General features: G+C 35.5%; 5 protein-coding genes across 16 annotated transcripts; 4 read left to right on the top strand and 1 right to left on the bottom strand.

Annotated features, from left to right (window-relative positions):
• Window positions 1-16889: 16889 nt before the first annotated feature.
• LOC145789755 (uncharacterized) lies at window positions 16890-23783 on the top strand. 2 transcript variants are annotated; one of them, XM_082867102.1, is made up of 5 exons: window positions 16890-17227; window positions 18954-19123; window positions 19720-19783; window positions 23198-23267; window positions 23360-23783. In XM_082867102.1, exons 1-5 carry the CDS (start codon window positions 17119-17121, stop codon window positions 23478-23480), a joined length of 534 nt encoding a protein of 177 aa, XP_082723228.1. In that variant the 5' UTR covers window positions 16890-17118; the 3' UTR covers window positions 23481-23783. The 2 variants fall into 2 exon arrangements, 1 of the variants encoding a protein (XP_082723228.1); XR_014328046.1 differs by having other exon boundaries at window positions 16950-17227; window positions 18923-19123.
• A 3096-nt stretch (window positions 23784-26879) lies between these two features.
• LOC145789753 (uncharacterized) lies at window positions 26880-32399 on the top strand. The gene is made up of 4 exons (XM_082867099.1): window positions 26880-27310; window positions 27804-28239; window positions 28888-28967; window positions 29998-32399. Exons 1-4 carry the CDS (start codon window positions 26942-26944, stop codon window positions 31387-31389), a joined length of 2277 nt encoding a protein of 758 aa, XP_082723225.1. The 5' UTR covers window positions 26880-26941; the 3' UTR covers window positions 31390-32399.
• Window positions 32400-33163: 764 nt separating this feature from the next.
• On the top strand, window positions 33164-36275 carry LOC145789754 (WUSCHEL-related homeobox 13-like). 2 transcript variants are annotated; one of them, XM_082867100.1, is made up of 3 exons: window positions 33164-33864; window positions 35779-35850; window positions 36081-36181. In XM_082867100.1, the coding sequence occupies exons 1-3, from the start codon at window positions 33369-33371 to the stop codon at window positions 36164-36166; spliced, it is 654 nt and encodes a 217-aa protein (XP_082723226.1). In that variant the 5' UTR covers window positions 33164-33368; the 3' UTR covers window positions 36167-36181. The 2 variants fall into 2 exon arrangements, with proteins under 2 accessions (XP_082723226.1, XP_082723227.1); XM_082867101.1 differs by lacking the exon at window positions 35779-35850 and having other exon boundaries at window positions 33201-33864; window positions 36081-36275.
• Window positions 36276-39244: 2969 nt separating this feature from the next.
• Window positions 39245-43947, top strand: LOC145789752 (uncharacterized). Of its 4 annotated transcripts, XR_014328043.1 has the most exons (6): window positions 39245-40286; window positions 40711-40795; window positions 42105-42159; window positions 42243-42277; window positions 43141-43279; window positions 43603-43947. XR_014328043.1 is itself a non-coding variant. In XM_082867096.1 (5 exons), exons 1-5 carry the CDS (start codon window positions 40191-40193, stop codon window positions 43693-43695), a joined length of 468 nt encoding a protein of 155 aa, XP_082723222.1. In that variant the 5' UTR covers window positions 39944-40190; the 3' UTR covers window positions 43696-43947. The 4 variants fall into 4 exon arrangements, 2 of the variants coding, with proteins under 2 accessions (XP_082723222.1, XP_082723221.1); XM_082867096.1 differs by lacking the exon at window positions 42243-42277 and having other exon boundaries at window positions 39944-40286; XR_014328044.1 differs by lacking the exon at window positions 39245-40286 and having other exon boundaries at window positions 40293-41318.
• Window positions 43948-44438: 491 nt separating this feature from the next.
• LOC114313377 (DNA mismatch repair protein MLH3-like) lies at window positions 44439-61838 on the bottom strand. 7 transcript variants are annotated; one of them, XM_082867089.1, is made up of 23 exons: window positions 58027-58300; window positions 57884-57935; window positions 56294-57789; window positions 56123-56180; window positions 55005-55062; window positions 54772-54864; window positions 54524-54689; window positions 54410-54425; window positions 54047-54267; window positions 52796-52865; window positions 52613-52696; window positions 50272-50365; window positions 50086-50183; window positions 48589-48662; window positions 48260-48457; window positions 46687-46731; window positions 46559-46612; window positions 46325-46431; window positions 45945-45993; window positions 45548-45607; window positions 45356-45428; window positions 44960-45045; window positions 44439-44833 (listed from the first exon to the last, which is right to left on the bottom strand). In XM_082867089.1, exons 3-23 carry the CDS (start codon window positions 56474-56476, stop codon window positions 44654-44656), a joined length of 2067 nt encoding a protein of 688 aa, XP_082723215.1. In that variant the 5' UTR covers window positions 56477-57789; window positions 57884-57935; window positions 58027-58300; the 3' UTR covers window positions 44439-44653. The 7 variants fall into 7 exon arrangements, with proteins under 7 accessions (XP_082723215.1, XP_082723216.1, XP_082723218.1 ...); XM_082867090.1 differs by having other exon boundaries at window positions 46337-46431; XM_082867092.1 differs by lacking the exon at window positions 46559-46612 and having other exon boundaries at window positions 46337-46431; window positions 58027-58303.
• Between the last annotated feature and the right edge of the window lie 9237 nt (window positions 61839-71075).

Genomic DNA, 71075 nt, shown 5'->3' with positions numbered 1-71075 from the left:
CAAATTCCAAACACACTGAAATCGTGTGAGGAAGAACCAAACTCTAACCACGCTGAAATCGTGAGAAGAGGTCAACAAATTCCAAACACGCTGAAATCGTGTGAGGAAGAACCAAACTCTAACCACGTTGAAATCGTGAGAAGATGTCAACAAATTCCAAACACGCTGAAATCGTGTGAGGAAGAACCAAACTCTAACCACACTGAAATCGTGAGAAGAGGTCAACAAATTCCAAACACGCTGAAATCGTGTGAGGAAAGGGATAGAGAGAGAAACAAAGGGACATATCCCAGTGTTTCGGAAAGGCATAAGCATTGGAACGTATTCCAAATGCTCTTAACCGAAAAGGGAGAAACATAGGGACATATCCCGGTGTTTCGGAAAGATACAAGCATTGGAACGTATTCCAAATGCTCTTAACCAAAGAGGGAGAAACACAGGGACGTATCCCGGTGTTTCAGAATAAGAAGGAGAAACATAGGGACGTATCCCGGTGTTTCCAAAAGAAGGAGAAACAAAGGGACGTATCCCAATGTTTCCTGAAGGAAGGAGAAAGCAAAACAATGCAACAAGAGGAAAGGCGCACCTCTCATCGTATCACACACGAGAGAGGAAAGAGAAAACCTTTCAGCGTAGCACACGCGAGAGAGGAAAGGTAAAACCTCTCAACGTAGCATACGCGAGAGAGGAAAGGTATCCAAACGCGCGCCAATACGCGAGAGGAGAAAGGTACCAGTCAAATTGGACCGGAACTTCTCTGAATGAATAGCACACACAATACCGTGCATGAATAAGAAAGAAACTCGATAGGTACAATGCAATACAATGCACGATGCTAAAAGAATGCAATAAACAAACATAGCGGTGCTTTAAAAAGCACCTCACGGGGTGAGTGGCGATAAACTACTCTACTCTGACGGGGATCTCCCCTTGTGTTCTTCGAACTCTTACCTTCAAGTCACAGTACAAAGGTCCTGAAATGCTGACAAGGAGCAACATCTGCTGGGGAAGCCACGGATGCCGCTTTTCTTTGTGATCATACTCACAACTTTCCCTATTTTTCAACGGGGTGACAGACTAGGTTGATTCAGTATCCAGAATCGAGATGCATACACGCTACCTTAACCAATAGGGCTTCCATACAAATTTCAAGTCGGGGATACACCCCTGGGTATTTAAACCAGACTTTAGTCTCGGAAATTCCAAACCTTTGTGTTCTAGGCATCAGCCATTCGAACTCTAGTTTCCACCGTTGCAATTGATCTCCTAGGAACTCATCGCAAACACAGCCAAGATGCCCCTGGCATGGAACGATACTCAAGAAGAGAACTTCTGATCGCCATTCTGGCTTTGAAACAGTTAACACAGTATTCTGTTCACTTCGAACGCACAGCTCGTACAGCACACTGCTCATTCTGAACACACAGCCCATAACACAGTACTCGGTTTATTTGGCACACAGCTCATATAGCATACTGCTCACTCTGAACACACAGTTCATTCTGAACATACTAGATGCAATAACAGCACTTGAAAAAGTTGAAACAAACTTGGATGCTCCAAATTTTTCCTCTTTTCTTTTGCGTCGCGGTCTGGAACCTATGTAGCTTCAGATAGGTCTTTGTTCTACTATTTTGACATGACCTGGGTTGAACCCTGTGGTTTTATGAAAGGACAAATCCTGTTTTGCACAAATGTGGAGAACGGCACGGCGCTCTGAACACAAAACGATTTTTTGAAATTGAGAAATAAGTTCTCGACCGGGTATTGAAAAGACTCAACAACGGAAAATAAAGGTAAACAACCTAAACACATCGAGAAACACTCGAAACGACTCAAAGTAAGAATCGAGACAAACAAAATAACAGACACGACACTCAGACGTGTACCACCAGTGGGAGACTCTTCAGTTCACGAGGACCCTGTTTCTTCGGGTATTGCTTCCCATCCTTTCAATTTGTCTTTCTTACGTCACTCGACCCTCAGGCTCTGTTTTTCTAAAAAAGCCCTTTTCTCACTTTTTCACTCAGCGCACATCTCTCTATTCTTCAATCTCTCATTTTTTATCCCTCCCCCTAGGTGGTTGATGAATAAACAAGAAGTTGCGGGCTCTTGCCCCTAGCATCTTGCTAGATTCTCATTCTTCTGCGCACAACTAGTGAATTTTCCCATAGAGGAGTTGCGACAGGATATGCAATAGATCTATAGCTGACAACGGTTGGCCAGTATGGATGTGATCACACCTATCTAGATGAGAGAGTGGAATATCCTGATCCATTCCAATTTGTGCTTCGCACTTAGCTTGATGCCTCACTTCTTGGAGGGTGAGAGAGCTTCCAGCCCTTGGCTGTTGGCTTCAGTTGCGCCCTTCTCTAGTAAGTAGAGTGCCTTTCCTGGCAAGTAGAGTGCTCTTTCTGGCAAGTATGTTGACAATGGGGAAAAGACAGAACATCTGACTCAACTGTGCCCCTAGTTCATCATTTTGACCATTTTTTGTTTTTGCTTTCTACTAAAACAATTTTTGACCAATATGAGAGTTAGATTAACATACTTATTCTGTTTTCTGATTTGAAATCATGCAAGTCAGGCTATGAGCACTGAAAATTTTCCTTTTTTGGGTCCAAGAAATGGTCCAGATTTGGAAAAATGGAGCAATTTTTGAGAAAATTAGTCAACCTCAGTAAAAATTCTCAAAAACTGTATTTGCAAATGGCCATTGCTTGACCAAAGCAAAATCTACTCTTGAGATGCACAACCTCAGATCCGAAGGAAAATTACCCCCTGTCTGAACGGCACTGTATGGCAATGGAAAATTGCCCCTTGTTTGAATAGCACCACAGCGCATTGTATATCAACGGAAAGTTGCCCCTTGTTTGGATAGCGCCGCAGCACACTGTGACCAGCTCTCATAATGAAGGTGACAACCGAACTCTCGGATACAGAAATGACAAAGATGATCTAAACCATTACATAGACACAATTGATTTGGAAGTGTTTATGGCTGGACTTCAGAATGAAGTTGCCTACGTATCCCAAACATGGGAATCAAGCCTTACGTAGTTCCGGTTTAAGGTACACTCGGGTATTAACCTCGTCTTTTGCGCTCTAACTTTTGCCAAGTCCGCCCTTCTGGGTTTTCAACCTTGCGAGCTATGTTTTTCTTTTCTTTTCAATTCTTTTCTTCTTTTTTTATCTTTTCTTTTCATTTTCTTCATTTGTTCTTTTTCAATTCTTTTTCATTTGCTCTAATTTTTGCCTGGGTCGCCCTTCCGGGTTTTCGGCCCAGCGAGCCTCTTAAAGGTAAAAGTGTAGCTTTGTCCATGTCAAATGGTTTTAGGATCTCGAAGCCATCTGAATCCAGAAGAATGGCTGCTATTTGTTGATGATGTAGAAGTCCATCCAATGGGGGCTGAAGTTACCCCTGGTGTTGTGGATAGGAACTCGGTTGTCCTTCAGCAATACTTTCTTCTTTCCTCCCTTCTGGGATTTGGCATTCTTGTCGATCATCATTGGCTTGAGAAATGTCGCAATTTTTCGCTCTTCCAGCACATTTGAAATTCTTTCGCCCCTAGTTCGAGGGTTGCTTCTGATCTAGCTTCACAAGCTTCTTTTGACAACACCTGATCTTCTTGATCTGATTTTCTTTGCCCTAGTTCGAGGGCTGCTTCTGATTCGGCCACACAGGCCTTATATTGTGGTTGACCGTCGAATATTCTAAATCTAAGTTCAAGGTTTGAAAGCAAAAGGGGGTCGAGTCTCGAGGCTGAGAGCGATCCTAGGCTGCACAATCTTAAGAGCGATTCCACACAGGTCTTCGCAAGACCGCACAAAATATTTTTTGAAATCTTTTAAGAAAGCGACAAATTGCTCGCGCTAAAAAGAGTGTAGAACCAATCTAGATCAAGCCAGGATCCTTCTCAGTACTCACATTAACAAACATGATCTCATTCATTAAGGGCTTAGCACGCCTCTCTTTCTTTTAAATGATCAAATTTTGCAAAACCCGAGGAATTCCTTCCTCTTTGTTTTCACCACAGTGTTCAAAAAGTTTTGAAAAACTTAGGTCAAAGCAATGATTTAAAAGGCGCAGAAAAGCAGGTGAAAAGCATTGCCGTTTCATTCAAACTTCTGGCTTAACTGGCGTAAGGCAGAAGCAATTACTGCTGTTTCATTCAGATCTATTGGGACAACTGGCTCCAAGGCAGAAATAGACTCAAAAGAAAGCAAAAAGACAAACACGAAACAAAATAGTGATGTCCGAGGTAACACCCCCGGAATCACTCGACTCCTATGCAACAGGACTGACTCGATACAACAAGATAGACCCAACTGACATAGTATGAAAAGACTGACTATATACAAGACCACAAAACTGACTGAATACCCAAGTCAAAAAGTACAAAAACTAGCATTCGTAAATGCTCAAAATAGTGCGTGCCATATACCACATCTGAAGTAAACTGAGCGCCGCCTGCAGGTGGTTCATCCCCTGATCACATCACATTATCCTTCAGATTCACTGATCCAGTGACAATAGACTTTGCTGAGCTTAGTGGGAGGATGAACCCGCTGTCAAATAAGTCTTGTACTTCATGGCGAAGACGGAAGCAATTGTCGGTGCTGTGACCAGTCTGTTGATGGTACGCACAGTACTGGGTAGTATCATGACCTAGTGGAAGACAAGCAGGGAGAGGCCGAGGCTCGAGGGGTTTAAGATGCCCCTTTTCAACAAGGATTTGAAGAGCCTTGGACAAAGGCATATAGAGGGCATGGAAGACCCTGCAACCTCGGCGTTGATACTTCGAGGTTTGTGGATTTTTGCTAGATGCACTAGCAAAGGGGTCAGCAGGTGCTGGCTTGGTTTTCTGATCTTTCCCGAGTATAGAATTAGGGTTGGGAGTAACAGTTCTGGTACGACAGCCCTTTTCCCGATTTTTCCCTTGGCTCGAACTGCCCTCGTTCTGAGTGACAAAGGTATCATCCACAGTTTTGGTAGCAACTGCGAGCACTTTCTGTTTGTTCAGTCCCCTGGCTTTCAAAGCCTCAACAGCCTGCAGAAGTCGTTCATAAGGATCAATGTATGCCCCCACCTTGTTCTTACCGCTCGCCTTAGCTTGGTCAAAGGTTTGGGTTGCTACATCAGTGCAAAGCCCTATTGTTGTCAACATGTTATTGCCGGAACTTAGGATGGCTTCAGGTTGGCTGAGTTCAATTACAATCCGTCCCAATAGTGGGGGCTCCTCTGGCATGAAGTTCTCGGCATGTGATATGATCGATGGCGAAGCCGACATTCCGAAGGCTAGATCAACCACAAACCTTTGAAGATCGCCGATCATTCCCATCAGCTCAAAAATGGTGGGCTCACGGGTTTGGAATAATTAGGGTTCCCAGATTGGATGTGCGGCAGGTGACCTGGGCGGACGTTGCATTTCAACATTGGTCTCACCCTGCATGGCGATTCCCTGGTTTAATGCTGCTACCATGACCACAATTTCTTTTGAATTTTGCGTCATCACGAGTATGTTGAACTGAACAGAGGTGATGTGACTGGTGACTAACGGGTCAGATGAACCAGTGAGCCTTGATTGGCCTTTCTCTGCCTTGCCTCAGCGAAAGAAAATACCGGCTGCTCTTGAACTGAATCTCTGACCTGACAAAGTCTATCAGCACAAATCTAATGAACCTCGGGGGATATTGGAGCCTTCTGAAGCTATGGTTCCAAGACTTCCTAGCAAAAGAGAAAACAGGCAGCATCTCAGCCCAATTTCACTAAAACAGATATGAGCGTAGCTGAACGACTATGCTCTCTATTGAATTCTTCCCAAAATGCTGCCTGTAAACGGATACCCTCAGGTAAAACTAATTCCCTCAAAAAATACTGATGCCTTCAGGCCTGATACCCAGACTTGCAAACTGATATATGCATCCCTGTAGAGGCACACTCTAAAAGAACATAGCAAGAAAATGAGAGCCAAAACACCCCTATGTTGGGGTAAGGTTTCCCTATTCTATTTTGTCAGGAGCTAGGGTTTCACTACGCACACAACGATTTCAAACAACCTACAATCGGGTAAACAACCTATCCTAGTTTGGAATAGTCACTATGGATTCCGATATGCACTAGGTCAAATGGTCAAAAAGGGTGCTCCGGTAAAAATTGAGGTTTGTGTTCCCGTCATGGCAGAGCCCGCAACTATGGCACGTTTCTCAAAGCGAGCGTCCGGCAAACCGTTCAGGAATAGCATATGGCAAACACGGTGTCCTAGGCGCACCAATGCAAATGCAATGCAAAGAGACACATAAGTGTAATCAAAACAAGATATCATGTGTTCGAGTCAAGTTCTCTAAATCCCCAGCAGAGTCGCCAGAAACTGTGGACTCGCCCCGAACGTCCCGGCACTCCGCGCGCGAAAATGGCGCGGGATTCTGTTTTGTCCATTGGGCTTACTACAGTTCGGACTCAAATGTCACGGTTCTGAATCTAATCTCAGAATGTGTAATGTGAGACCGATAAATCACCAAAGAGTTCAAATCCGGAAAATCGTTTTGGAAAATTGATTTTTATGAAGAAGTGCCAAATATGGACTGCTTTGCCAGTTACTGAGTTGCCACTTAAATATTTTATTTTGAGGGAATTTAGGAAATCCTAACTCGTGCCTAAGGCCACGTGTTCGTCATCACCAAAGTTGCCTCAGCTCGGGAACTTGGGTACGATTGGGGAAGGTCATTTAATGAGCACCCCCACTCGCCCGATCAAAGATCGGCCTGTACTAAGCATGATATCTTGTTTTTGAAAACACATGTGTTCTTATTCCAGTTAATTAGCTAATCTTACTATGTGATGTGCACAGCAAACAAGTATAGACTAGATCGCCTAATTTGGAACAAAACATTGCACATTCATTTGAAAACGGTTTGAAGTTTGCTACTCGCAAGTAGGCTAAAATGCGGATTTTAATAAATTGTTCCAATTCGAGTAATCCAACCTTCACCCACAGGCATTCAGGCAGTTAATCAACTAAGCAGTTACCCTCATGGCAAGCATGCTTTTATGGCAACATTAACACACATGCAGTATGCTAAAGCGTAAACACTCACAGTGTACTCCGAGCCAAAACAAAGAACTAGTTAGAAATCATGCATGATCCTAGTTCATGTTAAGATGGCTAATGCAACACATGCGAGAATGCAACTAAAATAGGCTCAGCTATTCTAGAATGTCATGTGAAATGCAACTTGGTACATGTATTCAAATTGGGATTGAAATACAATGCAGTTAGTATCATGTGCCGAGCCCGGTGCATGCAAGACAGATGAATGGATGCACGCATGCAAACATAAGGTATGCTAAATGAAATATGCCCTAAAACTAACCATCGTAAGCGGTTAAGTAAAAGGGAGAAAGAAATGGAGGTTGGAAGACATGTGTCACACACACGCATGCTTATTACAATAATGCGCTCTCTTGAAAGAGGGACCGAATAAGAAGCTAACTAGCTAATCTAAGCTAATTAAACTAATTATTATACAATAAATTAATTAACTAATCCTAGTTAACTAATTATTACAGAACGAATTGAATAGCTAACGCATTAATTAATTAAAGTACAAACCAAAGCAAAAGCAAGCTATCTAAGCATGGAAACTAAGGAAAGCAGTAAATCAAGAGCCTCAGAGGAAGAGGAATGCATGCAAGCCTGGTTGCCTCGTTCGGAAATGCAATGCGATGCCCCGATTTGCCTCTGTTTTCATCTGTCCTCAAAACTCTGCACCAAGCTCCAGAAAGATGAAACTGCACCTAGGGAAACCTGTGGGAGGGTAGCCGACCACTTTTGGTCTCTCCAGACACCTGCCGACCACTTTTGGTTGTTGAAAAACTAGAAAAGTGGTCGGCCAGCAAGTTTTTTTGGCTGGCTGGCCAGTTGTTGCTGCTGAACTGCAACTTGCTACAACAGAGAGCAAGAAAGGGCATGGCAATGTATTTGCAAGATATGTGTGCACAACCACCCTCCCTATCATGTCATGAACTCAAGGGAGTGTGGTTCTCGACCCTCAGGCCACCAATCGCGCATTTCAATGCATGATGGTCGAGAGGCGAAGTTGCACAATTCAATGTAAAATGAATGCACAAGTAAACACATAAAGCCTAGAACTCTATCATGTATGATCAAGAGCGTCAGCGACCGAGAATTGAGGCACGTTTCATCACTTGGAGTACGAAACGTCCCTCGTTCCTCGTGTTTGGACTAACACCTATTCCAAACAACAATGCAACACATTACATGGCATACACAATGCGACTCAAGCATACAAACATGGGAGGGATAAGCATGCAAACATGCAATTAACATACTAGCACACACAATGCGAATGAACTATATGGCATACACAATGCAATGACTAACATGGCATACTCAATGCAATATGATCATGGCATACACAATGCGAATCAAGAGCATGGCATGCGCAATGCAAACAACAACATAACATGCACGATGTGATGTGACATAGCATACACAATGCTCAATGGGCTTAAACCGAATGTGGGTAGACCTCAGCCATGCCAAAACAAAGGCCATAATGCTAAAATGAAGACACCGAAAACACATACAAGCATGCATGCCAATTGGCTCACCAATTAAGGCACTAAGGTGTAACTCTCAAGAACACTTAAAAAATAAAAAAAATGGAAGTGTAACAATACTAAGTGCACTGAAATGAGCTAAGAAATGATGCCAAATCATTCAAATAACATAAGTATGGCATGCTAGGGTCCTTAAAGCATGAAGCTAGTAAAGAGGACTACAAATGAGGCATGCAATACATGGCACAAATGCATGAACTAAGTATGGACAGAGCTCAAGTAGGTCAAAATAAGGACCTAAACATTAGCTATACTTGCAAGCATTTTCGAGCTTTGACATAAACTGAAAAGAGTCTTATTTTGAGTCCCTCTTGAAGTTTGTTTAAGGAAATTTTTCTATTAGAGGTCATCTACCCCCTTGTATGCTCCATCCCTCTTTTAAGGCTTATTTTACTTCATATCTTAGCCTTACTTGGAAGCATTTTCGAGCCTTGACATAAACTGAAAAAAGTCTTATTTTGAGCTCCTCTTGAAGATTGTTTAAGGTTATTTTTCTGTTGGGGGTCATCTACCCCCTTGCATGCTTATTTGCATCTTATTTTGAGCCTTGCATCTAGGCCTTGGTTTTGTGCTTTGTTTGGCCTTCTAGCCACTGAAATCCAGTAGATTTTTAGTGGCTAGAATACTATTTTGAGAGCCAAAATCAGAGGGGGGTGACCCCCTCTCTCCTTGCCTTGTTTGTTGGCCCTTTTGGCCTTACAAAGGAGCCCCTATTTTAATGTTTTCAAGCCATGTTTCAGGCCACTTTTTGTGAGTTTTATGACCTGCGTGAACTCTGTCCAGATTTGTTTTTGCCATATTAGGTGTCCCTCTTACATGTGTAGAGTAACCTTCTTCATGGCCTTTCAAAGGAGCCTTTACTTGCATGCTTCCTAGCCTCATTTCAAGCCCTTTTCAGTGAGTTTTAGGGCCTTCATAACCTCTTTCCAGAGGTGGTTTTGTCATATTGAATGTCCATCTTGCATGTGTAGAACAACCCCTTACATGGCCTTCCAAAGGAGCACCTCATTCTAACATGTGTTGACTGAGTTTCAGTGGGTTTTTGGCCATATTTTGGCATGCCATGTTTCTTTTTTTGGCTGGTTTGGTGACCTCTCATGTGCTTCATATGGTTTTAGTGCAAATCATGGTTCACTAGCTTGTATTACATGATCTTTTGGCCCTCTTTCCTAGCATATTTTGGCCATGATCCAAACTATTTTTCTTCATATTTTAGGCTTCCCTAGCTCTGTTTGAAGTGTTTTGGGTTATGCATGCTTTGTTGTATATGATCATAGTTCAATCAAGCTTACTAGGTTTGCATATCGGGTCCACTAGCATGCGTTGTTTGGGCCCTTGACATGTTTTGGCATCATTTTGTATGACATTTCAGACCTTATACTTGTGCTATACTTCCACATTTTCCATGCTTTAAGTGCTTTCTAGAGTTATGCTTGTGTGCCTCATTTACCGACCATTGCATGAGCTTCGTTTGAATGCATTCCGAGCCACCATCCCAACACATTTTGCCACTGATTTTGGTCTGCATAGGGACTGTTTGGGGTTGGTTTCATCATTTGAGCATTGGTTTGCATACCTATAGTGTAATTCATTCCACTAGTTTCGGTATTCAGGTCATCTAGCATGCATCGGGTGAGGTGTTTACATGTTTCGGGACCATCTTGTATGCTATTTCAGAGCTGGAATTTGTGTCATTGTATGCCATATGTCATCCCTTGCCATGCCTTGGTAGAGTGGCATTTGATGCCTTAGGTTCGGTCCCCTGCATTGGGCATGTTTGCATGAGCGCTCTTGTCTAAATTCAATTGTGTATGGCTATTGATTTGGGGTGTGGCTGAGGTCCACTCACATTGGTATAAGTCCGTCTTGCATTGTATGTGCCATATAGTTCATGTTGTTGCATGTTTGGCCATTGCATTGTGTATGCCTTGATCATCTCATCATTTGTCTTCGTATGTGCATTGCGTATGCCATTTAGTTTGTGTGCATCGAGCATGTAATTCTTAGTTCATAGCATTGCGTATGCTAATTGCATGTGTGCATATCATCCCTCGCATGCCAGCATGATTAGGTTGCATTGCATTTAGGGTTGCATGTTAGTCACATTGTGTATGCCATCTCATTGCATTGTGTTTGGAGCAGGGCTAGTCCAAACACGGGAAACGAGGGATGTTTCGTACTCAAAGTGACGAAACGTGTCTCAATTCCCGGTCGCCGACACTCCGGATTACCCATGATGGAGTTTAGGCCTTGTTATGTTTATATGTGCATTCATTTCATATTGAGTCGTGTAATTCGACTCCTCGGCCATCATGCATCGAGATGCGTGATTAGTGGCACGAGGATTGAGGTCTACACTCCCTAGAGCTTGTGCAATGACGAGGAGAGTGGTCGTGCATACATATGTGAAAATACTTTGCCATGCCCCTTTCTTGCTCTCTGTTGCAGCAAACCAGAAACCGACAGCAAAAACTGGTCAGCAGCCTTCTGGAGCTTTGTACAGCATTCCGGGATCAATTGCAAAACAGAGGCAAATCGGGGCATCGCGAGGAATTTCTCGACAAGGCGACTCGAACATGCATGCATCTTTCATCATTCGGAACAGAGCTAAGGCAGTCCATTCATTTAGCTTGCATGCTAATTTATTTTGCTTTCTTAGTTAATTTGTTAATTAATTAAGGTTGTGTAATAATTAATTTAATTAGCTTAGATTAGCTAGTTGGTTGTATATTATTTATTCGGATCCTCTGAGGAGGGCAATGTTGTAATAAGTGTGCGTGTGTGTGATGTATGTCTTCCAACCCCATGTCTTTCTCCATTTTATTTACCAGCTTATGATGGTTAGATTAGGGCATGTTTTAATTAGTATACTTATGCTCGCATGTTTGCATCCATTCATCTGTTTTGCATGCACCAGGCTCGGCGCATCATACTAACTACATTGTATTTCAATTCCGAGTTGAATACATGTTATTTGTAGCATCTTACATGCCATTTTAGAATAGCCGAGTCTATCTTAGTTGCATCTTGCATGTGTTGCATTAGCCATCTTAACATGAACTAAGATCATGCATATGATTACTAACTAGTTTCTGTTTTGGCCTAGAGAACTCGGTAAGTGTTTATGCTTTAGCATCCTTGCATATGTGTGAGTGACTGCCATGATAGCATGCTTACCATGAGGCTATGTGCTTATGTGATATAACTGCCTGAATGCCTGTAGGTGAAGGTTGGGTTATTTGGATTGGAACAATTCATCGATTGCGAGTTTTAAGCCCACTTGAGAGTGACAAATCATCATGTTTGCTGAGCCCACTTGAGGGTGGCAAAATTCGCATTTTAGCCTACTTGCGAGTAGCAAACCATTTTTCAAAATGAACATGAGATGTTTTGTTCCAATTCAGGCAACCCAGTCTATACTTGTATGCTGTGCGCATCACATAGTAATTCTAGGCTAATAAACCGGAATAAGAGCACATACTGTTTTCAAAACTCGATATCATACTTAGTAAAGGCAGATCTTTGATCGGGCGAGCGGGGGTGCTCATGAAATGACCTTCCCCAATCATAACCAAGTTCTCGAGCCGAGGCAACTTTGGTGATGACGGACACGTGGCCTTAGGCACGAGTCAGGGTTTTCTAAATTTCCCAAAAATAAAATATTTAGGTGGCGACTCTGTATCTAGCAAAGCAGTCTATGTTTGGCACTTCTTTCTAAAAATCTATTTTCAAAACAATTTGCCGAATTTAGACACTTTGATGATTCATCGGTCTTGCATTACACTCTGCGAGATTAGATACCGGACCGTGACTTTGAGTCTTGAACCGTAGTAAGCCCATAATAAACGAAACGGGATTTCCCTCCCAGGGCGTTCGGGGACGTCTACAGTTGTCCATTCGCACATGCTCATTAATCTATAAAAACAGAGGGAAAAAAAAAAGTAAAATAAAGAAATAAAAAACAGTAACATAGTAAATGTAGAATGTTCAACGGATAAAAAAAAAAAAAAAAACAGTAAGAATGGTCTTACCATAGCACTACCTTAAGCCGAAGGTTCTTTTTTCACACTCTAATGGTGGACTAGATTCAAAACAAAAAAAGGACACTGCAAAATTTTCTTACTGAAAATTAACTTAAAAAAAATTTCATAATAATTTTTCCAGATTATAGACATAGACTGGTGATTCCAAAACTTCAAAGTTTCATCAGTATCCAAGGCCAAAAAAACTAATTCAACAAAGTCATAAAAACATCGCTATAAAAACCTCTTGTACTGTTGAAACAATTTAAGGAGTTTTTTTTCATTAGATTATACTATTATAAATCTCCAACCTTCTGCAATCGATGTAAACATCTAACGATCGAAATCACCCTACGTACGGATCTGTAGATTAGCGCTGGTAACCAAAACACATTCCGTTGAGACGATCTACATCGGCGGCGACTTCGACGGCGATGAAACCGACTCTGACTCCAATGGTATTTGCAGTGGTGGTGGGGAGGAAGAGAAAGAAGGAGAGAAAGAAGAAGGAAAGAGAAAGGCGGGGAGAGAGGTGGCAGTCGGCGACGAAGGCAGTAGTGGTGGTAGAGCAGTTTTCATTGCTAGTAACTGGAAACCTCTAAAGGTCTTTAATTATGAAGCAAACCCTAGAGGTCTCTCTCTCTACTCTCTCTCATGGTGTCGATCAATCCAGCATTGACATGCGTCGGTGATGCTGCGCGTAAATGGTGATGAGCGAGCGAGAGAGAGACGAAGTGGACAGAGAGAGAGAGAGAATGAAAGTGGATGTCGATGGCTTCTAGAGATAAAAAGAAAAGAGAGACTTGGGTTTGGTAATGGATTCAACAGATAAATTTGTGGGAATACATAATGGTAATGGCTTGGTTTTTAGTTTTTTTATTATTATTATTTAAGGCTAAAAAGTCTCGTTTAGAATAGATTTTTTGATTTTTTTAACTTTTTGTGAAAAAAATAAAATGATTATGAGTTAGATGTGATATTTTGTCTTATTTGACTAAAATAATCAATTTTATCCTGTATAACTATTTTGATCTAAACTTGCTTCCCAAACAGAGCCATAATAAAGTAGTACCTACACCATTAGACAAACGAAATTTAAATTTTTGACCCGAGCGTCCTTTTTTAAAGAGTGAATTACAAATACACTCCTTGATATTTGCTTAAAATATAGATTGTCCCTTGTGGTTTGGATAATTACAAATACCTCATTGTTAGTATTTTTTATTTAGCAAAATTAACTAAAAAAATGAAATTCATAATTATTCTACTATACAATAATAAAATTACATAAATTATTAATTGAAACATATTTTTAACATCATTAAAAACTGTTAATTGACTTGATGATTTAATAATAAAAGGGGTAATTTGTTATGAAATTTAGAAACGTCAGAGGTGAAATGTAATTTTCAAAATCACAAGGAGCGATTCGTATTTTAATCAAATTTCAGGAGGTGTATTTGTAATCTACCTTTTTAAAAACTTATTAAATAGTTTTAACTTGTAATCATAAAACAATTTAAATATTTTTAAAAAAATTAAGAAAAAACAAAAACAAATAAAATTTTATAATTTTTTTTAGGGTAAATTATAACTTAACCCCCTGCGGTTTGCCTAAAAAATACAGAGCCATCTTATAGTTTTATTTGTAACACTTAAATCTCCTATACTTCATACTAAATTGCAATTTTTGACGGAACTATTTGTTTAAACGGAACGTGTGTTGCACGACCATGAATGGTGAGTGGAGTAGTTTTTCCTACCCAAAAACATATGACAAATGACCAAAACACCCTTATTGCCATATATATACATAGAATGGTATAGTGCAACAGAGCATGAGTTACAGTCTTGGACCATCACACAGGTTCTCTCTTCCTTATTATATAAATATGCAACACCATCACCTTCTATACAAAACCACCACCATCACTTTCCATACAAAATCACAACCAACCAACATCACCACCATCATATTTCATGCAAAACCACAACCAACTTCTTATTCTATGCAAAACCACCACTCAAAATCACTACCACAACTTCTCTCTCTAAAAATTATCCAAACTCACTTTTCTTCTTATAATTCATATTACTAACAAACCCAACCCATGAAATCAAACAATTAATATGTGTAAATATTTAGATTTTTGAAATAGCATTGATGGGATTCATACCAACCAAACTCACTTTTTCTTCCCGTTTCTGACATTTCTTCGCTTTTGGACTCCATAATTTTCTCGATTCTTAACAATTTTATCTCGTTCTTTCACCAATCTCCTCACCTTACTTTATACTTCATCTTACGCTACCTCGTTTTCTCACTTCTTCCTAAAATGGGTAGTTTCGGCATGTCGAAAGTTGTCCAAAAACTAACTTCACACATTTCAAAGAAACATCTCCAAATCTATTTCTTTTTTTTTCATCATCTACCCTCTTCTGTTGCTTCATCTATATAATTTTGTAAAGGGTGGTTCGTGGTTTTGATGAAGGATATATATAGAGAGAGAGAGATACGAAGTAATATAAGATCGCTTTTCCTTATGCAAGATAACTGTTAAAATAGGTATTATATATATCAGTTAATATGTATATATATATATATATATCATATATGTATAATTGAAACTACTCATCAATTCTTTCATATGTATTATTTATATATTATATATATATCATATATGTATATCATATATCAAATATGTATCATATATATATTATATATGCCAGTTAATATGTATATCATATATGTATAATTTATATTCTAGAGAGGGAGAGATGAGTATTTTTGGGTCTAAATTCTAGAGAGAGAGATATGTATTTGATGATAATATGAGAGGTGTGTGGTTTGCCATGGAATGAGAAAGAAGAAGAAGAAGAATGAGAAGAAGAAGAAGAGGCAGACAAAAAATATAAAGAAAAATTAAAGAATATTCTGATTTGTAATAGGAGAAAATTAGAGAAATAAATAAGGGTAATTTAGACTTTTTACAATTTCTGTTATGTCGGTCCAAAATTACACTTTGGTACGAAGTATAGGGGATTTAAGTGTTACAAATGAAATTATAGGAGAATTCCGTATTTTTTAGATAAACCACAGAGAGTTAAGTTATAATTTACCCTTTTTTTATTTATAATAATCTATATGGATTTAAAAAGTAAACTTTTGTAACTCAAAAAAAAGGGAATGAAATTTTTTGAAACATCCAGAAAAGAAATTTGTTTTGTCATTTATACAAAAAAGAAAAAAAAAAAAAAGGAGCTTGTTTGGCTTCACTTTTTAATATTCACTTTTTAGAAAATTAAAATTTTTAATTTTTATATTTTTTTATTTTCACTAAATTTTTTTAATATTTTAATTAATTTTTTAATTTTTAGATATACCTAACATAAATACATTTTAAAAAATATAATATTTGTAAAAAAATTATAAAAAATTCACTAAATATAAAAAATATAAAAATTCAATGCATTTTTATATTCTTGTATATTTATTAATTTTTTAAAATATTTTTTTTATAAATATTTTATTTTTTAAATACATCTAAGTAAGATGCATTTAAAAATTGTTTAAAATTTAAAAAATATTCACTAAAAATTAAAAAAATATATATGAAAAATAATGAACTAAATTTCTAAAAAATTAAATTAAAAAAATTTAAACCAGTGATTATTATTAAGAACTCAACCAGGCCTTTCGAATTTCTTTTCGTTAGAGAGAATCTTATAGATCAGAAGAAGAGAATTTTATTTGTATAAGAATAATTTATACCAATTATATTAAAAAGAATAATGTTTGGTAGCTTGAGGATTTTGCCCCCCGACGTTTTGTTTTCTTTTTTTTCTTCCATTTTCGAACTGAAACCGATCTGAGAAGAAGAGGGGAAGAGGGAGAGGGAGAGAGAGAGAGAAGAAGAGGGGAAGAGGAGCAGCTGGTGGTCGTCGCAGCTCCCCGCCATCGTCGCAGCTCCAGCCTGCCGTCGTCGCCTCGCCACCAGCTCGTCGCAGCAGCAGCTCCAGCTCCAGCTCTGGCCACCGTCTCCGCCTCCAGCCCCGCTTCCTCCTCCCCTGTTATTAGGCCCCCTCCAGTCCTCCTCCTCCTCCTTCCTCCTCTCCTCTCCTTCTTCCTCTTGATTTCTGCTTCTGAAAAAAAAAAAAAAATAGAAAAACAGCAACATTTTCGATTAGAGGGATTCGAACTACGTAGCATAACTGTATTAAAAAAAAAGTTTTAAAGTTAAAATAAAATAATAAAAAAAAAGAAAAAAAAAGCCATCTCTCTTGAGCTCCACTACCCTATCGTTTATTCACTCGCGGCAACAACAACAACAACAACGATCCAATCTAGAGGGGGAGATGGAGGAGGAGGATGAGGTGGGTAAAGAGAAGGGAGGAGATAAAGAAAGCCCTAAAATCAACAACCAAACCCTAGAAGAAAATCTCAAGCAGTAGATGAACAACAAGGCAAAGTCATGCAAGGGTTGTCTTCTCTATTCCTCCACCCTTAACTCCAATTCTCGCAACCCTCTCTGCCTCGGCATCCTTCGTTCTCTTCCCCAAGGTCTCTCTCTCTCTCCTTCATACATACATACATACATACCCATTTGATATGTATGTACTTGCATAGAAAACCCTTTTTATAGTAGGTATTTTGTGAGTTTTGTAGCTAATATGAAACTAAAACTCCTATTTGTGAAAACAAATTTTAGTTTGGATTAGAGATATGATCAACTCTGGTTTTAAGGCACAATAGTTGTGGTATCTTTTGCAAGGTACCTTATTAATTGAAAATTAATTTATTAAATGAATAAAAAGTTGAGTAAATAATAGATATCATTTTCGGAACAACCATTAGTATTGAATGATTTGAAATCATAATGTTTTCTAAATTAATTTTTACATTTGAAACAAGGGTTAATTATTTTTTAAATCAACAAAAATATGTCTTGAATTGAATTTGAACTGTATAAAATAGATTTGATTTGAAAATAAAAAATCATTATAGAATGGAACTAATATGGTTCTTACAGAAGCAACTAGCATGGTCCTCTGAATTGTTGATGTGGCCAGTGGCCCTATGAACTTTAGGAATGAAAGAAAATTAGCAATTTTGGAATCGGTCGTATAATTCAACTAAGAATAATCACTCAGTAAATAACAAGAATATACAATTAGATTTAAACAATATGCCGAACAAATTTGAATTAGTCGTGAAGGTTTGATGAATGGAAAATTAAATTTAAAATTTACTTATCTAAAAGGAATTTTGAATTGGTGCGTGTTCTTTTCCTTTTTTAACCTCTACACTCACTTTTAGAGCTATGAACCATACTCACTAACATATTTAAGGAGTGTTTATATAGTGAGGTGATGTCAAAACTGTAAATATGCAAAATGTCCATTTAAGGCAGTTGCGAAATTGATCTCAACTATTTATATAAACACTTAGGGCATGTTTGATTGGAAGAATTAAAGTATGGGATTAGGATTATTAATCCGTGGGCCCAACCATCCTATGTTTGTTTTGACATTTGGTTTAGGACTATTAATCCAATGGATAATTAATCCAACAAATTTGTAGGATAATTTGTAATGGGGTAGGGGTGGGATAGTTAATACCACACTAATTTGATAGGATTATTAATACCTCACTATTAGTATTGTGAATCAAACATGACCTTAGTGTACACGTCAGAGAGCATGGTTATCCGTAGCTTTATAAGTGTGAAAGTGCTAGGTAGCTGAAAAAACAGAAAGTCCATGAAATGTAATGCACTGCTATTTGACAATTTTTTAGGTTGTTAACTAATCCTGAAAGTAGTTCAAAAAGAGGGGAAAAAAAAAAAAAAAAAAAATCCTGAATGTCTTATGAGTGAGTTATGTTGGGAACACTATTATTTGTGGACTTTCTATTATGTTGTGATTGTTTTTGTTTGGTGGTTCTTAGTGCTTGAGCCCTTACCAGTGTACTTCATTGACTGCCAGTTACTTAAGAGGCTTTGGATTTGCTTAACTTGTGGAGGGAAAAAGTTTTTGCCTCTACACCTGTATGAATGTACCTTTTAGACTGAAATGATGTCACCTTTTCCAGTAGAAATTCAGAAAGTTCTATTTTTTCTGCACTAACTATTTGAAAGATGTGTTTTACAGTATGGATCTTGGAATGTTGTACACCCTAGGGATTGCACAATGCATTTCTTATTAGTTTACTTCATACATATGTTTTCTGGTTGGAATTTTTTCACTGCAACTACAGATGGATACTGATTTCCAAGTGTGATGACTAGTACCACGCCACATTGTTGGAGAATCTGAGGTGGACGCCTCTAGAGAAGGTAGAAGCCTTGCAGAATTCAAATATGCTTGTGTTGGTTACTTTGTGTACTCAAATGGAAAAGATCCTACAGCAGATGTGCAAGAAACACAAGCAGAATTGCCGGTCTGTGTTGGCCTAGAGGTTATCATCTTGAGTTTCCTTCTTTTTTTTCATGCTATTTTGGTTCTCTTAATTTGCATAATTTTATTAGAGGATATATCAAAAACTAATGAAAGTATACACTTTTCAATGTTGTTATGTCATTTTGCATCATGTTACTCCTCTTAGTTCTTGATATGATTATTAGAGACATGTGATGCTTAATGCCTTTTGATCATTTGGGAATTTCTTTTTTGATTGATGTGTTATATTATAGTGAATCTCAATGAATCATAATCACAGTGAAGATCAAATAAAACGTATAATTAATATAAAGAAACTCCCAAAGTTTGGGGGAGGGAACCCCGAACAAATACATGGGGATTAAGACCCCATACACTGTACACAGGTGCTGCGATTTGCACCCCTGACCTCCTAGTGAGATCGTAAGGGTTCTGACCGGTGAGCTAGCTCCTGTTAGTTAAGGTTTGACTTAAACCAACAGTGTGCATATTTGCTTTATTAAATAAAGCATATAAATTTTGAATTTTTGGTGTAAATAGGAGGGTGATGTTGGTGTATGTCTTACATGCGCATGTTTCATTATGTTTCACTGACATAATTAACCCTTGCTGCAGGTTTTGTATGACAAAAAAGTTAATGCTGCTGACTCTGTTCCTGCTCATGTTCATAGCAGAGAAGGTAATTTATTTAGATTTAGAAATGCGAAATCAAAGGTAAGAAGCTTAGTTTAGAACAATTATAGTAACAAGAAGTCATATATAATTATTTGTAGTTTTGAACAGTTTGACTTGCAATCCAAGTTGTTAAATCAGAATACAAATTGAGTATCATGTTTTTTCTCTAAATCGTGTATCGTATCGTGTGTCTAAGATACTTTAGCATCTTTAAGAATAGGTAGAAAAATAAATATCCTATAAGAACAAGACACCAAACAATGTATAATATTTAAAATTGCAAAAGTAATTTTAAAGATAAATGCATATACAATGTATTATTCTCAATAATTCATGCATATAATATAAAATAAAGAGTGGAGTTAAAACATGTATAAAATACGGTCTTAACTAACCATTTAGGTTTTAATATTTAATTTACACCTTTTAAGTTCTCAAGGTACTTGTCCATAGTAGACAACTTTGAACTTCAACCGGTGTCAGTAGGTCTAAATCAACAACACAATATGCTTAATACCTTACCAGATCAAATAAGTAGATATTTGTCAAAAAGGTAGAGAAAAATAAAAGATAAGTACCAAAAATATTCTTTGTAATAAGTTAATGAAAATTTGTAATAATATTAATTGTCATAAAAAAGTTCAATTATTATTATTATTATTATTTTTTAAATTGCTAAAAAAATTTAAGTATTTTTGTATCGTATCATGTATCATGTATTGTATATTACATTACGATATGTATCGATTTCTCTCTAAAACTATTTAATCGTAAGATATGTATTGTGAATACTGACAACACTGCTTGCAATTAACTTAGATGGCCAAAGTGTCATCGAATTCTAAATTACAGTGTTGAAATAATGTTATTACTGCGGTGAGGCATAATTCTTTTACCTTGTGCACATGTTATAATTTTTTTTTTTTTTTTAATGTGTGGTTTTGGCTTTTTAATCTTTGAGTTCTGAATTGGTAGGCTTGTTCTTCATTGTATTTCGAAGGCATTGGACATAGCAGGGTACAATTTTCGTAGGTTGACGAGGTGACATTAATCTTTGGAGTGGATTGCTTTTATTAATAGTTTAAGCTCTATTTGGTAGGTTGAGATGCTGGGAGGAAAGGAAGGAGGGGATGCAGATAATTTCCATGTTTAGTAGTAAAAATAAATAGAACAGAAGGAAACATAAAGAGGTGTTAATTCCACTAGCCTACTATTTTCTTTTTGCCCAAATGTGGATGGAGAGGAGGAAGGAAAGAAGGAACCTTTTTAATCTTAGCCCTTCTTACAGAATGTTAAAATAAAACAAAATTACTGCTTTTTTCTTCTTCCTGCTCAACCAAACTAATTGCAGGAAAGACAATGTCCGTTCCTTGGGTATCTTCTCCATCCCTCGTATCTTTTAACTTCTCACAATACTCTATTTTCCCTACAAATTGGAGCCTTATGATTTTACATTTACACAAGCCCATAGTAGTAGCAATTCTGTTAAACAATCTTGTATAATATCTTCCTTTTCTTTGATGTAATTCACAGCAGACTGCCTTTGGCATAGCTTGTGGTAGTGCTTGTGCACTAATGCATCAAGTCAGCTCTGGGATTTTGTACTGTTGTGGTCTTGTTTAAATACACACACATACATATGTACACGGCTTGATCACTTGGAGGGTGTGCGATTGCCTATTTTGTGCCTTCGATCTTGGTTACTTTTTTGAACTAAAATTTGAAAGATGCAACTATACATTGAATTTATATCTCATAAGCAAGAAAAGAGTGGGCATATTTTTGTCAAAAATTGACGTGTCATAGAAATTTCTGTGCTTCTTAGGCCCTTGGTTAGGGTTGAACGTGGTTAGGGTTGAACGTGCTCTTACCACAGGTGATATGGTGGGGTTCCTGCCTCAAACTTGGCATAACCACTTGGTGAGGCTATATAGATGTACCTATATGGAGATCTCTATTTCTCTCTCTGAGAGTGGTCAGTAAGTAGGTTCCTTGGGAACATGGATGAGTAACTGGATGAATTCTAGCCACCACATCACGTATCCCTAGAAGTCTCGTAGGTCAAAATCACAACACCTACCCTGAGGGATCCCTAAGTCTAACATTTCTAACATATGTTGTGTGAGAACATTAAGGTGCCATTGGAGTGAAATGACTATGCGTCATAGGATGGATACATTAAGGTGAAGAGTTGTTTGTTTGTTGAGCCAAGGAGGGTCTGAGCATTTCATCACTTAGAGTAGAAAGGACATGCTCAAGTGGAAGCTTGCTTGGTTGAGCTGAAGGGCCCCAAGCATGTTACATAGACTTTTTAAATGTGTGAAGTATTGACAGTGGGCACTCAACACTTGGTTAATGATATGAATATATGTTCAACATGTTTAGTTGGAGGGCACCCGACAAATATTTTCACTTGCAGAATTTTACTGTAAAACTCTGATAGAACTTCCATGCTATAGATACACTGCTCTATGTTATTTTATAAACATATTTTACCCTAGAAAATGAAAAAGAATGTTAATATAATAGAAATATGTAGCCATGCCATGGTGTCCTTAGACTTCGGAATTAGATGAATTGATGTTGAGACACATCTTGCACTCTGTACTTACATCTAAGTTCATGTAACTTGTCTGGAGAGTTGAGACTAAGGTGCTATGTGCGTTAACCTCATTTAGGAACAACATAGCTTGACCAAGGGAGGAGCTAGTATGACACATTTGAGTGGTCCACATATCACCTCATGAGATTGACATGGAGGGATCTTGGAGATGATGTGGCAATGGCATGTGGCATGGTGGGACCAGGTACCCACTGGTTTCAAAAATTATATAACCTTAAGGAGGGGTTAATATGTACAAATTCGTAATTTTGATTTTGATCTTTGGCCCCCATTTTATTTTCTTCAAACCTGCATCAAGATTCAAGATGAGCTTTATCTGTGTTTAGACCATAGACATGCACGTTCTGCATGTGTCCAAAGTAATGCTGATTTTGGATGGGGGTTAAAAAAAAAAAAAAACTAACTATAACAATAACAGGACATGTTTGATGAGTGTTGGTATCCAATGTTTGTTGGGCATGAACATTTCTCTGAATCCATGCTCCCTAGGTTTTGGACTTCATTTTCTTGGTAAATCTTTCCTTCAAAAAAATTATTGCAAGCTTTTTAGTGGCTATGTTAACAATGAAGATATCATCTTGTTTTTCCTCGTGGCATTTACTGGTTATGAAAAGTTGTCCTCTAGTTCTATCTATCGACTATTTCTTATTTGTGCTCCTAATTTTGTATCATATGGAAATTTCTCCATTTACTGGCATTTTTTTTAATGATTTGAATTCATTACCTGGAATGTTATGTGGCTTATGTTTCGGTATAATTACTGTGACTCTAATATATGGTATTTCTTTCTTGAAGATGCTCGTGGATTTCCTCAGCCTCGAATACAAAAACCTGCTTACTCCGTAGGGGATGAGTTCTTGAGCAGGCAAGCCAATTATATGATTACTTCTTCAATCGGTTAGAATTCCATGCTAATTCTCACAAGGTTTAAAATTTGTATTATGTTTATAACTGCAGATTTTCTAGAAATGCAAGCGTGGTTGCAACGGGGGTGGCCAAGAACCTGCGTAGAGTAAGCAATCACATGAAACGACGTCTTGATGACATTCTATATCCGTACCGTAGTCGACCCAAGTAAAATTCCCAATCTTGTGGTCACAAGATTATGAAGAAAATAGCAATAAGTAGAAACTGGCTTTGACCTAATTATGCATTCCTTTAAACCTTAGCTTTGTTCTTCTATGCAATGAGCTATGTTCTTTATCCGAACTGTGTCATTACAATCTTGTTTTTGTACAGTGTCGGTGTTTATTTATAAGATAGTAGAGTTCCTCAGAGACTGATGAATGTATGAGTTTAGACTGCTGGGGCATTCATAATCGCAGGCTGCCAAGGCATTCGCACATTCCATTTGTTTTGTTTAAGCTGGTGGTTCATTTTATACTCTATTTGCTTCATTAATGTGTCTTGTGTGTTCTAACATATTTCATAGAACACAGTAATGCTTGTGCATTATGAAATGCCAAGTATCAAATTTCTTTTTGAATATGCACTTGCTCAAATTGGTCAGCTTAACATGTTCTTGGAAGGCAATCACACTAGAGGGCTTGTGTCCTTTGAATGGTAAGAATTAAGGAGAGAGAATGAAAAACTCATTATAAAAAATTATGTTATTAGTAATAAAATTATTGTGCTATTATTATTTAAGCAGTTGTTTAATAATAAATTTTCTATAATAGAATTTCTTGGGGTTATTATTATTTTTACTCTTAAATGATTCAGGTTATCTACAAACATGAGATTATTAGGGGTAGTGTGGGATTAGATTTTTGCTTAGTTAAGAAAAATGATTAGAGTGTTAGTAGGTATTATCCCATTCTAATTAGTTACAAACAGTAAAATTATAGAAATTTGGACTCACATTCTCATTTTCCCTCCAAATTTCTATCATTGGAACTAAGGTCATGTTTGTTTTCCTTACTAGGTAGATTGGGTTAGTGAGTACGGTAAGATTGAGTGATAAGATTATTTACTTGTGATTTGGGATTTACCCTAATATCTAATCATTTTAATTTTTTGATAAATTACATTGGCACCCCCTAGGGTTTATATTTATTACAGTTTCTCCCTCACCTTTTGGAAATTACATCACCCTCCTTGAGATTTAAAGTTTCATTACAGATTTTTCCCTTCAGCAATTTAATTTTTTTAAATACCAATTTTGCCCTCACTGGGTGAATTACATTGACACACCTCACATTTTGGAAATTACAATCCTCTCCTTAAGGTTTAAAGTAGAATTACCAATTGCCTCCTTGGTTAGCATTAGTTGGAAAAAAAAATCATTGAAAAAAAAATTAATTGGAAAAAAAATTATTTGAAATAAAAATTAATTGAAAAAAAAATTGTTAGTAAAATTTTTAAATTTCTGTTTAAAAATCAACGTAAACTCATTTTTGAATTTACATTTTTTCCTCAAATTTACAAACTGGGACAACCATTTATAAATCAAAAAAATTATCAAACAAATTTTTATGACAGTTTTTAAAATTTTTATAAATATAAATTGAAAACTGAATACAAAATGTTTAGGTAGCGTTTGATAACGTTTACGTTTTTGGTTTATGTTTACAAAATTTTTATATATTGGTTTTTGTTTATTTTAAGAAAAACATAAATTACAAACGCGTTTAGTTTGAATAAAATGTTTAAAAAATTTTAAAAGCATAAACTAATTTATATTTATTTTTATTATTTATGATAATAGAATCACACACATTATAATTGAAAAAAATTAATTAAAAAAAATTAATTGGGAAAAAATTATTTGAAAAAAAAAATTATTTGGAAATATTTTTTTTGGAAAAAATAATTGAAAAAAAATTATTTGGAAAACAAATTATTTGAAAAAAAATTAATTGAAAAAAAAAAATTTGAAAACTGAAAACGTAAACTCATTTTTTGAGTTTATATTTTTTCCTCAAATTTATAAACTGAGACAACCATTTATAAACCAAAAAAATTATCAAACAAATTTTTATGACAGTTTTTAAAGTTTTTGTAAATATAAACTGAAAACTGAAAATGGAATGGTTACCAAACAGGCTTCAGATGGTAAAAATGTCATAAAATTAACAAATAATTAAATAAGTTACCAACGTAAGAAATGACTTATCAAAAGATTCTTAAACTATGTATTGCTTGATTTTTAGAATTTTTTTTAAAAATTAAAAATTAATTTAGTTAAGAAATAAAAAATAAAAAATAATTATCATTTTTATACAATTTTTATCTGTCAAGTGATTAGAAATAATTTTTTACAAATTAAATTGAAACCATCATACGTATGTATATAACCTGCTCAAAAGTTAAAATGATAATTATTTTTTATTTTTTATTTCTTAACCAAATTAGTTTTTAATTTTAAAATTTTTTTTTTTCTAAAAATCAAACTATACATAGTCTAAGAATCTTTTGATAAGTCATTTCTTACGTTGGTAACTTATTTAGTTATTTGTTAATTTTATGACATTTTTACCATCCGAGACTTGTTTGGTAATCATTTCGTTTTCAATTTTCAATTTATATTTACAAAAATTTAAAAACTATCAAAAAAACTTGTTTGATAATTTTGTTTAGTTTATAAATGGTTGTCTCAGTTTGTAAATTTGAGAAAAAAACGTAAATTCAAAAAATGAGTTTGCGTTGATTTTTAAACAAAAATTTAAAAATTTTACTAACAAAATTTTTTTTCAATTAATTTTTTTTCCAATTAAAATTTTTTTTCAATGACTTTTTTTTTTCCAACTAATACTAACCGAGGGGGGCAATTGGTAATGCTACTTTAAACCTTAAGAAATTGATTGTAATTTCTAAAATGTGAGGGGTGTCAATGTAATTTACCCAGTGAGGGCAAAATTGGTATTTAAAAAAATTAAATTACTGAAGGAGAGAATCTGTAATGAAACTTTAAATCTCAGGAGGGGAGATGTAATTTCCTAAAGGTGAGGGAGAACTGTAATAAATATAAACCTTAGGAGGTGTCAGTGTAATTTACCCTTAATTTTTTGAGTAAATTACATTGACACCCCTTGAGGTTTATATTTATTATAGTTCCCTCTCACCTTTTGAAAATTACACCATTTCCCTAAAGTTTAAAGTTTCATTATAGATTGCTCCCTGAGGTTTAAAGTTACATAACAGTTCCACCCTTACCGTAATGATCATCATATATAAAATTAAATTAAAAGGGGAGTTAGCATAATTTTTCAAATGTAAAGGAAGAATTATAATAAACATAAATTTCAGGAATGTCAGTCTAATATACCCTAATTTTTTATATAAATATTTTCCTAATAATTTTACCTAATAAGTTTTAAAATAAGAATGATCCAAATAATGGAAATTATGATAGATTAGGATATTTGTTTCAAAGAAATTAGGACAGCCCGCGTATCACTCTCCCTCCATATTACACCACTACATTCATATTCGGTTGCCTTTTTGGTGACACCACTACTACCTTCTACCTATTCTCTTTCATAACACAGATCAGAGTTTGACGCCATTACACAGTCCCTCTCTCTCTCTCTCTCAAAAATGAATAAGGTTTTTGCCGCCTTTTGGTACTCCGGCATCCTCCCCCTCTTCTGCACCACCACCATCCCAACCACTACCACCACCACTTTCGAAAACCATGAGAGCCTGTCACAGCCTCAATCCGCCAAGAAAGCTAAGAAAGCAGGGACGAAAGCGAAACAACAACAACAAAATCAATCTTTTGAGGAGTTGCAAGAAAAGCTTCAACAGTTGAGGATCGAGAAGGAGCAAACTGAGGAGCTATTGAAGGCAAGAGAGGAGACTTTGAAGATGAAGGAGGAGGAGCTTGAAGCAAGGGGGAAAGAACGAGAAAAGCTTCAGACGGAGCTGAAGAAGTTGCAGAAAATGAAAGAGTTCAAACCCACCATGGTTCGTTTTTTTTTTTTCCCTCTTCAATACGATGTTTGGTTGCTGAGAAAATTTGGTAATTTTCCTACATATTCTCAGAGACTGAACCCAGATTAATGGTTCAGAGTTGATGGGTATGTTTGGTTTGGTTCTCTTTAAAAATTGTTTTTGGGTGTGAGTTTAAAATTTTTTTTGGTTTGTTTGGTTGTATATTTTGAAAGTAATTTTGGAATTTGAGAGTTTGAAATGATTTGATATTTTGTTAAAACCAAACAAATTTTTTAAAAAAATTTTCCCAAATTACTTTACAAATCCAAACCAAACATACCCTAAATGTCCCCTTAACTTTTTTTTTTTATTTACGAAAAAGAGTTAATAAATAAATAAATAAATAACAAATTTTTGAACACATTCAAAGTCAAACTTAAACCGGTTTCAGAACTATCTTTTTAAGTAAATTGTTGACCACTATCTTATCTAAAAACTAAATCTTCCTACATTTTCTTGAAAACAGAACAAAGAGAAAGAGCTAGGAAAGAAAGACAAGAAGAAGAAAGAACCAAAAACTAGACGAAATGTACTGAGTGTTGTGGCCCGTCTGATGGGAATGGATATGTTATCATTCGATACAAAATCTGTAGCTCGGCAGGAAGGAAAAAAGAATCAAAAGCCAGGAACCAATTTGCATAAGAAGGAACAGAATAAACAAGGCTCAGGTGGCCATGTCCATTGCAACTCAAATTCTTCTAGACGGATGGAGTTTAATTCTTTTCAACATAACAAGGACAATGATCCTGATAGTCAGCATGTTCACATGAAGTTGAAAAAGCCAAGGTCACAAAAACATCCTCAAGAGGAGGAACTACAGAAGTTTAAGAAAGAATTCGAAGCATGTCAAGCAGCAAGGATCAGGGAATGCTCAAAGGTTGTTGAACTTGGAACCATGAAAGGTAGCTAATTGATTTTGACAATTGATTTTAATCAAAACTTTTGTTAATGTACTTTGATAAATTCAGTCAACTGACTACTTCTCAATTCTGAATTTCTAGAAACCATGAAAGGTAGCTAATTGATTTTGACAGTGATTATAGAACAATAGCTATGGTTTTACCTTGGTTAAGTGCTATAGGTATCAGAATGATGTCAGCTTGAGTTTGACCTATGCCAATTGCAATTAGTTTATGAGGGAAGGCACTTGTGACATATCAAGGTGATTATAGACTATTTGATATGTCACAAGTGCCTTCCCTCATAAACTAATTGCAATTGGCATAGGTCAAACTCAAGTTGACATCATTCTGATACCTATAACACTTAACCAAGGTAAAGGTGATTATAGACTCTTTGCATAAAAAGGATGTGCAAATCTCTTTGCTTCTCAGGGAGGAGAACCACGATTTAACTACTAATTTGACTCACAATATTGTCATATTAGATGATGCACTTTGAAGCACTCGTAAGAAAATGATTACCACCACAAGAAAACCTTATCTCACCTGGTTATGGCAAGAGAGAATAAGTTGAAACACATTTTTCCATTTGAATCTCTTTTGTGCTTTTTAAATTAGTAGGGTAATGATGCTGATACAACTATACAGGCTTAGAGGCTCCTCGAAACAACCTGGAGCTTCCAGTAGAAACTTCGCAGAGCTATTACGCTGTTGGAGACAATATCCCGGTAATAATATCATCGCTTACCTTATTTTATTTGAGCTTTATACTATGTTTATGGGGTGGAACCTTTGAACGGTTTACTATTTCTTGTCGTTATTTTGTGACTAAGAGAGGATAGGATGTTAGCTTTTGATGTAAACTGTATTTGAAGTGTTCAAACTGCAGTTTACTCTCTGCATTCTTCAGAAAGAAGGGATTTATTGTTGCTCTAGCTCATGGTGTTCATTTTAAGAGATTGCTTGACCCGATTCTTATTAGTGTAGGCTCACAAGAACTGGGCAACAGCTCTTGTTGGAAGGAAGTTTGTTTTGAGGTTTTACAAACACTTTGATGGCTCACCAAAAATAAAATAAAATAAAACTTGGGGTTGAAACTTTTACAATTACCATTGTGCAGTGCAAATTGTACTTGGATGAAATTTCCAAACAAGAAATTAAGGGTTCAAGCCAAAATGGTTATTGTTAAAAGTAAAATTGAATGTTGTTATATTAGTAGAAAAATACTAAAATAACAATTCCTGAGTTTTTATAGTACTCTCTGGATAAATCGCATCAGGTTTGGAAATTTTTTTTCTATCAATAATTGTCACTATTTTGATGATATTTATCATCTTTGAAAAGGTTAATTTCTGTTGTCGCTGTCTATTTTGGTTGGTAGATTAAGAAGCCCTTTTCTCAATGAACTCAAATTCTTTCTGTTTTGATACGTTTGTTAATTTTCTCCCATGTATATATTTTTTGTCAACGACATTATTTAAATCCAAATCTTTGTATAAAACAGTTTGTTATTATTGAACTTTTGTCTTGTTTGCTTTTTTTATTTTTTCTACACTGAACAAATGTTTTGTACTCATTACTCATCCTTGTAGCATGATACAGGAGTGCTTCTTAATATTAGTTCCAAGTTCCAATAGTCAATGTTCTCTGTTCTATCATTCTCCATGTGTGTTGTGTGTGTGTGTGTGTGTCTCTCTCTCTCTCTCTCTCTTTGCAGGTGTCTTTCTTGATTCTTATTTCTATATACGAATTTTTCAGTACTCTTATGAAGTCAAACATGAGTGGTGCGAGAACTCTTATCCAACTGAGGCTTCAATGAAGATGTTGATCAGTGAAGAAATGTCCAAAGGACCAAACACCAGACAAAATGTACCGAGTGTTGTGGCCCGTCTGATGGGAATGGATATGTTATCATTCGATACAAAATCTGTAGCTCGGCAGGATGGAAAAAAGAATCAAAAGCCAGGAACCAATTTGCATACGAAGGAACAGAATAAAAAAGGCTCAGGTGGCCATGTCCATTGTAACTCAAATTCTTCTAGACAGATGGAGTTTAATTCTTTTCAACATAACAAGGACAAAGATCCTGATAGTCAGCATGTTCACATGAAGTTGAAAAAGCCAAGGTCACGAGAACATCCTCAAGAGGAGGAACTACAGAAGTTTAAGAAAGAATTTGAAGCATGTCAAGCAGCAAGGATCAGGGAATGCTCAAAGGTTGTTGAACTTGACAGAATTCCTAGCCAGTGGCTTGCTCAAGAAGCCCTCAACAAGGAAAAGGTTGCTCTCTATTCAAATTCAAGAAGAATTACAGCAAGTGAGAAGCCTATAGATTTTATGGGTCATGCAGAAAAAGCAAGCCCATGTGAAAGTGGGTTGCAACATCATGGATTTAGGGAGGAACTTTTTCCATCTGAGCAGAAGGGATCATATTCTTCAAGGAACCGAACCCTAATTAGAGATTTTGAGCAGCCATCTCTGATTAATTCCGACCAGAAGCTGGATATATCTTCTGCTCCAACAAGGATAGCGATCCTGAGGCAACTGAATGAACTCGATGCTGATGGCCCCAAGAAGACAGTCACCGAAGAGCAGCCCTTGGAAACTGAAATGGCAGAGCTAGAGGATGAAGCAGAAGCTTACATCCGAGACTTGCTTGTTGCTTCAGGTCTGTACGATGGTTCATCTGACAACGTTTTATCAAGATGGGACCCACTAGCAAAGCCTATAACCAACGACATCTTTGAAGCAGTAGAAGAGTCTTACAAGAAAATGACCAAGGATAATGAAGGGTCCAGAAGAGATCACAAGTTGTTGCTTGATTTGTTAAATGAAGCACTTTCAGTTGTACTTGGACCACCTGTGACCATGTCTAGATTCAGAAAGGCTATTGGTCCTGCACTACTTCTTCCACGTGGACAGAAGTTATTGGATCGTGCATGGGAGATTGTTCGTGCACATCTATACCCTCCAACAGACAAATTTCATTACTGCATTAATGATATGGTGGCCGAAGATCTGGGGTTCACCACTTGGTCAGGGTTGATGAATGATGACATTGATGTTGTGGGGAAAGAGATGGAATCCCAGATTACCGGATATCTGATTGAAGAAATAGTGAAGGATATGCAGAGTCATAACGGTGCATAGAAAAGCCTCTTCTTCTGTGTTGTGGCCATTCTGATGGTCAAAGGGACCGTGGTAGAGGGTGCCGAAAGTGCTGAAAATTTCAGCTCGCGATGTGGGATCTCTTTCCTAATAATTCCATATTTTTATCAATATATTGGTATTTTTATTTTTTTTATTGCACAATTGTTTTCACTAGTTCTTGAAATTTGTTTGGAATGATGTCGATTGTTGATTAATAATACACATTTTCAAACAATTAACAAAAAATGGGGTCAAATTTTGTTTGGATCAAACTGAGTTTTTGGTGATCGTCTTGGAAGTTATGTGTAATTAAGTCTTACTTGTTTTTATTCAGAATCCTTTGGTGATTATGCTTAAATATCATGAATTTATATGATTGGGCCATTTTGTATCCAGTGATTCCTCTTGGTGGGTTTCAAGCCTTCTTTGTTTCCCCTCTTCGTCAAATATTGTACAATTTTTATTATTTTAGGTTTTTTTAGCCAGTATGTTTGGTTTTTTTTTGAAGGTAAGGTATAATTTTATTCAAACACAAAACAAGTACAAAGAACAAGGGTCAAAACCCAAAAACTCTAGTAATATTTGAATTTCAATTACTTGACTTTGCATGTGGGTTGGGTTGGGTTGGGTTTGAATTACTAGGGTTGGACTTTTTGGATTGGGTAAATTACACTGAGCAATGCTAAATTACACCAACCCTTTTTAGTAATGCCAATTGATCCAAAATTAATGCAAATAGTGCAAAGAAAGACACAAGGACAATAAGAGTAAATATACATTTCAGTGTAATAGAGATGATAACATTATTTTTTTCATCCATACAACTAACGGGTTATTGATGAAAAATGAGTTTAGTGTTCCTTGAATTAAAATATCAAGGAAATCCAATGTAATTATACCAAAATTTTTGAGTTTGGTGTATTTTCTCCAAATCTCAGGAAGGTCATTGTAATTTAATCTTTTGTATTTTTAATTTGCATCATGTTATTTTCTACATATTCTTTTTTTTTATTATTATTATTATTTGAATGATGATAAGCTAATTGTGTTGTCGATTGTTTATATTAGTTTTCTCATGCCAATTATTTGGATTTTCTTTTTTTGAAAAAACTATATATTTTGGTTATATAATCCTTAGTGGGTATTATTGTTTATCGTATTTTTTTTAAACTGATTTTAGTTGATTTCACCTTGTATTTGTTCTTTAGGCTTTGGTTAGAGAAGTTAATTGGTTGATATTTGTGTATTTATGCTTTGATTGTTACAATTACAAGGGATTAAAAAATTGGAAGGGAGGAAAGCTAGGCATCCTTAGAGAAAGGAAGTTGCCTTTATCTCCTTCTATTTGTTTGATTGATTAGGAAGGAAAGCAAAGGTGATAGAAAGGGTTAATTTTATTTGCACCCGTGCATATCAAAGGAACGATGATGTTTGAATGTCAAAAACATTAAAAAGAAAGAAAGAACCCGTGTATATCAAAGAAGAAGAAGAAGAAGAAGAAGAGGAAGAGAGGGGCTTAACCTTCATCACGGCTGGAGGAAAATTGCTTTTTCCCTTCTTTCCTTTCTACCAAATGAAGAAAATGCTATAGATCCTTCCTCCCGCTTTTCTCCCTTACCATAAGGAAAATGGTGCTCAAACAGAATTTTCATACACAAATCCCATCCAAAATAATGTGGCAGTGGCAGTGGCATTTTTGAAATTATGAAGTGTCTTTTTTCTAGAATGGGAAGACCACGATGAGTCACACATCTTGTATAGAAATTTTGAATAGAAGTTGTGTTTGTTAACATTATTCTTAACATAAAGATCTTAAAGATGGGAGGAAACTCTTAACATGGTGTTTTTTTCTCCTCTTTTTTCATAAAATGACTGATTTTCTTTTGGTAAATATTAAGATTTTTTTTTAAACTTGCTACAAAAATCTTGTTCTTGCTCTCTCAGGAGCCAGGTTGGGAAATCTATATTGTGACCCCTTAATGACATCTGTTGGCCACAAGATTAGTGGCAGACAACGGTGGACTCCAACACCTGTACAACTTCAAATTCTTGAACGTTTATTTGACCAAGGGAATGGGACACCAAGCAAGCAGAAGATCAAAGACATAACCTCTGATTTGTCTCAACACGGCCAAATTTCCAAGTCAAATGTCTATCATTGGTTTCAGAACAGGCGTGCTAGATCAAAAAGGAAGCAGCATGTTGCAGCACCAAACAGTGCAGAATCAGAAGTGGAGACAGAGGTTGAATCACCTGATGAAAAGAAGACAAAGCCAGAGGATTTCCAGTCTCAACATAACCCAGCTCCAAGGGCTGAGGATTTGTGCTTCCAAAACCCTGAAATAAGCTCTGGGATGCGTTCTTTAGATTCAAAGTCCAATAAAGGAGAGCCCATGTTTCCATCAAATGGCAGTTCAAAACCTGAAAGGAGTTTGGGACAAATTTCTTTCTATGATAGCATGTTATCGAACCCAAGTATGTATATCCTTTGAGCATTTGATTTCTTTTTACTGGCCAATCATGCACCACAGATTGATTCTGATGGACCTCATGCTCTGAACTGTTATTTATATAAGTTGATGCATATAGTAGTTGTAGTAATTAAGAAAATGTTATATTCATGTTCAAAGTTCTTTTTTTACTCTTTTTTCTTTTTCTTTTTCTTTTTCTTTTTTTTTTAAGTTCCATGTTTGTGATTATATTACCGTTTGTTCAATTTTGATTCATCCTTTTTACTTGTGATCAGTTACTAACACACATGCATAGACACTCAACACATTCTAATTGCATTGACTTTCTTTACAAGTCAACTTAACAAGCTATATCGCAATTACTATTTCTGGCTATGCACTTCTTTTGTTCTTTGTTTCTCTCGTATTTATTTATTTTTGTTTTGTCATTGTAGCACATTATTCTTGAATTAAATGTAGTTCTGGCTGTGGCACTTTTGTTGTCTGCAGCACTTCTTTACTCAAATTTTGATTTATATATATCTTTCCGTCTTCATATCCTGTCTCTTAAATTGAATTTGTCCCTTCTTTATTTAATGTGTTGTCATTCATATTAACATGCCAAAGGTTCATGTCAAATGTGTTTGTTTTGCATATTCAGATTACGTACTCTCCTGGCGTGTATAGTTTTTACTGTTTGAAAGGTTTTAGGCTATAGAAGCACAATTTGATGTGATCATTAATAGGAGAGTTACTAGAACTATAAATTGAAATGTGCTGACAAAGTTCTGCACTACTTCCATGTGGAGATATTTAGAGAGCTTTTAGATAGGTTCAGAAAAGAATGGTAGGAGAATTAAAAATCTTTTTTGCTCGTTTCAATATTACTTTCATGGGTAAATTACACTTTGCACCGTTGCACTTTATGCTGGATCCCACTTTAGTATTTCGGTTTTCAGTTGAAACAGTCAATTTCTTTCACTTCTCGTTAACTAGCAATTTAGCCCTCCTGTACGTTTTTCCGTTAAATAGTGTGACATAAAATGGCACATGACCCTCATGTGCATTTTAAAGGGTAAAAATGTAATTTTTTGTCTCTGTATTTCACAAATGGTTACAATTTATCCCTTTTGCATTCAAACTCACTGTCTCATTCAACTCCACACCCAATGCCACACCCATTTCGCTAATATGCACCTCCCAATCCACCCCAACAACCCATCCCACCATTTCCCCTCTCTACTCCTCTACTCTATGATGGACGAAATAGGAACTACTTTAGTGTCTAGGATTGCTTATCAATGACCCCAATGGCATAACTGTAGAGCTAGGGGGGCGGCAGAAATCAGAGTAGTTGGTGCCGATTGCAACCCATTAGTGTTGACAACAAACAATAATCATTGGCTCACTTGTCATGCCTGAAAATCAATCCATTGGGCTATGGTGCGGTGGTTCTTTTTGGTCAGTGGTTTGGGCCATGTGAGATTGAAGCTGGGCCAATGGTGGTGGCTTAGGTTGGGATTGGGACAGAGGGGAAGTGGGAAGTTCGAAGTTCGTGGTGGTGGAGAATGGGATGTTGGTGTGGCTGTGGGTAGTAGGGAAGGGATTGAATTTCTGGGATAAGGGGGAGAAGATAGGTGCGGTCTATCCATAGGGTGAGGGTAGACAAGTAGGCCTCTCTCTGTCAGCCTTGGGAAAATTTCATGTCCCTCACTCATTGAAATTCTATATTTGCCCTCAAAGCTACTTATGTGAACCTTAGATTGGAAATTCTGTCAGCCTATTTAACAGAAAATGGACAGAAGGGCCACATTGCTAGTTGACTATTTCAATTGGAAAATTATAGACTAAAGTGAGATTCTATATTTTTATCCATACTTTTTGCTGCTTTACACCGTGAGATATATTATGCTTCTGATTTAACTTTTTTGACGTTCAGTAACTCTTGTTACATTGAGTGCAAGTACAACAAGGATATCATCTTGCATGATGGAGATACTTATTATTTTTGGTACTATTTCAATTGTTTAAGAAATATGGTTTGGTATCTTATTTTTTTAATGCTAGGTGGTTTTAACTTATTTCTCAAACCTAAGTTATTTCATAAAATCGTGTTTTGAAAATAGTAAGTAACATGGGCTTAGGAAATGAGTTAAAAACAACATAAATGTGAGAAATAAGTTTTCAAATAACCCGAGTTTGGTAAATAACTTTTAATTATCTGTTCATTGATGATTGCAGGAATCGACCACTTGATTGGAAAGATGGGAGCGTCAGGGAGCTACAATCCATATTTGCAGGAAGATGACTACAACATGACAAGTTGATACTATAATGCAAACTACCTTGGTTTAACGTTACTGGTCTACATAAAATTACTATTTATTGATGAAACATATGAACGCAATATATTAAAGATGCATATAGTTTTACCACACCAATGAATATATGAGTTTGATAAATTTCCTTTCTCTTGATCATGAGATTGTGTTTTTGGTTGAATATTGAAATCTAGTAATATGCTTGGGGAGTCTTTTGAGTGAATGATATAACTATTGCATTACTTGCCTACTTGGAGTGGTTGGTTAGTTAGTAATCAACACTTAACCTAAAATGAAAACCCCATAAGAGCTGGCCACAAACCTGTGTGGGGAATGTATGGCTTAAATTGGAGCCATGACTTGATTGAAGAGGTTGCTTCTGAATGTGAGTCAACTGTTGACACCCAAATCCATCCTTCTTAACCCCAATATGAATTCTGAACATTAATATCCAAATATTCAACAAATCTTTAAAAACAAAACAAGTGTTTTTTTGAAATACCGAAATTTAATTTAATGGCTAAGCATAAAGCATTGACTACTAGATAAAAGTAATATTTGGGTTACTTGCGGATTAATAGTGGGTTCATATCAACATGTTGACATAAATTATTATACGGGTCAAACGTATTATATTTGAGTTATGTATGTTCAATCTAAACACAATCTATTTACTATTCGTGTTATTGTGTTGTGTCATAATCAAGTTTATATCAAAAAGGATCAATCATAAAGCTTTAATTACCTGTATTTGAGTTCCGTGCCAAATTCTCATATAATCAAATGATTGATGAAATTGTATTTTATCTTGATATATTTTTTATTTATTTATGTAAATATTTTTAGCTACTTTTTTTTTTTAATTTCGTAGAAAATATTATAATTAATAATTTCTTTTAGAAAAAATTACACACACCACTCCAAATTTGAAAAAAAAAAAATAGTTAGTCGATATAATTATATTATATTAATATCCTTTGAAATTTTAATTTACATAATAATTAAAAAAAATTAATCTATAATTCATTAGTAATATGAATAAAAAAATAATATTATCATCTTTTTTAAACTAAAATATATGTTTATTTTTATATATTTTAATATCTACTCACTATTTGTGTTAATTTAACCCATTTAATTTTACTAAAAAAATTAATATAATTAAGTTAAAACTATGAAAGTAATTGTATTTTTTTTTTTAATCTCATAAGAAATTTATGTATGTAAACACCATAGATTAAAAATATAATAAGTGGTGTTTGATGAAAATTTGGATATGGTTAATAAATTTTGATTCAATAATATTACAAATTCACCTTTATCAATTCAAAATTTACTTAAAAAAATAAATGAATGGCTCAAATTCATTTCATATGTGAACTCCACACTTCATTAATTCAATCTTCACTACACAAATACATTCTTCATTTTCATTTATTCTTTTTCCTTTTTCATATTTTCAATCTTCCTAAAAGTGGTTCCTAACATTTTTCATTTTGATTTGATCTTTTTCCTTTTCCATATTTTCATTGATCTAATCCCGAGCAATAAGACTATGTGCATGTAAGTCAAACACAAAATGCTACACTGATATCTCATAAGGGGTGCATTCTAAAATTTACCCTTTCTGAATATCTGTATTTGGTATTTGCATTCTTAACCTTCCTTAATCATGAATCAATTGGAGAAAATTACAAGCCTATGTTTGGGAAGAAGGTTTTGTGACTTTTTTTGCTAAAATAGTCATAAAAAATAAAATAGGTTTTTTAACTCAATAAGACAAAACATCATATCCAGTTCATAATCATTACATTCTTTATCTCACAAAAAAATTAAAAAAGCCAAAAGTCCTTCCAAAATTAGACTTTTTAGCCCCAGACTAAAATATTTAAAAAGTCCAAAAATCCAACCCACTTTTCAAACGAAACCTACACTTCGGTTCATTACATATTTTTAAAGGTAAATTATACTAACGGTTTCTATAGCTTAGGTATTTTTAAGGGCAAATTACATGATCATTATTTAAACACATAATAAATATTAATTTGGTAAAAAAATAAAATAAATAAAGGGGGTTTTTTTTTAGGGTCCCTGGTATTAAGATTTTATAGCATAAATGACATCTAATATTTTCATAATGTCTAAGGTCCCTCAATTTGATCTAGAGAAATTTAATTCAGAGAATTTCTCTAGAATTCCCAAAGAAATTATATCCAGAGAAATTCTGAACCAGAGAAATTCTCTTCAACTCAGAGAAATTCTCTGTTTCTCTCTAGAAAAATTTTTAGATTATGCAAAGAACTAACAGCTATGGATTTTAACTCAAAAAAAAAAAAAGGGAGGGCAAAACAACAACACCACCATCAACACTGATGCAAAGAGAAATGTGCACACCAGACAGATCATGCACAAAATTATTACACTGAGTACAACTAAAAGAAACAAAATTTCTTTGAACTTTCAAATTTCACTGACACACTCTCCAGAGAATTTCTCTGACCTTCCCTCCTCTCCAGAGAAATTTCCCTTCTCTCCAGAGAAAATTGAAATTTCTATGAACAAAATTATTTGCTTTTATAGAATCATTTCTCTGTGAAACTAGAGAAAATTCAAATCCTTTACTAGAGAAAATTCAAAATCTTGTACCAGAGAACTGAGTACAACCAAGAAACAAAATTTCTCTAAACTTTTAAATTTCTCTAACCCACTCTCTAGAGAATTTCTCTGGTCTTCCTTCCCCTCCAGAAAAATTTCCCTTCTCTCCAGAGAAAATTAAAAGTTCCCTGAACAAAATTATTTGCTTTTGTAGAATCCTTTATCAGAGAAAATTCAAAATCTTATACCAGAAAAGATTGAAACCAGAAAAAATTCTAAATCCTTTACCAATTAAATCTTTATCAATTGAACAGAAAAGAAAGAATGAGAAGTGTAATATATATATATATACTAATAGTACACAACCAAAGTAAAGTGCTAACTAGATAAAATTCTGGACTAGAGACTAAAACACAGAGAAAATACGTCTTCTATTGATTTGAAAAGCTACTGAAAATAAATTGCTCAAATTCATACATTTCGCACTACCAATGGCCGACATACATACGCAACTCAAACAACAAGAGCTATTAGAGAGGGAGAAAAAGATTCTAGAGAGAGAGTTTGAGATTTCAGAGAGAGAGAGAGAAACAATGGCGGCAACGTATATTTGATGTTGTTTCCTACCAGTCCACGCGAGCGAACCGTCGAGGTGCTCGACCAATCTAGGCTTGGCGGTGGGTTCAGATCATATGGCAATGAGTCTTCGAAATCACGGTGGAGCCGCGTAGGAATGGAGATTCGAACCAAGAATTAGGGTCGTCTCCTGCTGATGAGGTTGATGATTGGGGGGGTATCGAAGAAGTTTTTATCTAGTAATAGTTTTGAGAGGAGAGAGATGAAGGTTTTTTTTTATCTGAGTTTAGGGTTGATGATTTTAAGAGTTGGGTATTGAAGAAGAGCTTTGTTCTTTCAGAAGAGAGTCAAATTTCTCTGGTATGATATATGGGTGTGGGTTTAGGGATCTTAGACATCAAAAAATAATATTGTGGATATTTTTCATTACTAAAAATGGGAGAGGGACTTTAAACTAATTTTCCCATAAATGGATGTCTAAAAATTTATCAATTGTGATTACATTATCATTATCATCAATAGTGTAACAATTGTAATTTAAAATAATTATAAATTAACAACCATTTGAGATTTAAAAAAAAAAAATAGGAAAAATTAGGAATAGAAGAGATAGTCAATCAGAAGTTATATCAAAAGAATATAATTTTCCTAAAAATATAAACCCTAAATCCAATTTCTCAACAATTGGGATGAACCCTTGAAAGCAGGTATAGATATGCAGCAATGGTCTGATCCGAATGCATCCTAAAGTTGTGAGCTTCAATTTTTAAAATGGCAGCTGAGTCCTGTGTTGCGAATGCAAAATATACATATATACATGACAATCATAAGGGATCACTAGAAACCCTCGATTCACACCATGTTTGTTGTTCGAAAAAGCAGTGCAAAGGCATTCATTGTATACCTCTCTGCTCTTCTTCTCACAACAACTGCCTTCTCTCTCTTTCTCCTACCGGTATACATACATAGTATATTGATAATATATATTCTCTGCTGATTTTTTATTCTTCATATCTAATAGTGCAAAGTTTTCACTTTCTGCTTGTGGGTTTAGTGAAAGAAAGCTTTTTTGTTGCTACTTTGTTTGAGCAACTGTTTTGTGTTCATGGGTGTACCTATTTGATGCAATGCAACAATCTTGGGAAATTATAACAGTAAAAAGGGTGTTTAAATTTCTGGGAATCATCAACATACATGTAAATCTTGGAAACTCTGCTAAAGATATTCAATTTATCTCAATGCCAGAATGATGATTTATAAGATTTTACTTGTGGAGTGTGTATGTGTGTGTACTATTTGAAGAATATCACAAAATGTTTTTGTTATGGGACCCAAGTTATGCGTGATAAACTCTGACCTGATGATCCAACAAACAACAGGATGGATCAATTCATGTACTTCTTTGGAGCTTATTTTTAAGTGCATTCCTTGTCAAACAATTTATTTGGAAGCCTGTTGAGAAAGGTGAGAAGCTAGCAAAAAGGGTTTCTTTGCTCTGAACTTCTGTTTGCAGGATTTAATTTGTTTGGTTTATATTATTAGTAATAGCTTCAAGTTAATTTGGATGATGACACTAACTGTTATCCTTGTTTGGAGGCATTGCAAAAGCAGAGGGCATTTCTTTGTCATTATCATAAGTTTATTTATCCTGCATTCTCCTTGTCTATCATCATTTTCTTGTGAAAATGGTTTAGTTCGCCAAAGTTATTGCACTATTCGGACCATATGATCAAGTTATGAGAGTCAGCTGAGTTGTTTAAAAAACATTAACAATTTTTTTACATGTAACATGAAGTGCTGGACCAATCCCTTTAATTAACATATTGCACTTTGTTGAAAAAGTTACAACTGCAGAGTTCTTTGTTATGGTTTCCCTACCAAGAATTGACATGTCTAAAACTTATTGACAGATCATATGTAATCAGGCTTGTCCATCACCAATTTAGGCGCTCACATTAGTCTATCTTTATTGGCTTCAAAACTGTGTGTAAGTTCATTTGTATTATCCTGTCTATTTCACAACTTTTGTGAAATTATATTCTTCAGTATTTAATTGTTGAGGACATATTGAAACACATTGCTGAGCAGCATGTGTATTATTTATAATATTTGTCTGGTATTTTTAAATTTGACTAATGATAACTCTATTGTCCTTCTAAGCAACACAAAGAAAACAAACATAAACAAGCATACATATATCATACAAGCCTACAAGGGAAAGGGCATTTGTGAACATGTATATTGTCTTGCAGCATAATGTTCTCTCTCTCTCTCTCTCTCTCTCTCTCTCTCTTGGTCTGCACAGCATAAGGTTCTCTAATTCTTGAAAACACAAGCCATTTGGTAATTACATATTTTTTTCCACAAATTTAGACTATTACACCGGCCATTTTTTCTGAATTGTATCTATGTTTTTGATATGTGGACTATTAAAAAGTGGTTATGAGAACAAGTTGGATAACATTCTCTGATATTTATCCACTCTCTCTCTCTCTCCCCCCTAAAAAAAAGATAGTCTACAAACAAATTAGAGTAATTCCCAAACAAGTAGTATGAGGATAAGAATGCTTGCTGTCCTAAGTTAAATCTTCATTATGTTATGTGCAGTTGATAGCTGGTTTTTTATGATGCAAGATTGCGGCTGTTACTTAGCTTCCCTTATATTTTTTCCTTTTTTTAACTTCCCCGCAAGATAGGCTAGTTGTTTATTTGTTTCATTTTGGGGAGGTATTTTCATTACCTGTTCACTTTGTTTTATGTCTTAATGTTTCAGAGTCCATTATAATCATGCCAGCTTTTGGAGTCCAGCTTGAAACTCGCTACAGCAGGTACTTCCTTATTTTTTTTATGTATGAGAATTTTTCATTTATTGAGAGAGTGGATCTAACTCCCATTTGCAAATATATGTTAGGTGTCAAACTGGAAAAAGGAAAAGTTGGTTCAATGGTACACTCTGTTTATTAGAATGTCTCTGCTGGTTCTTTGAATAGCAATGTCCAAAAAAATATATATGGATATTGATCGGTGCCTATTGGGACTGCAAATGAACCAAACTGTTCATGAATAGGCTTGGCTCAGCTCGTTTAATAAACGAGCCAAGCTCGAATAAGTTCGGCTCGTTTATCTTTATTTAAATTATATAATAAATATTTATATATTCAATAATATATAAATAATTACATTATTTATATATTCAATAATATAAATAGTATTTTTTATTTAAATAATATAAATAATATTAAAAAATATCTTATCGAGCTGAGCTCGAGTTCAGTTATTTATCGAGCCGAGCTTGAGTCCAGTTACTTATCAAGCCGAGCTAGAGCTCAATAAACGAGCTCAATAAGCAAATGAGCTGAGCTCGAGCTCAGCAAAGCTCGGCTCGGCTCGGCTCGTCTCGTTTGCAGCCCTAGTGCCTATATCTTAGGATGCTTGTTTTTAAACAAAACAAAAGCTATGGAACTCATCCATTCATAAGTATATTTGTGATATTAAACTTAAAAATCATATCTATCAAACTGAAGCAACAGTTACAAAAGAGCACTTGTTGGAGTATCTCTTCTTTCCTTTTTCTCCATAACCCAAAACATTCTCCAATTTTTCTAGCCTAAAAAAGAATATGGCCAACCTTGCCTTTAGCTGCTCAATAGCACCACTAGAGTAGTTTATGCTTAGGATCTCCCTTCTATTCACCAGTTCAAACAATCACGAAGAATAATATTTTGTTTTGCCTGTTATATGTATTTTTTCTCCTTTTGTCATTTCTAATCATCGGCTTCACTAATACTACTCTTTTTTTCCTCACATAGTGGGAGAATAATCCACCGCTTCATTCCCATTGAAAAGATTTTGAAACCTGTCCTGAATGAATGTGTGACCCCAGTCACTTGTTATTGGAACTTGTCTCTGATTGTACGTGAGGAAGAAGAACTTGTGTTAGTTTTCAAGGTAAAATGATGTTTTCTCATTTGTACTTTCTATGCTTTTCGGAAAAACCTAATGATGATTATAACTTAAAAAGTCACAAAGAACAAGTGAGCCTTGAAGTGCATATTATAGTGCATAGAGGATTTTCACACCCCACATGTGGGACCCATCCTATGTCCCATTCTGTGAAGAACAGCTGATTGCTAAAGCAGTTGAATAGGGTGATTTATTGTTTAATAAATAAGGAACTATTTTTTGCAAAGATGTTGCCCCTTGTTATTTCCATTCAGCCCCCACTCTCCCTCTTTTGTACTGACTCAAATAGGGCTTGAATTCTTGTCCAGGAACTTCACCCACCAGTGAAAATGTTAATCCCAATCTGGAAGGCGTTATGTGCTGCCACTGACAACCCGGTCACTCAAGTTCCAAGTAGATAAAATAATCAATGGTGTTGAACTGTTTCGAATAAAGAGCTATGATGCACCACAATCTACCTTCTCGGACAGTTCCTGGTCAATGGTACATGATACAATATAACATCATTATGAGATTGGCGACTACGCTAAATTTTGTTCCCTCAACTGAGTGTTTTGTACATGATTGAATTGATATACATTTCATATTCTGTAAACGGAAGATGGGAAATTTTAAGAAATTGATTTTACCAATCTATTCATTAGAAGAATCAATATAGTGTCTGCTTTAATCCTTTTACTGGTCACTGCACTTCAAAATATGTAAATCATAGGGAATACCTGCATGGACATCATTAGCATGCGGTAGATTAAGCCCACCTGGTTGTTGGATGATTGAATTGCTGCTTCTTTGAGAAAGATGGTTGTCAAATTTTTTCATTCAATTATATCTTTTGTCCAGCTGCCGTGCTGTGTTGATTTAACGTCTATTGTGTTCTGAATGATATACATTGGGAATTTTTATTTTTATTTTTTTTGTTGTCCAACTTCATTCACAGTAATGGGGTTAGCTGGAGGTATTTACTTCAAATTTTGACATAGTCCATGTATGATTTTAGCACTCATAATTTTAGTATATTTGCTGGACAGAAAAAAAAAAAAAAAAAAAAAAAGAAAGGGACAAGAGAAGAAGCAACTATATCTAGCTGTTTTGATCACACATCTGCCAAGTAGTTTTGCCTTAAATGATTTTAAAAAAGAGTTATAAAATAAGGTGTGATTTTATTGTGTGCAAATAACTGTCGTTACAAACTACAAGCGACTCTGTTACACTAGTACAACATATTGTTGGTACTTCAGCGGTTAGAATGAGAACTATACATAACAAATTGAAAGAATGGGTTCACAGTGGCAAGGAAAAAAGGCGCGTTGGTGGAGAACCACAGCCACCACTGAATCTGGAAAACCAACTGGTTACTCATCAAGACAGACCTCTGGCAGAGCTCAAACGCTGTGCTGCACGTTCTAAACTGGGTTCATGCTGATGTAACCCATGCCACAATTCATTAGAACCACCATTCCACAATCCAAGCTTAGCTATCTGCTTATGCAATGCCTCCAAGTTGACAAGAGGGACAGTTGTTGGTCGCCCGTGAGCACACTGCAAAACAAACTCTCCAGAATTATCAACAATGCAGCTAAGCAATCTCTCTCTCTCAGCTAAGCAAAAACAAACTCTCAATTTTTTGTATTGATTGACAAATAGACTAGGGTACTGTCAACTCACTTGGAAACACAATGATGTTTGCTTCAGCTCTTCAACAATTAGGGAACACTCTGAAGGTAGCAATGTGTCCCCAAGCATTATTGCACCTAAATAGTAAAACCAATAAGCAAAATTAAGAACATAATCCCCAAGAAAGAAGCTTTCACCCTTTTAAGAGCAGGAAATACAACTCCGGTGCAGCTAAAAAGTTGCTAACATGCTGGAAATTTGAGATGTATCAAGAAGCAAGAAAGAAAAATCACGGCAAATGGCAAATGACACTAGTCCATATGAGAATATTTTGTGGACAAGCATCACCTCGCATAAAGCATTAAATAACTTAATTTGTGGATGATTGGTAACTAATGCAACTTTTACACAGACTAGCATTTTTCCTAAAGATTGAGGTTATTATACCTCTACACGCTTTGGAGTTAAGGACCCGATGAACGGATGGCGGTATAGTTGATGATCCATCTGTATCAGCAAGCTGTTGATCACAAATACAAACTGGAGTGAGAAAATCAACAAATATAGTTTGGGAAAATTTTAGATAATGAATGATAGAAAAATCATGGAAATGGAATTGTAAAAACTTCTCTGTATTACCTGTTGAAGAAATTCCAAGAGATCTACATCAGTCAAATTGACTCCTACAATACACGGCACCTGCACATTAAAGTAATTGTGATATTCAATAATGAGACAAAATAGAGATTGCGATTCTCTGAACTATGTCAATAATGTTATACATCTTGAGTAAATATACAACATTGAGGACACTTAAACATTTAAAGCACCTGGTTGGTCAATGTGTATGTCTATGGAAGTAATAGCAATAACTTCTCTGGCAATAATATTTTCCTCTATATATGCATGTATATGTACGTAGGTGACAGACTAACTAGTAATACAATCAAGAAAAAAAAAAAAAAAATTTAAGCTTGTAAAAGAAGTTCAATGGCTGAGAGAGAGAAAGAGACAGAGGGGCAGGAATGTTCTTCACCGCATTGAGTGTGACAACAGTTGGCTGCCTGCGTAGAAGATTCAGATTCCTGTAAAAACACAAAAGGGTGTACACCAAAAAAATCTCAGAATTTAAAAGATGAATTGTATAACAAGACAAATGCAATATATCATGCATTCTCTAACACCATCCATTTAGCGGGGAAAAAAAAAATCATCCCAGCAAATCCTTAACGAAAGATATGAAGCAGGAGATCCAAAAGGTTCTCCAAAGTCATCAACACAAACAAAAATCTGACAGACTTGTTCACCAACATTGGTATGGGGTTAATATCTTTAAAGGTCATTCACACCATGATTGACACATAGATCAACAGTACTAATTAAAGATTTTCTAGACACAGAACACAGAAAAATTACTTTTTAAATGACCTTGAACCCAGAGAACGAATGTTGCAGAGCCAACCCCAATTTTGAATCTGATCAGCATAGTTGTGCAACAACTGATACCCTATTTCAGGCAGGACCTGTTTACAGTTTCGAAAACAATAAAAATCAATAGTGAAGATCTAAAAATTTTCAGGTAAATGCTTAACTTGGCACAGCATCTAGGGCTGTAATAGAACCCCGACATATACTGTGAAATGGAAATACCAATTTTTGCTCAGTATCTAGGTAAGTGACTGTCTTCATTTCTCCAGATAGCACCTACGAATTTCACTAGTCTATTAGCCACACTGGATTTGTCATTTTCAAAAGTTTGAACTACAAAAGCATTTTACCTTCTGACGTAGTTCTTCCAAGCGGATCCTTTCATCTGCAGCGTGCTGTAAAAGACAATCACTTGCAAAGTAAGAAATGCAGCCAAATGCTGGAAGTAGACTCCAAAACCCTAAAGCCAATAAATATGATTATGTGTGTTGGTATGTACACGAATCAAGCCCACACATGTTTGCATGTAGATGTATATATACTACCAGGCATCTACTGGCTAATGCTGACACGATTTCCCAGTTACAAGATTCTCATATGAGAAACTGTTAACCATTCCATGTCCTCAATCCACTTCTAAGATTTCCTGTGCTATGTACATCTCAACAATTGGTGTCATTGAAAATTCTGCCGAGATAAAATAGGCCTCGACTGAGAATCATGAGAAGCAGTACTAAACTATGTTACACGAACTCGAGTGTAGATATTGGGTGCGGGCGCAGGTGCAGGTACATCTAGGGGTCGGATACTTCAAAATTAAAAATTGAAAATACATAAATATGGATCCAAATTTGGATACGAGTACGGGAATACGGTAAATATTTATTTTTTAAATATATTTATTATATAAAGATGAGTTAAATAGTTATTTTTAAATATATTTATTATTTTTATCTTATGTATTATTTTTATTGATAATATTTTTAATTTATTTATATAATTTTTTTTTATTTATTTTTAATTGATATATATATTATAAATAAAAAAAATTATAACAAATAAAGAATAACAAAATATGTTAAAATAAATAAAAAATAAAATTTGGATGATTTATTTTATAGATTTTTATAGATTTTTTTTTTATTATATATGATTTAATTAGATTTATTATTATATAACAAATTATATTATTTATTATATGTTAAAAACGGGAGGGGGGAGAGATAGAGAACACAAATCGACGAGAGAGAGAGAGAAGAAGAAGAAGAAGAAGAAGAAGACGAGGAGGAGATGATGAAGAAGAGAAGACAAAGAGAGAGAAGAGGAGATCGACATAGATGAAGATAGAGACAAGACAACACAGAGACATAAATCGACATAGATCTTCACCCTGTTGCTACCACTGCTCCACTGTAAGTTTCTCTCAACAACCCTTCTTTCTCCTCTCATGTCAGCCATGTCCAAGAAACCCATGCCGAATCTGACACATATCTCACACCCGCACCCATGTCGTATCGTGTCGACACGGGTACTCTGCCCTAAACCAACGAGGCCATGTAACAGAGGTACTAAATAGTCCACAATTACAACGTCCATAGCATAATGTTTTAACTTGTGAACTAATGTTCTATTTGGCTCACTAGAATAAGATGGAATGGAATGGAATAATCATTCCTTAGGCTCCCCTATGGAATGATTAGTCCATTACAATGATGAATGATGATTCCATTTGCAATATATTTTTTAGTCAATCAAACATGGGAATGGATATTTTGATGGAATGATAATTCCATTCCATTCTATTCCAGTGAATAGAACACTACCTAAATATATCATTTGGCTATGGTCTTTCAAAAATTTAAAAACATGAGATAGATGGATCTCAAGAAGAAAAAAAGAAAGAAAGAAGAGCAGTGCTTAAACCTGGTCAATAATAGCAAGCACTCCACCACCCACAATTGGAATGAACTTCTTATCCACCTGTTGGAGAACTTTGGCATCCTCCAGACAATTCTTATTGATAGATTCAGGAACTAATGAATCACCAGCCAAATGCAAGATCCCAGAAGAGACATCAAGTATATTACTCTCATTGTGAAGATTATGTAATTTGTCTCCCCTCTGTATAGAAAACAAAATCACTTTGTAACCACTAATTTCATAACTTGACAACCCCAAGTTCTTTTAACAAACTGGTAATCATGATAGAATGTGATTTCAAAAAGAAAAGAAAAAACACTAAGGTACTCAACTGCAGTCCGTAGACAGCTCTTCTGCCATTTTAGCCCAGAATCTAATGGATCATGAGATTCCTTCAATGTGCAGTCTGAAGGTTAAGAGAGCATAAAATCAGAAGTATATCATTTATATGGGTATGATGAAGGTATAAAGTGATAAGCAACAAAAGTGATAATCAAATAATGGTGAAGAAAAAAAAAACAAAGTTAAATTTATTCTAGGGTTTTTTACTTTTTTAGTCCCTGAAGTATGCAATTTGTCATTTGGTCACAAATGTCTAAAATTTGTCCCTAATGTATAAAAAAGTGTTTCACTTTAGTCCCCCAACCTAACTCTATCTGGAAGTGTTGTTAAAGTCAAGGGTAAATGTGGAAACTCAATTAATAAAAACACATTTTTAGTCCAGTTAATTCTATTTGCACACCCCTCATTTTCTCAGTGCCCACACCATCTTCTAATTTTTTTATTACAGTTTTGTCCCTCAAACAAATTACTCTTTTGGATAAAAACCTAAACCCTAATTTCTCTATACACATATCTGTAGGGCTCGCAAATGTCGGAAGCAACATATATATACATGTTGGATGGCAAGAATATTTCCTTCTAAAGATGTTGGTTCTTTTTTTTGTTTTTAGCAGATATGCAATTATGATTTTAACGCTTTACCCCTAGTTCAGATGGAGAGAGACAAAATTATGTTAGGGGACCAAATTGAAACACTTTTTATAAATTGGGTAGTAAATTAACACAATTTAAACATGGGGGTCCAAAATGACACGGATCACTACTTTGGGAGCTAAAAGTGTATTTTTTTTAATTGAGTTTCTGCATTTACCCCTAAATTTAATGAAGTCTACAGACAAAGTTAAGTTGGGGGACCAAAATGAAACACTTTTTATACATTGAGGGCTTAGGCCTCACTTGGGGAGTAACTATTTTGGTCAAAAAGTCACTATAAGTTGTCATATCACTCCCTCTACTTTTCTGCACATCTTTTCGTAAAAAGCAAAAAAGTTACTAAAATAGCTTGTTCCCAAACTAGGCCTTAATTGACACAATTTAAAATTTGGGATCACAATGACACATCACATTCTTTGGGGACTAAAAAGGTAACTAATCCTTCATTCTATAATACATTATTCATAAATGCTTCCATATTGTGGGAGAATAGGCAAAATAATATTAACTGTTCAATCTACAATCCTACATAACGCTACATAATCTTAACAGATGGAAATCTACCTAAAAAAATCTGGTACTCACCCATAGATCAATGGGAAGCATAACTTTTGCCTACACATAACAGAATTATTTTCAACTGAATCCACGCCGTAAATGTGGAGGCGCTCTGACTTTTTGCATTTTAAATTTTTGAACGTCAGTTATGTCTTACGATGCTACATAATACTAACATAATCATAATAGATGGACACCTGCCTAAAAAACATGGTAGCTTCTCCCATAGATCAATGGGAAACGTAACTTTTGCCAACACATAACAACAGCATTACCTTCAACCAAATCCTTACTGTAAATGTTAAGATCCTCTGATTTTTGCGTATCACATTTTTTAATGTCCTTCATGTCATGTGCTTTCTTCTTATCTGGTCTGAAAGCAAAACCTCAGTGAAGTTAGCAACTATCAGATTTGATCTAGCATTTTAAGCTTGACATGGAAATACTAAAAGTAATTATACCTGGTGTAGATCAATGGATCTTCCACAGAATTTGGCTCAGAATATAGTTGACATTCACTAGATGATTGTTGAGGATGCTTCAACCCACTCGTTTCTGCACAATACACATAAATCTTAACTGGTCTAGCTTATTTGCACCACCACCAAGTCCTACAAACAGTTTGTATTAAAGCAACACCTTGTGAAGTAGGGGCATTATTGATGGCCTGGGCTTTGAGTTTTTTTGCTTCCATGGCCAAATGGGTATTTAAGGTGAAGAATTTTTTCTTGCCTCTGTAAAAAGGTGGAGTTGAATGGCTTCTTTTTGGCCTTCTCTTACAAACATATCCTTCTTGTTGATATATAATCGGATCCTATAGGCCTTCATCCACAACATCATAAATTGCTGAAGAAATATGGTGTGACGTTACTGCAGAACAGTTGGCATTATATTTACCATGCGAGTCTAAACATAACCACTCTGTTTCATCAATAAATATATCGGGACATTTTGAAAAGAGAACATCATCTAGATTATGTTGTTGGATAAATCTACAATTATCTTCCTTGGAACGAACACAACTTTCAAAACCTGAGCACATGTTTGCAAAACTTGTTGAGAAGTCTTCTTGGCTTGAGCTTTTTCGCAAAGAATCATCAAAATAAAAACCACGGTCCTTAACAACCCTTTCCGCTAAATAGTCATATCTATTGTCATATTTGATACGCCTCTCAAGTGCATTCTCATCAAAGAAATTATCCACATTCTGAGATTTGGTCCTAAATAATGGATCTGACATTACAGAAGACCATTCAGATTTAAGAGACTGACGACTTGAGAAAAATTCTCCGACACGTGCAATTGAGTCTGGTGGAAGGTCATTCTCTCCAGCTAAACACTCTCCACCTATTGCAGAAGACTCTATTGAATCCCTTGACAAAAAATCCAAACCTGTAAGCACGTCACACTTAGACATGGGTCCGGGGAAAGACCAAGCACTTGCTGCCTCATCCTGCCATAGAGTCACTGGAAGGAAATCAAACCTCTGGTTATTGTCATCAATTTCTCCAACACAAACCCAATCATTAGGTTCAAGACTCTTTCTTTTGGCTCCAAAACCATTAATCCGAAAGTCAAATCCTTCAGAGCTTGCAGGTGATGCCCAATCAACTGGAAGGCTTCTCCTACAGGAGCAATTATGCAGAAAGGGCTTTAGATCCTCGCTGATCTTGTCCACATCATCACCTATTTCAAAACAATCAGGAGATAATGCACTCCCATTAAATCCATTACTTATGCTGGCATCCACATTGAAATGTGCATCCTCCAATCTAGAACCCAAAATATAGTCTGTGTGCTCACTGGATCTTTTTTCCCCAAAGAACTTATTCCCCAAGAAATGGTCTTCAGAAGAGAAAACATTATGGTCAGTTGCCTGCAGATAGCTAGCACTCTTTTGGTTTACAGTTACTCTGGATGGGGCAAGCAATCCATCACACAACTGGAATGAGTAGTCAGTTTGATACAAAGATCCCAACCTGATCTGGTGTTCTGAAGCATCTTGACAAGAAAATCTATTGTCTTTCCAGTGAAACATATGGTCACTTTCTTCAGTTGGCATCTCCAGCTGGGGGGAGAGAAGGCCAAAAGAAGCACGGTGATTGTACATCCTGCACCTCCTTTTTGCAATTTCATATTTTTCTGGCAAATCTGCCAATGTTTGGCAACAAAAGAAATCTTAGGATACACATGAAGGAAATCGATTGGGTAAATTACACCTTTGCTCCTTGTTTGAGCCAAATTTCAGTTTAGTCCCTATAGCTTCAATTTCATCAATTTAAACCTCATACTTTCAATTCCGTACCAATGTGGTCAGCTGTCATTAACATTTTGGATGGAAAACATGTGCGAAACTAGAGGGACAACAGTAGAATTCAAAAGAACTATAGGGACCACAGGTGTAACCTATTCATTTTTCTTTTTGTGCAGGAATTGCTAAAATTTCCACATGTTGTCTTTTTCCGTCCAAAATGCTAACCACAATGGACAGAGGAACCACATTGAAACGTAATTGAAAGTATGATGTTTAAATTGATGAAATTGAAACTACAGGGACCGAAGTGAAAACTTCACTGGACCTAGAGGGACCAACAGTATAATTTACCCAAACAGATTTTTTGCCAGTTCACAAGCAAGCTATATAAACATCATTCATGAAATTTTGTTACTCTGGAAATGTGTTCTCTCTTCTCCAAATAGTTTTGAGGAATGTAACTATTGAAACAACTAGATCAGGGTATTCAAACTCTATATACAGAATTATCAGAAGCAAGACATTTAATAATAAAATATAGATCCTACCTTTTTCTGGTGATGAAACATCATCACCTTCCCTCCAGGTATTGTCTTCTTCTGACATAACAGTACCACGGCTGGAGGAATTTCCTTGAAACATATCAAAAGTCAAGACAAGTTTAAGAAATGAATTAACAAAAATAATGTTAACAGACAGCAAAAAGATTATTCACAAATTTAGCAGTTTACCGTGAGAAAATTTTTCAGTCCACAAGTGTGTGATGGCCTTTTCAATAAAATTAATAATGGGAGACCAATCCTGAGAGAGAGAGAGAGAGAGAGAGAGGATCAAGGGAACAATTGGATTCCTAAATTACTTCACAACAGAGTGATAACCAAACAAATTAAATTAGTAAGACTAAAGCCCTGAAGGAAATACTAGCACACTGTAAGTGAGAAGAATGAGGTAGACAAGCCATCTACAGCATTTAGGCAAATGAATCACACACATGGAGGAAGAAACAACACCAATCATCCAAAATTGACAGAAGGAAGGAAAATATATGTATATATACTGCCATATCAAGTGTAATGCACAAATGAAATTTTTTCAACAGAAGCATCAATCCCCATACAATCCCTGTTTCAACAGAAGCATGCGATCAACAGTGATCGATGTGAAATCGATCCCTCACTTTGAAAGTGATCGATCCCTTATTAGTTGTGATCGATTGCCACCCTAGTTTTCACAAATCCTTCATAAATTGGCTTTGGAAGCTGAGTTTCAATATAAACACCTCTATAACTTGGTTTTCTATATCCCAACCATTGTTTTTTCACAATCAAAATTCTGTAAACTCTAGAAAAATTCTGAGCAAATATTTTGATCATTGTGAGAGAATTTTCTCGAGATAATTTTCCAAAAACCTTACATATCTGTGCATTGTTGTGTTCTGCACACAGGGTTGATTGGGTAATTGGATCCGTTCAAGAATAGAGATCGAGGCTGTTGCTTCGTAGTGTCCAGAAGATCAAAAAGGCTGACTGAGTCAAGCTATGCTCGTGGAGTAACTACAAGTCATCAGAGTTGTAGATAAACCTAGGTATACGGTTGTAAGTTTTCTCGACTGTGTCCTGTATTCTATCATCGTTTGGTGGATTTTTGTTGGGTGTTGTGGCCATGGTTTTTCCCTTTTGGGCTTTCCACGTAAAATCTGTGTTATCGTGTGATTGCTATTTACTGTGGTAAATTTTGATTAAAAGGCTAAAATAGGGCTAATAAACATAATTCACCACCCCCCCCAACCCCTTTTCCGTTTCTAGGCACATTTTACTGAAGTCTCCAATATTTCAACTTTTTGAGAAATGACAAAAATCACTTTTCCACTCAAAACAATCTAATTGACAAAGGGCAAACAAACTTCATAAGTCAGGAAAATTCTCAATCAATTAGCTAATTATATATATCACAGTTCATGATCAAACAAGAAGAAATGTTACCTTGAATTCAACAGAAGTCTTTGATAGTTCAAAAGTTATATCATACCAAGATCTTGGGCAACTTAAATTCAAAATGTATGTTTCATATGTTTGAGACCTACTTCGCTTCCCATTTTGTAACTTCATGTTAGCCTCCTGCAGATCCGAAGAGTTGAACCTAGTGACCAACTCATTCAGCAGTTTATGAATTGGGCCCTTGCAGATATAAAGAGAGTTGATGTCTACATAAGTGAAGGTCAAGAAAATCAAAATTCTCAATTATCTCAATTGCCGATCTTTTTGTTTTATCAGTATCTTAATTGCTAATCTATCTAGTGCAATATAACCTTTGCACACTAACAAGATAATCAACTTCACGGATACAGACAAATTGACAGGCCTGCAAGAAAAAGGACCCTCAATTAGCACTATTGACAGTGGGGAATCAGTAAAGCATATCAAAACAGTTAAATAGTTATATCATCAAATGAAGTATACCTTCACAAATGAAGTATCACGAGGACTAGACATATATCCAGAAAGCTTTAATACACCATCAGAGACATTTAATTCATGTAGAGAGCTGAAAATCTCAATTCCAAAACCACTCGTCAACAGTGACAAAGGAGATGAGGAAGGAGTCGTGCAGAACAACTCATCCTCACTGCATGCAGGTAAAACAAAATGTAAGCAAACACATATGTGACCCTCCAAGTGCTATATTGACAAATGTAGAGCAGGAACACCTCTCAATATCAACAACTTCGAAGAATACTTTTGGATGAACAATGGCAATTCTAAGAACACATTTTTTGACTGAGTGCAAGACCTTCTTCGGGCTTCCAATTTCATTATGCAAATCACAACCAAATCAAGTTAGTGCACATCATCACGAGTAAAATGATCATATCAGCTAAGGTAGTTGGCTATCATTAATAAATTTAAACCCAAAGCAAAATATGTGCAAAGTAAGAGGAACCTAGATTGGATATGCTTCCTCCGAACTGGTTGGTTGTAAAATAAATCCCGAACAATGACTGCAAGGACCCAAGACTATTCTTAGAAAACAAATCAAAGCTTATCTGCATCATAATCAACAGGAAAAAGGAAAGGCAAATTTATTCACCATATAAAGCAGTTACAAGCCTACAATTCACATACACTCTAGCATTCCTAAAAGCCAATATCATTTGAAAGAAAGATATAAGAAAACTGGGACAAATACTCAGAGTAGTTCATACAAGAAGCACAAAGTGACCCAACTTTACAATTTTAATGGACAAATCCAACAGTACTTTGGTAACTCTTGCCCATTGATTTGATTTTTGTGTTGTTTGACTTCCTCAAAATAAGCTACAAAAATGGATTCACGCTGCAAACATTGATGCTTTGATGATCAGTTTAAACAAACTTGTAAGGCATTGACACAAAGTGTGATTATAAATTCCATCTCTCCTTTTCACTAGACAATCTACCAAAGTAACCTTTTATAAAGGACAATTTCTCAATGTAATGTGAAGAGAACAATGTTATGGCAGATTAAAACAAAAATAGTTATTCATATAAAATTTGGAAACAATAATGTGATGAAAAGCAGTCATGCGACACTAGAAAGACGCTAATTAGATGTTATTAAGAGGAGGCTTCTAAGTGGAATTTCTGGAAGGCTGATCCAATCCTGAATTTGTTCATTTTCAACACTGAGCTAATTAAGCCAGAAACTCCCTGTTCCAAACAATTCAAAACAAAGAAAAGGAACGGTGATTAAAAGCGGCTTATCATTTTGTTTTCAGGTGAAGTTCCAGTGTTGTTCTTGTAATGCTAAAGAAGCAATCTTTACTTGTGCACACATAAGGCCAGCTCCAATCTATTTGCTTACCTTCTACCAAATAGAATAATGCTCTCCACCATAATATACTTGTGCAGGTTCTTGTTACTTACAAATCCAATTTTTGTTTTATTTAAACTTGTTATCAAACATTTAACAGTGTCAAGAAAGAGAAGAAAACAACAGGCAAAAAAAGCACAAACAGATCTTCCAAATGGGAGAAATAATAGTGACTTGCTTGCCAATAGTGACTACACAACAATTTTTACCTGTTGTGCCTACATCTTGCCTACCATCATCAATTCCAAGATACAAACATTTGCATCCCTGAAAAGAATGATGGGAAGTCAACCACCAGGATACTTGGAAAAATGGCAGTAAAGACGCTCAAAATTGACAAATGAAAAATTAAATTCGAAACATTGAAGAACAATCCATGCCTTCATGACTTCACGATATCCATTTGGCCTCCCATGAGCTTTTGTAATGACTTCTAACAATGAAACATCAGAAATGGAGCTCAATGCTTCTCCTCGATAGCCAAAGCTTCCACTAATAGCATTAGTATTAGCTAGCTGATCAACTTTTGACGTTGCTGGTCTCATAGTAAACACACAAATCATTAGATAACATGGTCAATAAATAAATTGTATTTGTAGTTATCCCCACATGATAGCAATGGTTAAACAGTCCAACTAAGCACCTACATTCCAAAAACTAAGAAGTAGGCTATCAGTCATCAATACTTTCAAAAGTAAAATAATGCCACACTTTCCAATGTATAAGATTTCCCTGTGCTTATTCAATGTTCTATAATAGCATATTCAACAGAAGAAATGCTATGTGTCGTGCAATAGATATACTCTTTCTTTTCACCAACACATGGGATGGACCAGTTTTCTTAAAAGACGAGAGAATTTTATTCCAACTGGCATTCATATACGAGACAGCCATATATAGGCAGCTAAGAAGCACAGATACTCCAAGATTGGTGCTGTGTTCATATGTGCCACAACGGGGATGTGTGTCCTTGTGTCAGACGCACCACGTGGCATGTCAATTTTTTTTTTTTTTTTTTTTTTTTTTATAGGGCATGTGGGGATTCTTCATGAACACACGTGTCCTGTGTTTGGACATGTCTCACGACACCTTTGTAGATTTATTTATTTTTTTATAATTTTAGAAAGATGATTTGGGGTCAAAGTAAAATAATGGAAAATAAAAATATAAAAAATAAAAATACACCCAAATATATATCGATGCTTCTCGTATCTATACATTCTAAATTTATATTCATATATATAATAAATAAATAAACAAAAAATTGCCGTATCCCCTCCATGTCCTTATCCAACAAGCAAACACACACACACACACACACACACACACAACCAAAAAAAAAACACACTCGTTGGCTTATTAGTTGATTTTCACACGCATTCCATCTAGAAAAAATAAATAAACAAGGACAACAAAAGAGTATGTGAAACTCAAAATTTAAGGTAAGTGTCCCTATTGGAATGAGCACTATTAGGTGTTCCATGATGACTTAAAACAGGTTTTTGCTAAAAATCCCAATTCATATTGAGAATTTTTACATCTGAAATTGCGAGATTGGTTCCCTCTAAGATTTATGACACGTCCTATGATCAACAAAGTATAAATTCTTATCCCTCACTATTATTTCCTATGTTACATGGACTATTCTAAATGTGCAAAATACCAATGCCGGACACTCAACACATGGGTAAGGGTATGGAACAAAGGTCTGACATGTATAGTTGGGCATGCATCCAACAAGCTTGTATGGATCTACTTGTTTGCATCGTGTCAAGAATCTCAGCAGCCAAAATAAAAGTTTTTCAGAAGAAGAAAGATATTCAGTTACCGTATCTTTCTCCCAACAATACCAACCCATCCCAAGTAATACCACATCCTGCAAGTAAACAGACATAAAATGCAAAAAATAAACTAGAGAGCTCAGGGTGCAATGTGAGTTAACTATTGAGAAGGGGGAAAATACAACTAACCATTGTCCACTACTTTAATGTAGTGGGTCCCAACACCAACTGCAACAGATACCTGAAAGAACAAATCAGTCCTCAGTGAAGAAAAAAAAAAAAACCAAATGTAAAAATCATGCATAGAACAACTATATAATGGTAAAACTTACGTAGTGGTTTAGCAACGGTCTAATTTCAACTAAAGGGATACACAATTCTTGTTAGGGCCGTGCATGGGTTGATTTGGTCCGAGTTAGTGCCAAATCCAAAACTGAACCAACCTATTCAATTATCATTTTTAGGACCCAAAACCAAACCGAAAACCTTTGTTATCAAAATATGACCATTCACAATTCAATTCATGTGACTCTTGAAACTATCAGGCCCAACAAATGGCAACCTCATTTTCCTCTTTTTTTTTTCTTTTTCTTTTTCTTTTTTTTTTTTTTTTTGTAAATATGTCATAATACAACTTCTCAAAGTGTTTAGTACAAAAATAATCAATATCTAATCATGATTTGTTGTTATTTTAGTGATCACAGGGTTTAATAGGATCCAATATGAAAAATATCAAAATACATCTAGATGATTAAGGCTAAAGTAACTTGCACCCATGAATTATCTATTGCTAATTTGGTAAAATAAACATGGTTTAATATGGTATGAGACAAGCCAATTGGACACAACGATTCCACAACTTTTTTTTTTTTTTTTAACTTTCTTTTAACAATAAGTATAAACAATTTTAAAATGTTTTAGGTTTTAAAATAAAAGGTTTCAACTTATTTTTTCTTCTTATTCTATGCTATTTAGGGTTTTTAGGTCCATTTTTGAATATCAAAGGATAATATATTATGATTTTTAAATACTTTTATGGTTGATGGGATTTGTACTTATATCGCTTACAATTAGACAATGTAATCACGTCCTTATATAAGAACTATTGTATAACATATACCAAAATCAATTTATTTTATGTTTGGATAATGGTCAAAAAACAGGGTGCCCCCTCCAAGTTTAATTTGTGACACAACCCTCCTAGGTTCAATACCATATTGAAAAAATGAATGGTTGATAGAATAGTTAAAATGATAAAAATAACCCTCTTATTTCTTCTCTTTTGCTTATATCCTCTCTTTATCTTTCTTTGCCTCATCTCACCACCATCACCATCCGTTGGCATCACTAACACCCTCCACGACCACCAAAATCACAATTACCATCCACCACTACCAATCGCCTCCACCCAAAACCACTATCACCACTCATCACCACCACCCAAAATCACCACCACATAGGCTACCTCATTCCCCCTTCCCCATTCTCCTAACCCCCATTCTCCCTCCTCCACCTTACCTTATCCTTTGATTCTTCTTACAACGACTTCATCATCTATCATTCTAGCATCAAAGGTGTCCCATCGTCATCTACTAGTGAACCTTTGACATTGCCACTAACAACATTGACAGCAGCTCTATACCCTAGCCAACTCAGTTTGTAGTTTACACCCATCACCACCACCACCACATCGCTTGACCTCTTCCCTTTCCACCCACCCCCAATCTCCCTGCTCCCCACCAAAATAAGTTGGTTGCCCCTTTCCCTTTTCCCCAACCTTTGATCTACCTCCTTCCTATTCCCAACCAATCAATTGCCTCCTTTCCCAACTTCTCCACCTGTTCTCCCTCTTTACAACCCCAACCAGTTGCCTTCCCCCTCACCCACCACTGTCCTCCCTCCTCCCACCCCAACTTAGTCAGTTACCATTCCTCCACCATTGTCCTCCTTCCTCGCATGACAACATAGTCAACTATCCTCTCCCCCACCATCATCATCCTTCTGCACTAGGGCCAATCAGCTAGCCATGTCCCCTACCACCCTCCTCCCTAAGCCAACCTAATCCACTGCATGCTTCATCTCTATCCACCACCTTCTTTCCTCATCCTACCATAAACCAATTATTGCCCCCTTACTCCCTCCTACACCTTAAGCTAGTCGTTAACCCCTTCCCCTCCCCCCCACCCCAAGCCAATCATTGCCCTATTCCCCCCAACCATGTTCTCCCTCCTCACCCCTAGCCAATATGCAGCTTTGAACCCTTCAGAATGGCAGAATTGAAGCTTAAAGAATGGCATGTTTAAGGTTAAACAAAGGAATAATTGGGGGAAAGAAGGCATAAATGTCATTTCAAAATTTGAATAATTCAATTTAAAATTAAAACAATATTTGACACGTCACGCCTTGGTACTGTTAATTTAGATGGAAATAGTCATTTTTTTTCATTTTGATATTGACCTAGGGGGAATTAATATCACAAATTAAAACTTCAAGGGGCGCTATGTTTTTTGGCATAACCACATGAGAGTGAAATGTAATTACCCCTTTTTTCATCTATACAATTGTTTAATTAAACCAAACAACAAATGGATGTCAAAAAACAAATGGAACTTAATTAAACCAAACCAAGAAACCTTGGTGTCGTTCGAGGTAACCCACAATTCAAGCTATAAGTAAATATTTTATAAGGCTTGATAGATGTCCATTGTAATTTGTAAATTCTATTTTTACAATAATTCTCTTATATGTGATGATAACATTTTTTACTAATAACTTGAAAATATCACATGTAAATTTGTACATCATACAAGTCTTTTAACAAAATACATACAGGGGCGGATCTTGGTTTTGTTCAGGTTACTCAAGGAATGAACCCAGAACCAAGCCGAGCCTCTCCGATGATCAAATGAACCCAACACAACCCCATGGTTGGAACCAGACATTGGGTTGGTTAGGTTCACAGGTCACATGATTCTTTTATATAGCCTACATCCTTTGATTACATCGGTTGTCCTTATTTATAACAGTATAAAACCAGACACTTTGAAAAAAGAAATTCTATTGAAAGGGTTTCAAAGTGAATACTTCAATAGACATTAAAGCAACACATGGCATCAAAAGTACTAAAAAGTACGAAGTGGAAATTATTTCGGTTTCACATTGATCCATGTTCCAAAGAGGTACCCCACTCCTATCTTTCCTTAATAAGTATAACTCTCCTGAATTCAACCTATTAGCTCTAAGGATGGGCAATCCTAGCACAGGGTAAAAACCAACTTGATCACTACACAAGTTAACATAAACTGCTTATTCTAGGCATACTTTGTCATCAAAGAGTCTACCAATTGTCCAGGTAGGTGTTGAATATTTTGCCATTAATAAAATAAACGTCCGCCGCAGAAATCTTATTCCTCTAAAAGGGATAAAAAAAGATCAAGACGTTTGAGTTATCAAACAAAATTGTAGCTAAATCATTATTTACATATGCACACAGATATAATCTATCTTCTTCTGCTATCTATATCTATCTATCTATCTATCTATCTTCTATCTTCTATCTTCTATGTCTATCTACCTACATCTATCTATACTATCATAAAGGGAAGGCGTGAGTTGGTATTGATGTCTCATTTTTTGGGTTTTCCCAAAATATCCCTACAGCAGTTACATGGCCATTTATACCCTAAATTCAGTTTTTTTTTTTTTTTTTTTTTTTTTGGAACTTCTTATTTTTCCAAATTCATTTCAGTTTTCAGGTTTTTTTTTGGTCAAGTTGAACAAGACAATGCCAGAACGAACCGAGCTGCGAACAGCCTCAGGCAAATGCTTGATGTCCCTCATACTGACCCCAAATCATAATAATTCTTCAATCATTTCATATCTGAACTACAAAACCCATAATTCATACATTTACAGGCAAACCCCACAAACAAAAACTACCTGCAATTACAGACCCAAAACGAAAATTTTGAAATTCGTAATAGCTAGTTGCTAACCTGAAGACGACGATCATTTTCGCCTAGGGTTAGGGTTTTGATCGATCTTCGAAGACAAAACAGAGAGGAATGAGAGGTTCGATTTTGGTGGGCATGGATTTCGAAACCTGAAGAAAAAAGGCGGTTTAGAGCTCGTGGGATTGTGTGCGCCGGACTGTTCTAAGTTGCGCTTACAGTGTAGTGTAACTTGCGGGGAAACATTAAAGATACACGCGGGGTACTGTTTGAGTGGGTGACCGATGATTACGTCACCGAGTTAAAAGTTGAAGTCACACGTAGATTCTGATTGGTCAGCAAGTACCTACTCCGGTTGGCAGCTCGAAAAACAGGTTGCTCGAATGCTCCGAGTTCAAAATGACATTCATATTACTTGGTTATCACTTTTTAAAAATGCTTTTTAAAAAATTTTACTTTATTATTTTTCGTATTTTTTTATTTTTACTGAATTTTTTTAATATTTTGAGCAATTTTTTTAATTTTTAGATATACCTAACATAAATATACCTAAAAAATAAAAAAAAAATTGAAAAAAATCTTTTAAAAATTCACTAAATACCAAAAAAATAAAAATAAATACGAGAATTCAGTACATATTTTATATTTTTATATATTTATTAATTTTTTACTTTTTTGATACATCTAAGTAAGGTGCATCTAAAAAAGTAAAAAAAAATGTTTAAAATTTTAAAAATATTCACTAAAAACAAAAAAAATACGAAAACCAAAAAATTCAATTTTTGAAAAACTTAATTCAAAAAACTCAAATCAAACGCACTGATTGTTGTGATTTTTTATTTTTTTCACTTTTCTTTCTCGTTTTACTAAAGATGAAGAAGATGAAGGTGAAGAAAGAAGCAGCAGCAGAGAAGAAGAATAAGAATAAGAAAAGAAGACAAGAAAGGGAAATAATCAACTCATCATCATCTTCAACAAACATCAATACAGAGAGAGAGGATCAACATCTTCATCAACATTATCATCATCATCAACAACATCTTCATCAACACATCATCATCATCAACAATAAGATCAAGATCCAGATTCAGATCTACTAGAAAGGGGAAAAAAGAAAAAGAAAAAAGAAAGTAGAGAAAATAGAGGAGGCGATCGGCGATACCCATCGGCATCACCATCGATCTTCCTTCTCTTCCTCCTCCGCTATCACCGCCATCGCCTCTTCTCTCTTCCTCTTCTCTTCTTTCTCTCTCTCGCCTCTTCTCTTCTCTTCTCTTCCCTCTGTCTGTTTGTATTTGAAACCAGGAAAAAGAAAAGAAAAAAAAATAAAAATACAAAACGACGTCGTTTTGTATATTCAAGCCAATTTCGAGCCACCGTTTTCGAGCAACGAAGTATTATTCAGCAAGTATGTTACATACACTTCTGTTGCTGTTTTGTGATTGGCGAAAGCAAAATATGATTTTTATTACACTTTAGATTTCGTTTGACAACTTAATATTTTAATTTAAAAATTGAAAAGTCACTCAAAAAATTAAAAAATTAAAAAATCAACAATATATATAAAAAAGTTAATGATTCTTTTTTCTCTGTACAAAAATTCATTCCGAACATACTAATTTTATACCTCATATTTTAGCTAAAAAAATAAAAAAGTTACTAAAATAACCTATTCCAAATGAGGCCTTATTATATTACCAAAATTAACCCTAAAGTAAGATTCTTCAAAACTCTTTCATCTCTTTACACTAATAGTTTTTTAAGGGAAAATAAGAGAACAGAGAAAGACGCAACAAAGGGAAAGAGAAAGATGCAGGGAAGATACTGAGTGGAGCCCACAACGAAGTGCCTGTTCGGTCACACAGTGCTAAACAATTTACATTCCTCAGGTGTTATGTTGCCGAAAAAAATAGATTTCTCCAACGTTTTGTTGCTATACATTTACAGAGCCATTTTTTTTTCTCCAAAAAATGATTTTTAATTTGTGTCAGGCCTGTTCGCTAATACAATGCTAATAAATTTGAATTAATCCAATGTCATGTTACCAAACAAACTTTTTTTTCCAAGCAATATGTTGTCGTTCGATTGGATGATAACAATAAATTAATTTGAGATCACTTGTGAAGTGTCTATTCGATGATACGTTGCTATATAAATTAGATTACTCTAGTGTCATATTGTCAAATTATAATAGATTTATTTAGCCACTTATCGCTCTATGTTGAAATGTTTACTTTTTCCCTCAAGCATATAAAAAAAATCCATAAATCAAATACGCATCCATAAAACCATATATAAAAAGTATCTATAAAAATATTCATAAAAATATCAAGTGTACAAACATCCATAAAATCTGTCATTGTTTGCATCTATCAATTAAACATGTTATCACAATTCGTCTATATCGATGGTTTCGATAGTTACTACATCAGGATCGACAAGCGTACGGAATTGATGAATACAAGTAGTATAAGTTTTCTCCCATCCACTAGCATGTGGGTGATGAAAACAAATCCAGTTGTTTGACATCTGATGTCTTTATAACAATGTCAAATCTAGTATTATTCCCAATGTCAGAAACCCATTTAATTGATACTTGACTACTACTAAAAAACTAAAAATAATAAATACATTTATATGTCAAATTATTAATAAAACTCAATACAAATTAAAAATAAGAAAAAAATTGTATTCATAAAAAAACTTAACAAATCTTGTCTGTAATGAATTTATGACTGGAGTCCACTAATAATACAATACTTACAATATTACAATGAGTATAAGCATAATCATAATCCTTTCAATCAAAAAAATAAATAATATAAAAAATAAAACTAGAAATACATGGTAATGAATAGCTGGACAAATTAAAAACATTCGGCCTTGGATTATCGGAAATGTGTCTTTTATTCGGCAATGTAATGTTGGACTATTTTAATTTGTTCGATTTCGAAATACCGAACAAAAGTCGAAGAACAGTCCAGAAAAATGAAGCAAAAACCTACCAAATAAATAATAAAAAAAAAACTCAATATTTCACTTTTTTCATGGTTCTTCACCACTGTTTTTTCATTCATTGCTTTCTTTTATGATCAAAACACTATGATTCTCACTTTTTGAAAATAGATGTGTAAGAGAGAAAAAAAAATAAGAAAGGAAGAAGAGGAGTAGGCATTGAAGACTAAGAGGTGTAAAGAGATAATAAAATATATTTAATTTTTGTATTTTGTCCTTAAAGGTAATTTCATACATAGGTAAAATTGGAGGGGGGGGAAATCTCATATGGAGGGTGTAAAGAGGTAAAGTAGTGATATAAGTAGAATCACTTGAAAAAAATTGAAATGGAATGTGCAATTACGAAATTATCCTAAGGTTAGGTTTGTTTGACTATTTGAGAAAGATGATTGAATTAATAGTATGTGAAATTCACTTAAAGAGTGTTTTGTTGAGAACATGAGTGAGATGATTAACTATTCCCTTGTACTAATAACCCCCCATGTAGTACGACTAACAAAGCCATGGAAGCCTTGAGATTATAAATTGAGTGAGGGAAAAAATACTAAAACTTAAAAAAATATTAATTTTATATATTAATATTATATATAGTATTACTAATCTAGTGGTGTACAAATAAACATTTTTTATCCTATATCTCTAACCTAATACCACCATATTAATAATTTTCTCAGTTAATTCCACCATATTTTTAATCTCCAACCAACGTGACCTAAGTTGTTAAGGTTGCTTAAAATTTGTTGATTTTTCTTTTCCAAATTTTAATTACCCAAATAACAAAAAAAATAAATAATTAAGACTCCTAAAATGTTTCTCCGAATTTACCATGTAAGTCCCAAATTCTCTTATCATGGAAGCTGTTTGGTGTAACTTAAATCAGTTGCTTATAATTTATTTTAGGATAAATTACAGTAAATCTTATTAAATTATAGGGGTATTTGGTATAGCTGTTAAAACAAATTATAAATTATAACTTAACGGACTATAAAATTATAGCTTTAGTCATAAGTTATTGTTCTATTTGGTGAAGCTGCTTAATTATAGATTTAAATTGTTGAATAGTGTTTGGTAAATAAGTTGTAAATGTAAATATATTTTTACCCATTGTTAATTATAAATTGAATTAACATTTATTAGTTATAAATTGAATTAATTTTTATTTTTTGTTATTTACTCATATTACACATTTCCCATTTAAAAAAATAATAATCTATGGTCCATTTTGGGTCTTTTATATTAAATAAAAAATAAATAAAAAAAACTAAAGGTATAATTATAAATTAACATGTTCACGACAGAAACTGACAATCAAAAGTAGGGGGTGACCAGTTTCTTAGAGTTAGATTTTTTGAGTTAAAATAAGTAGCTAAATCAGAAATTATTTGAAATAAATTTATCCAAACAGTCCAAAATAATTTTTTTAAAGCTAAAATCTATAATTTGGCCAAAATAATCTATGCCAAACACCTCCTATGACTCATATTTATTTTCCTTCTTGAACTTCAAAACGCAGTTGCTAATTGTAGATACCCAATTTTTGACCGCCCTTGCGACTTGGACGTTAGTTCTTGCACACCCAATGATGAGTATATATGCTTGTTTAAGTGCTCGAAATTCTCAGCAGAATGTCACAGTTTTGAGCATTTTAAACCATACACACCTGTTGCCTTATTTTTGGACCAACACCATAGATTTTCAAACCTGCAACCTCTTGTGGCCTGCCGGCCACTGCTTCTGGTTGCCGGCCACAAGTGTGTTTTTGTAGATATTTTTCTGTCAACTGTGCTAGCAGTTGGCACAGATGTATGTACTTTCTTACACGTGTATGTATTGATATTTCTGAGGGAGTTGCATGATTTTCTATAAATAGGAGGCCTCCCCTTTCATTTTCAAGGTTGGAATTTTTAGAGCAAAAATTCTCTCTCTCTCTCTCTCTCTCTCTCTCTCTCTCTCTCTCTCTTACAATTTCTTAGCTTTTTGCAAGCTTTTGCCTATACACTCTTCATCAAACCTCTCCATCTTTAAGCTGAGGTACCTTTGAGCCTTGTTTGAGCTCTCGAGGGTGTGTTTGCTTTGATTTGTTGCCTAGAATTGGTCTTCTCTTCAAGATGTATAAAGCCTTACTTCTCTACTTGCTTTAATCACTCTTTTTCCCACTGTTTTTGGGCTATATAAACTCTGTATTTTTGGACTGAAACTTGGGTTTTAAGCCCAATAAGGGTTGAGGGGTGGTTCACCTTTCTTTACACCTTGCTCTCAAGGCCTTTACCCTTGTGTTTTCCATCTTTACACTATCTTTTTTTGAGCTTTTAAACACTAATTTTCAGAGTTATTTCAGTGGTTAAAATGTTATTTTGAAGTCCAAATTTAGAGGGGTTAGCCACCCCTCCTTGTGTTTTGCTTACTAGCTTAGCATGATCTATGTTTTAACTTATTATTCTAGTTAATTCCAGCATGTTTTAGGACTATTTAGTACTAATTTAGGACTGCTTTTAGTGATTCATTGCATTTGAGCCTTTTATTGCATGTTTATAGTGTGATTATCCTCACAGGCTTGGTGGTTCAGGCTTTAGCCACCAACCTATTTGAGTTAATAGCATTTGTTTATGGTTTTCCATACTTGTTTCACCCCTAATCACTTTTGCAACCTCCCTCATTTCTTGGATTTTGCTTTGCTTTGCTTTGAAAGTTAGTTTAAACTAGTTGCTTGTTTAAAGCATGAGATTAAGGTGTCATGCTTAATGGTTTAATCCCTTTGGAGGTTCATTACCAATAGTATGATGTCTCTTTTATGCCCAAAGTAACACTTGGTTTGAGCCCTCTTTCCATTAGAGGACTTAAACTCACTTTTGGACTTAATTAATTAAAGAATTGAAAGGTAACTAAAATGGAGTAATAAAATTGGTGAATAAAAAGGTGCAAGATAATAATTTGGTTAGGGTTCAATCGGACGTTAATTGAACCCTTGAGTCTTGAGTCGTTTTATACTCATTAGTGATGAAAACGGTTCAAAATTCATTGTCAACTACTTCCCTTGATCTTTTATGATAGGGAGGTGGTTTTGAGAGTCTTATTTTGTTGCATTCATTGAACTTACACACTTGGTTCATAAGCCATCATGCAATGAAATTGTATCTATTGGTGGTTTGTGAATCAAACTTACTATTCTTTTGAGCTATTTGATGATAACGAGGGATGAGTTATGCAAACAAACCCTTGAGAATACCCTGTTCCTACTCTGTTTGCTCTCTATTGCAGCAGGAAAGTCCAGTCATCAGTGGCTGGCAAGCCACTTGCTGGCCACCTTCTGTGGCCGACAGGCCATCACTACTAGCATGCTGGCCACTAGTGCAAAATCTAGCAGTGTACTTTTGAAGAATAACATAGTTGGTTCTGAGGTGGAAATTAGTGCAAGTGTTCTACTGTGCAATAGAGGCATTTGACAGCAGAAACAGTGGCTTTTTTGGATGAAAAGTTCGTGCATGCATGAGGATTCCTCGTTTCCCGAGGCGGAGTAATTAGAATAACTAGCTTAGCACCCTTTTTATGTTGTTTTCATGTAAATAATTTGTTCATTTTGATTTGTTGTAATAGTTAGTTAGCTAGAATAGTTAATTAATTTGTTATAATAATTAATTAAGTAGTTTAACTAAATTATTCATTTGGGTTTGTAATAACTACTTAATTAGTTTAGCTTCAATTAGTTAGCTAGTTAGTTCATTCGAACCCTCCTGTGTGAAGGCACAAATGTTGTAATAATGTGTATGTCTTCCAACCCTACGTCCTTCTCCCTTTTATTTAACTATTTACAATGGTTAGATTAGAGCATCATGCTTTGTTTAGCATAATCCATGTTTGCATCCACTTGTATTGCATGCATTGAGCTCGGCGCATCATTCTAACTTGCATTGTCGTTTAAATACTTCTTTGAATGCGTGCTTAGACCGTATGCTATCAAATTGATTCATATGCTATATTAGTAAGCTGAGCCTAGTAATTGCATATCGCATGTGTTGCATTAGTTAGGATCATGCATATTTTCTAACTCTTTTGCTTGTTTTGGCTCACCTCGGAGTACTAGGTGAGTATTTTTGTACTTTAGCATATCGCATGAGTGTGATTGTTGCCATGTCTATCATACTTGCCATGAGGCTAATTGCTTAAGTGATAAACTGTTTGAATACCTGTGGATAAAGGCTAATTGCTTGAATTAGAATAATTTCAGTAAATGTTCATATGCGATCACTTTTTCAAGTGGTACATATTTCAAAACAAACATGAAATCAAGTGTTTCAATTTTTGCAAATTAGTCTATACTTGTATGTGTGCATATCACATAGTAATGCTAGCCTAATAATCGGAACAATAGCTTATAATATAAATAAGATTCACATCATGATTAGTAGAGGCTGATCTTTTGATCAGGCGAGCGGGGGTGCTCAATTCATGACCTTCCCCTCTCATACCTAAGTTCTCAAGCCGAGACAATCTTGGTGATGACGGACACGTGGCCTTTGGCACAAGTCATGAGTTTCCTAACTTTCTTAAAAATATTTAGGTGGCGACTCTGTATCTGGCAAAACAGTCAATTTTTGGCAATTTGATTCAAAATCGATTTTCTAAAAGATTTGTCGGATTTGGACTCTTTGGTATTTATCTATTTCACATTACACTTGTGAGATCAGATTCAGAACTGCAGGAGTCCGATACTATAGGGCTTATTCATCTTCCGAAAGGGGGCACGAAAAGTCGAGTTACAGTTTCTGGCAACTCTGCTGGGGAAATTAGAGAACTTGACTAGAAATTCATGATGTGAAATTTTATCTACACTTATATGTTTCTTTGCATTATATTTGCATTGGTGCGCTTAAGTCACTTTGCTTGCCATCTGCTATTCCTGAACGGTTTGCCGGAGGCTTGCTTAAAAGCTTGCCAAAAGGCTGACCAGTCATGGGCTCTGCCATGATGGGAACACAACCCTTGGATCTGGATTACCGTTGTACTGTTTGATCCTCCTTTCACTTCTCAGTGTTAGGTGTGAGAGGTATATTAGGTAGTCTTGCTGAGGTACTCTTTGACCATTCAGCCTAGTTACATATCGAAAAGTCATAGAGACTGTTCCAAACTAGGACAGGATGCTTACCCGAATATAGAATTGCGTGAAGCTGCTTTGTTTGAATAGTAAACCCTAGTTCCTGACGAAACTAGGATAGGGTAACCCTACCCTCTCATAGGGGTGTTTTGGTTCTCACTTAACTGGTATGTGCTTTACAGTGAAATTGTACAGAAATGTGCACATCAGTTGCGAGTTTGGTATCTGTTTTTGGGACAGAATTCAGTGTTGAGTGCAGTTCTACAACTTTGATTACATCTGTGTTGGTAACATCATTAGCTGAGGTGCTGTGCAATTTCTTATTACTATTTTTTTTTGCTTTATTTCTTTTTACTAGGTAATTTAACACCATAGCTTCAAAAAGTTAGGATATCCCCTGAGTACTCTGGACCCGAGTCAGAAGGCTTTGCAAAGCTGGAGATCTTATTCGGGGACAACCGGTGTTTACTTCACTCCCATTGGTTACAAGACAAAGGAAAGTCATGCAGAGTTCACCAGTCCAGTTTTTACAACAGTCACCCCTCAATTCACTTGTATCCAGTCAGGTTCAAGGACAATCTTTTACCTCTAGTCCAACATAAGATTACTCGCCTATTCCGATGACATAGTATCCCCCAGTCAGTATGGAGGAATTGATACATCATCTTCAGCAAACAGTTGAAACCCTACATCAAGATGCTGCCTGTTAGGCTGAGGTCATAGCCCGTCAGGCTGAGGTAATAAACAGGTTACAACAATAACAACCATAGCCGGTAGCGGCCTCTGCATCCCATGCACCTCCCACGAGTATCCCTGCACCCGGAGCCACTGCCCATACTGCTAATGTCCAAGAAAATCAGGGCAATCCAGCAGAGCCGATCCCAGCACAAGCCTCCAAAGCACCTGTGCTTCAAACTGAGGCTCAATTTGAGTTTGAGGTGGACCCGACTATGCTTAAGGTTAATAAACTGGAGAAACTATTCAAGAGAGCACAGGGTGTTAACTCCATTCTCGATATAGAAGATAAGTATACCGACTCTGCAGTGACATTGCTAGATCAGTTCAAAATGTCGCACATCGATCAGTTCGACGGCTCCAGAGATCCCATGGTTCATCTACGGTTGTTTTCAGACATCTTGCAGCCGATGAGCCTGATTAGATTACAAAAACTGTCTCTATTTGGCCGTACCATGTCTGGTATAATGATTATTTGGTATGCGAAGTTGGAGGATTTTGTTAAGCAAAATTGGGAGGAGATGGCCAAGGCCTTCATCGCACAATATTCGTACAATACACAAATCGAGGTCACAATTCGTGATCTCGA

Source organism: Camellia sinensis, chromosome 4 (genome assembly GCF_055761805.1).
Source record: "Camellia sinensis isolate YWXY chromosome 4, ASM5576180v1, whole genome shotgun sequence".
Classification (NCBI taxonomy): domain Eukaryota; kingdom Viridiplantae; phylum Streptophyta; class Magnoliopsida; order Ericales; family Theaceae; genus Camellia; species Camellia sinensis.
Note: the sequence above shows the minus strand (reverse complement) of the source record. Positions and strands in the feature narration are given on the sequence as shown.

Excerpts from the sequence above, each read along its gene's own strand:
- LOC145789754 (XM_082867100.1), top strand. The coding sequence starts at position 33,369 with ATGACATCTGTTGGCCACAAGATTAGTGGCAGACAACGGTGGACTCCA. Across the intron at positions 33,865-35,778 it reads TAGCATGTTATCGAACCCAA|TAACTCTTGTTACATTGAGT; the intron begins GTATGTATATCC and ends TTTGACGTTCAG. Across the intron at positions 35,851-36,080 it reads GGAGATACTTATTATTTTTG|GAATCGACCACTTGATTGGA; the intron begins GTACTATTTCAA and ends TGATGATTGCAG.
- LOC145789755 (XM_082867102.1), top strand. The coding sequence starts at position 17,119 with ATGAACAACAAGGCAAAGTCATGCAAGGGTTGTCTTCTCTATTCCTCC. Across the intron at positions 19,124-19,719 it reads CGGTCTGTGTTGGCCTAGAG|GTTTTGTATGACAAAAAAGT; the intron begins GTTATCATCTTG and ends CCCTTGCTGCAG. Across the intron at positions 19,784-23,197 it reads TCATGTTCATAGCAGAGAAG|ATGCTCGTGGATTTCCTCAG; the intron begins GTAATTTATTTA and ends TCTTTCTTGAAG.
- LOC114313377 (XM_082867088.1), bottom strand. The coding sequence starts at position 56,476 with ATGATTTGTGTGTTTACTATGAGACCAGCAACGTCAAAAGTTGATCAG. Across the intron at positions 55,063-56,122 it reads GCAAGATGTAGGCACAACAG|TCATTGTTCGGGATTTATTT; the intron begins GTAAAAATTGTT and ends GGGTCCTTGCAG. Across the intron at positions 52,697-52,795 it reads GACTGAAAAATTTTCTCACG|GAAATTCCTCCAGCCGTGGT; the intron begins GTAAACTGCTAA and ends ATATGTTTCAAG.
- LOC145789753 (XM_082867099.1), top strand. The coding sequence starts at position 26,942 with ATGAATAAGGTTTTTGCCGCCTTTTGGTACTCCGGCATCCTCCCCCTC. Across the intron at positions 27,311-27,803 it reads AAGAGTTCAAACCCACCATG|AACAAAGAGAAAGAGCTAGG; the intron begins GTTCGTTTTTTT and ends TCTTGAAAACAG. Across the intron at positions 28,968-29,997 it reads CTGTTGGAGACAATATCCCG|TACTCTTATGAAGTCAAACA; the intron begins GTAATAATATCA and ends CGAATTTTTCAG.
- LOC145789752 (XM_082867095.1), top strand. The coding sequence starts at position 40,103 with ATGGCAGCTGAGTCCTGTGTTGCGAATGCAAAATATACATATATACAT. Across the intron at positions 40,287-42,104 it reads TCTCTCTCTTTCTCCTACCG|AGTCCATTATAATCATGCCA; the intron begins GTATACATACAT and ends TTAATGTTTCAG. Across the intron at positions 43,280-43,602 it reads AACTTGTGTTAGTTTTCAAG|GAACTTCACCCACCAGTGAA; the intron begins GTAAAATGATGT and ends ATTCTTGTCCAG.